General features: G+C 51.5%; 3 protein-coding genes across 6 annotated transcripts; 2 read left to right on the forward strand and 1 right to left on the reverse strand.

Moving 5' to 3' along the window:
- Positions 1-22,599: 22,599 nt before the first annotated feature.
- On the reverse strand, positions 22,600-35,714 carry PFKFB2 (6-phosphofructo-2-kinase/fructose-2,6-biphosphatase 2). 2 transcript variants are annotated; one of them, XM_062509748.1, is made up of 14 exons: positions 35,639-35,714; positions 34,945-35,070; positions 34,743-34,839; positions 34,358-34,424; positions 34,144-34,218; positions 33,970-34,026; positions 33,415-33,539; positions 32,746-32,953; positions 31,646-31,792; positions 30,967-31,071; positions 30,204-30,333; positions 29,180-29,242; positions 28,597-28,670; positions 22,600-25,712 (listed from the first exon to the last, which is right to left on the reverse strand). In XM_062509748.1, exons 1-14 carry the CDS (start codon positions 35,700-35,702, stop codon positions 25,689-25,691), a joined length of 1,362 nt encoding a protein of 453 aa, XP_062365732.1. In that variant the 5' UTR covers positions 35,703-35,714; the 3' UTR covers positions 22,600-25,688. The 2 variants fall into 2 exon arrangements, with proteins under 2 accessions (XP_062365732.1, XP_062365731.1); XM_062509747.1 differs by lacking the exon at positions 22,600-25,712 and having other exon boundaries at positions 28,222-28,670.
- A 623-nt stretch (positions 35,715-36,337) lies between these two features.
- YOD1 (YOD1 deubiquitinase) lies at positions 36,338-40,982 on the forward strand. 3 transcript variants are annotated; one of them, XR_009934002.1, is made up of 3 exons: positions 36,338-36,574; positions 37,123-37,900; positions 39,232-40,982. XR_009934002.1 is itself a non-coding variant. In XM_062509593.1 (3 exons), the coding sequence occupies exons 1-3, from the start codon at positions 36,367-36,369 to the stop codon at positions 39,262-39,264; spliced, it is 942 nt and encodes a 313-aa protein (XP_062365577.1). In that variant the 5' UTR covers positions 36,338-36,366; the 3' UTR covers positions 39,265-40,981. The 3 variants fall into 3 exon arrangements, 2 of the variants coding, with proteins under 2 accessions (XP_062365577.1, XP_062365578.1); XM_062509593.1 differs by having other exon boundaries at positions 37,123-37,823; positions 39,232-40,981; XM_062509594.1 differs by having other exon boundaries at positions 37,123-40,977.
- A 6,299-nt stretch (positions 40,983-47,281) lies between these two features.
- Positions 47,282-51,081, forward strand: C27H1orf116 (chromosome 27 C1orf116 homolog). The gene is made up of 3 exons (XM_062509632.1): positions 47,282-47,368; positions 48,899-49,061; positions 49,461-51,081. Exons 1-3 carry the CDS (start codon positions 47,282-47,284, stop codon positions 50,537-50,539), a joined length of 1,329 nt encoding a protein of 442 aa, XP_062365616.1. The 3' UTR covers positions 50,540-51,081.
- Positions 51,082-68,707: the final 17,626 nt, after the last annotated feature.

A 68,707-nucleotide genomic window follows, 5' to 3' on the forward strand; every position in this document is an offset into this window, starting at 1 on the left:
TCCTGCATGGATTCGCTTCCCTCCTTTGCTAATTTTTTAAATATATATATGATTGGGTTTAACTTGCCAAGTATGGAATTTAGGAAATAAATGTTCGGAGTGATAAAGAACTGACTGAACATCGAATCTGAGAATTGCCAGGATATACCTTAAAGCTTCTTGAAAAGGAGAATAAAGAACTGACTGAACATCAAACATGAGCATCGCCAGGATATACCTTACAGCTTCTTGAAAAAGAGAATAAAATGTGACGAGCAGGGAGTTGAATTCACAGGCTGCCTTTTATAAACATTTGCCATTTATTACTGAATAGAAATAAAAACCCAGAAAGGCTTTGGGAGTTTTAGAGCTTTACAGGACAAAATTGGGGTATGTCAACAAAAGAACGCACAGGACTCGCTTCCAGTCCCTCTGTTTCAAAGTGACAACACGGGGGAGGATATTTAGGAGTTGGGTTTGTGTGTCTGTGCGTGGTTGATGTTGTGCCTCCCTCCCTCTGGAAAGCAGAAGTGGCTCCTTGACGTTATGAGATCAGAGATGCCCGGCCCACACGTGGCTTTATCTTCCTGTAGTGGAACAAAAAAAAAACAAAAAACAAAACTGCAAGCAACTTCAGGCTGATACAAGAAGAAGCTTTTCCTAAAGAAAGGGCTTAAACCACTCAAGATATAAAGATCAAACAATGTAATATCCAAAGTTTCAACCGTGGTTTCCTAAAAGAAATGAGCTGAAACTCTGTAGGACGGGGAAGTCCGTGCTTCCACAGTCTGTGGATCCACAGCTGGACCAGCTGCAGCCAGGAATTCCTGGGGAGTTAAGGGAGCAGCTCAGCTCCCCAGGGAGGCTGGGGCTGTGTTTAGGGTTTGTTGTGGTGTTGCCAGCGAGCAGAAAACCTGCAGCCCTGGAAACAGCGTCAGGCTGGGCTCTGACCGCACCCGGGCTCTGGAGCAGCTCCTGCAGGAGCTCTGGGGGTTTTGGGACAACACAGCCTCTGGAACACTGGTGGGATCAGCAGCTGGAGTCGGGATGCTGGAAGGAAATCGCTGAAAGGAAAACTCAGGTGGGAGGAGCAAATATGGAAATCGGCCAATGCTTTCTAGAATGGTTTTCCATCGATTTCCTGGAGTGCTAACACATCATCATTAAAATATTATATAAGTGGGAGAAATCTGTTTTAGGTCATTATTTATCTTAAAGCAAGAGTCCTAATAAATATGAGCATTACATGAGACACTTCTGGAACAGATCAGGAGCAGTAGAAGATTTTCTGGTTTTGACCTAAAAGACAAAACTCAGGGATGGGCAAACTCAGCTTGACCCAGAGAAACACTTTTCACCATCCCCAGGTGGGTGCTGAGACCTTCCAGTGGGTGTTGTGTCTTCTCCCCTTATGGTGACACAATTACAGCTCCCAGCAAAGCCAACACTCACCCTTTTCATGGATAAAATTCTCCTTTGCAGCAGGTGGGGAATTTGGAGGACCAGAACTCCCACCATGTCCAGCTTCTTCTGGCTGTGCACAACCTCCCTGTGTAGAGCAAGGTTGGCATCAGCACCTCAGAGCCCTGGAACTCTCAGGCCTATATGGTAAAAAGTTCTCTCTTGCTTTTCAAAATGCCCAGAAAAACGAATTAAAAAATAAATAAATCTGTGATAATGTGAGGGCAAGGAAATGATCAATAAATTAAAATGTATTTCAGACAAAGCAAAGCTTTTGATGAGAATAGGAGGTTGGTGCAGTCAAAGCTGAGCTGTGAACCAGATGCCCAACCAGCAAAAAATTAAAATTAGACAGAGAAAACTTACAGAAGGAAAGAACATGACAAGAAACCCACTCACTTCCACAAAATGATGCAAATTTGGACCGTTTCAACTTCTGAAAGCAGCCAGGTGGGGGAAGGATCCCCATGTACTTGGGAGGACACACGGATCCTTTGCTGATCCCAGAATAGGATTTTGGGGATTTGTATAAAGGTAGAACAAATCTGAACCCTGAGGCAGCCCAGTTCCTGCTCACTGAAGAGAAATATGAGGGGAAAAAATGAAAACTCTGGTGTTTAGGGATGGGAGTTACCAGGAAGCGCCACTGATGTTGTCGTCCCTCCAGGACCGACCCGGTTTCCTGAAGGAAGAGGAGGACTGGGAGGAGGAGATGGTGTTTTGGAGAGCCTTTTTATAGAGGCTGAGCTTCATCTCCCACCTGAGACCCCTCCTGGAGGGCTGGATTCCATTTCCCTGCGGACCTGAGGAGACGAAACTCACGGGGTGAAATCCATCGGGCGCCTTTCGTAGAAAGGCGAATAAAAGAGAAAAATAAATGGGATTTGTTTCAACATCAACTCACTTTTGGGAGGAGCTCTCCTCTCCGTGGCTCGTGCTCCAAGGCTGACAGCTGAGCTCTTCTCTAGGGCACAAAGAGGGAGCATTGCTCGGAGCACTCCCTGCACACACTGCTCAGTCCTTGCTCCAGCACTGCCTTTTTCCCCTTTCAAATTCCCTTACCACTTATATTTGACCCTTTCTGAACTTCATACCAGCAATTTTTAAAGCTGGTTTGTCCTAAATTCCAAACTGATAATAAATAATAAATACTAAACAAAGAATAAATACTAAACAAACATAACAAATAAACAACCAACAATAAACTATGACTATTAACTATAACAACTATAACTGTAAATGTAAATGCTAATGTAAATAAATATAAATATAAAATTATAAATATGTAATAAAATAATAAATATATTAATATAATGTAAATAGAATAGAATAAATATATAATATAATGTAAATATAATATAAATAATAAATATATAATAGAATGTAAATAGAATAGAATAGAATAGAATAGAATAGAATAGAATAAATATATAATATAATGTAAATAGAATGTAAATAGAATAGAATAGAATAGAATAGAATAAATATATAATATAATGTAAATAGAATGTAAATAGAATAGAATAGAACAGAATAGAATAGAATAGAACAGAATAGAATTAACATGTAATACACAAATAATATACAATAAATGATAAATAATAAATAATAAAATAAAAAAATAATTAAAAAATAATATCAAACACTGAACTCAGGTGAAACCACCTTTGCACTGGGGTGTGGCTCCGCTCCAGGTTCCATTGGTTTTGTCCCTGCTCCTGCAGTGGATGCTCCCATTCCCGAGCAGCTGGAAGTTGAGGTCACAGCTGTAGGTCACCGTGGAGTTATAAGTAAAAATTTCAACGCCTTCCCCATCGTGTCTGCCGTGGCTGATTGCAGGAGGTGGAGAGCAGGTGATTACTGCAGGAGAGAAGGGCACTGTGCTTGCTAAAAGCTTCAGTTTTAATCAAAATACAAAATGTTTGAGTCAGCCTGAGGTTCTGGAAGATAAACTCTGGGCAGTGAAGGGTCCAAAGACAGGTTTGGATACAGGGAGGCAGGAGCTGCTGGAGTGAGGTAAAAAGATTTAATCTCACGATTAAAGATGAATCTCACATTCACAAGTTGGAAGTTTGCTCCATTGAACATCGTTTCCTTTCAGCTGGCACCAGATGAAATTATTCCCGACTAATTTGTACCTAAAACACACGAGGGAAAATCAGTGTAACTCTCCAAAAGCTGAGAAGATTTCCCACGAACCTCCAGAAGAGCACGATAGGAGTGTGGGAAAGGCAGTTTTAAACAAGCAGTGATGCTGACGCTGCTGGGTACCAGCAGAGCTCTGCCAGGATCTCTGTTCATCTATTTGAGGTGATTGCCTGCTGGGACTCCACATTTCCCATGGCAGGGGAGGGAAGGGACAGCCTGGAGCTGGCAGAGCTCTCTGGGAGGGACAACCTGGAGCTGGCAGAGCTCTCTGGGAGAGACAACCTGGGGCTGGCAGAGCTCTCTGGGAGAGACAACCTGGGGCTGGCAGAGCTCTCTGGGAGAGACAACCTGGGGCTGGCAGAGCTCTCTGGGAGGGACAACCTGGGGCTGGCAGAGCTCTCTGGGAGGGACAACCTGGGGCTGGCAGAGCTCTCTGGGAGGGACAACCTGGGGCTGGCAGAGCTCTCTGGGAGGGACAACCTGGAGCTGGCAGAGCTCTCTGGGAGGGACAACCTGGGGCTGGCAGAGCTCTCTGGGAGGGACAACCTGGGGCTGGCAGAGCTCTCTGGGAGGGACAACCTGGGGCTGGCAGAGCTCTCTGGGAGAGACAACCTGGGGCTGGCAGAGCTCTCTGGGAGAGACAACCTGGGGCTGGCAGAGCTCTCTGGGAGAGACAACCTGGGGCTGGCAGAGCTCTCTGGGAGAGACAACCTGGGGCTGGCAGAGCTCTCTGGGAGGGACAACCTGGAGCTGGCAGAGCTCTCTGGGAGGGACAACCTGGGGCTGGCAGAGCTCTCTGGGAATGCCAGGCAGGGCTGAGCTGAGCGATTCCCACAAGGGTTTGCTGAAGCAGGGGCTCCATCCCTGCCTGCTCCTGGCCCGCAGCACTGCTGGGGTTGATCCTGTCACCGTCCAGGACCTTTCCCACGCTGCTGTCACCTCAGGGATGTGGTGACAAGGGGGGAGCTCCCTTCTCACACACACAGCTCCAAAGGCTGCGGCTCAGCCCCAGCTGCTGCTCTCTGGGGGCTCTGAACTGGGTCTGCTGAACCCCCCAGTGCTGGTGGGGTAGGACGGGGTCCCCAGTGTCCCCCAGTGTCCCCCAGTGCCACCTCCTTCCTCACACATGATTTGGGGTATCAGGTGCAGCTATTTTGCTGAAGTTTTGCCAAAAAATCAGATGCCAGCACACTGCTGGGACACCTTCTCAGCTGATAAGATGCTTTCTCCAGAGATCCTGTGGACTTCCCATCCCTGGCAGTGTCCAAGGCCAGGCTGGACGGGGCCTGGAGCCACCTGGGATTGTGGAAGGTGTCCCTGTCCATGGCAGGGGGTGGCACTGGAAGAGTTTTAAGGTCTCTTCCAACCCAAACCAGTCCGGGGTTCTGGGATTCAGATAAATCCTCCAGGTACAGCAGCGAGGGGCAGCAGGGATCGACCCACATTTAATGAAAGTTGTTTCTGCACTGGTTTGCTGGGAGCTCATGGATCTCGTTCTGACAACTGGCACCTTCCCCATCCTGAATTACCCTCCTGTGCAAAACCCTCAGCATCTGGACATGATGGATAATATCTGATCTAACTGACATGAGCAACGTTATCCCTCCACCCTGATGGGGATTTTCAAAGTTCAGCTCAACCCCAGCAGGGTGGGACACACTGTCCTTGTCTCCAATTGCATCCCAAGGGAGAGATAAAACCCCTCTGGTTATTTTGGAACTGGGCAGCACAAGCCAGAGGATGCCAGCTTCTTCCTGCTGGGAGGGAAGGACACTGGCTGGAGTGGCAAGAAATTAAAATTTCAGGTCTGTCCTCTGCATTTGGGGCCTGATTGAAAGCAGGCAGCAGCCATGAGTCAGCTCCTGACTGTGGAAATTTTGCTTCACTGTACTTTTCCAGCTGGAATTAACTGGGCTTAAAAAATTCTAATGTAACCCCATTTTATTCAATATAGCTCTACTATCTTAAGCTGAAATATATTAAATAACCTGTATTGAAGTCTAGAGTTATCAGCTGAGAGTAAAGCCAACTGTTGGGATGGGCACTTGGGGCTCCTCTGGGTGGCACTTGAAGGAAAAGCTGGCCCTGAATGCTGACCCTGGTGCCCTCCCTCCAGCTGTGTGCCACCCTAGAGCTGTGCCCCAGCACTCACCCATCCTCACAGGACACATCCACTCGTGCTCCCAGCTGCACATCTGTGAGGGGCCCAATCCTCCCCCCGGGCAGTGCTCCTGGGGCACCACAGGACCTCTCTGGGGGGACACAAAAAAGGCTGAATGAGACAGGAGACAGGGCTTGGAGGGGTATTCCCAAAGGTTCCAGAGCGTTTCACTCCATGGGCATCACAGCTGGGCTGGCAGGAGCCAGACTCAGCTGTAGGGGGAGGTGGGGATTCCAAAATGCTGCACGCTCGCAGAGGGGTTCCCATCTCAGTGGATTAGGAATAAGGTACTCTACTGTGAAAAAATATCCCTGTCACATCACCAGCCTTAAAATTCCATGGGTGTCACCAAGGGAATGCTTTGCCTTCATGTTGAAGTCCAGTGCTGGAAAAGCAAATTGGGATTTGTCCCCTGCATGTGCCATGTCCCAGTGAAAACATCTTTAGGATCATAAAAAGGTTGGAAAAGACCTCTAGGATCACCAAGTCCAACCAAGCATTCCCTAGCACAAAAAACAAACCAGACCTGTGTATGCCAGCAGAAAAACAAAAAATGAAAAGAGCATCGCTGATATTTCTGCTGTTCAATCTTAAATAGGAATGACCAGGAATATCCACCCAGTTTTGTGGTAATGCAGCTGTTGGGATGTAAATGGCCAGGCTGCATTTTGGGATGCAGGTTGGGAGCAGCCAGGGTTGCTTTTTTTGGGGTGTTGGGACAGCAGAAATACTCACTCCTGCACAGCTCAGCAGGCTGTGACCACGTCAGGTTCTCGAGGCAGGTGCTGGAGGGGGAACTCTCCGAGGTGTTCTCGTAGCCAGGCCTGCAGATGTAGCTCACGTTGGTGCCAACAGGGAAGAAATTCCTCCTCTCATCCTCCTTGGACAGGGCAGCAAACCTCAGCCTGGCTGGGGCAGCGCAGCTCCCTGGCAGCCAAGGAAAGCCAGCCTGACAGAGCTGCCCACCAGGAGCCCTCCAAACACTCCCTGGGACCACGGGAATGCTTCTGCAGAGCTCCTGGTGCTCCTGGCGGGTTAATTCGGGTTCCTTACCAGGCTGCAGGCACCAGAGCGGGGATGGAGGGGCATTAGGAGCCCGGGGAAGGGATTATGGACATGGGGAGCACATGCACAGACTGGGGGGCACAGGAGTCCCCAGCCCCACCCCCTGACCGACCCCTCTGCCAGCCCCTGTGGCCACCAGCGGCTCTGAGGGGCACAGGGCAGGGGGTTTGTCCCCTGGGACAGGGACAGTGCCAGGGCAGGGACAGGGATGGTTACCCGGGGCTGTCTCAGATAAAAAGGAGAACATTTACGGCCACAGGGTTCGAGCAGCCTGGACCAGATGCTGCCAGGCAGGCACTGCACGGTGTCCGGCAGCCCCGGGATCCTGCGGGCACCCTCGGCACAGATGAACCTCACCCTGGATCCCACCGGGAAGCTGCTGGAGCTGCTGGAGGGCCTGGAGTGGCTCATGGCAGGAGGGGGCCCACAGTCACCTGTGGCAGGAGAACACCTCCTCAGGTGAGGAACCGCTCCTCTGGCCCCTTCCCCACCCCAGGAGGGGGTTTGGGGTGGCCCAGGGCTGCCCTGTGGGAAAGGCACCAGCCGGGACTGGATCTGGGACAGCATGGATCCACAGGTCAGTCCCCAGGCCTGGGGGGTGGTGTCAGCCAGCCCAGCCCCTGAGCAGCCAGGTGAGATCCAGGCAGGTGTCTCTGGTCCTTCCCATGGCCCCGTACTCACCACGAGCCACAGGAACGCTGAGCAGCCCCAGCACGGCCAGGAGCATCACAGGGAGACCAGAGACCACCCCACAGCTCGGGGGGTCGGGGTGTCCCCCCCATCCTGGTGCTCCAGCCTTCATTGCAGCGAGTCCTGAGCTCCTGTGCCGAGCCCTGCTGCCTCCAAGGGCTGTGCAGGGCTGGGAGGGGATGCACTGCAGGCTCCACCAAGAGCCTCTGGAGCTGTGGAAACCTTCCCAGGACACCCACGGAGCTGGAATCTCCATCAGGAGCACCAAGAGCAGCCAGGGTGGGGACAACTGTCACTCAGAGGCTTGGGGGGAGCCTCCTGGTCCTCCTGCCCCATCAGGATCCTTATTTGTGCTGAGGCTGGCATTGAGCACTGACCTGCACAGTTTTTCCAAAACTCCGTTCCCAGAGAAGAAAAGCCCCAAGCTGTCTCCAGGGGAGGAAAACACCTCCTCAGTTATTTGCTGGCAGGTAATGCACCACAGATCTGCTGTCAGCAGACTCAGTGAAGCAAATAAAAGCATTTTCCTTCCCGTTTGCTGTTTTTTTTTCCTTTGGTTGCCTGACTCACTGGTAATGTGGAATGGGTGTGAGCAGCCACATCTGCATCTTCGTTAACCCTGTGACATTTCCTGTGTGACATCAGCCAGGGCTGCTCAAACACCCTCTCACACACACCCAGGATGCAAGACCTAGGTTTGATTCACACTTTTGGCTGTGATAAAATCCCTGTCTGCAGTCCCAGGTGAGCTCAGGGGGAGGGCACTGAGGTGTCACCCCAGCCCTGCTCATCTCATGGGAGCAGCTCTGGGAGCACCTCTCATGGCAGAGCTCCTCACCTGGAGGTGGAGAAGCACAGGATCCATCCCAAAGCACCTTTCTGTGCAAAATCAGAGACACCTCCTCTTCCCTGGCTGTTGTTTAGGCTCTGGTAACAAATAAAGCAATTTTAATAACTCCTCAGAGCACACATCTGGTGGTGATGCTCGTGCAGGAGGTGAAGGCTCCTCCTTCTCCCACCCAGCCTGGGCTGATGCAGATCCCTGAGCACCCCAGGACTCACCCAGCTGCAGGGCTCAGCTTTTCCCCAGAACCACCACTGGATCCCGCTGGAAATCTGCCCAATTTCCAGCCAACATGACAGACCACAACTCCCCCCCTGGATAAACCCCCAGGAATAACCACGGCATCAGAGCCGTAGGGGCTGATCAGCATTTATTAAGGAACAGGAATTTGCTGCCTCACTCTCTGCACTTGGAGCTGGTTGAATTCCAACATCTATTCTTAGCATTTGCCCACCAGAAATAGGGATGTGGAAAATGACACCAGCTCGGATATTTGGCACAGCCAGGAACCTGTTCCCTGCTGAAATCCAGGGGTGAGGTAAATGCAGCCTTTACAATGCACTCCTTGTGAACTGCCCTCACCCAGAAATCAGGAGCTGCAGGGACAGAAATCAGGTTTAGCACTTATTGTACCACTGCTTCCAGCAAAAACACCCAAACCAAGCTGGACCATGGCAGCAGAGGAACCTTCGGAGTCAACTCAGGGCTCATCTCAGCTTTTCTGGACTTCACTCCCATTTGCCTCAGCTTACCACAGTTAAGACAGTGATTTTAAAAAGATAAATTTAAACTCTTTCTGTGCTTCCTAATATGAAATGTTATTAGTTATTAGTTATTAGTTAAATGTTAAATGTTGTTAACTTATTAGTTAAAGAGCAAATCAAGCTGTAGGTTAGAGCAAAACTCCCTGCTCTGGCATCCAGCACAGCAAAAGCAGCCTCTCATGCACTGGTGATTATTCTTCTGGCTCCAGGCATGCAAACAAGAAACCATAAAATCACCCAGAGCCTTCTTAGAGATGCTGTGACTGCACAAACTGAGTTCACCAAAGGAAAGATGAGTGTTACAGGGGTCCAGTTTCATTTCAGTTTTCTAGTTCCATCTCTAGTTTTTTGATCTCGAGGAACAGTTTCTGTATTTCCAGCAGACTTTTCACTTCTTCTACAGGCACACCACATTCAAAGGTCGATTTAATGTAATGAACCTCTTGACACACATCAGCATCACCTTCTTTCGTCTGTTAAAGAGGAGAACAAACCCCAGAACAGCCTGTGAGGATGCACTGCAGAGAGGCAGAGCCACCCACTCCCCATCTTCTGTCCCAACAGGGGCTGCATCCTCTTTGGGACCAGAAATTAGAAGCTTTTGAGAAGTTTAAACAGTTTTCATGTTAGAAATCAGGCAGGACCCACCCAGGGACTCAGCCAGGTTCAGCAGCCTGGGGCTCTGAGCACCTGGAAAGGTTGAACCGTGGCAGGGGTGGAACTGGGTGATCCCCCCAACCCAAACCACAATTCTGTGGTACTCACACACTTGGGCAGTGGTGTCCAGCTGCCACCAGGCAAACACGTGGCTGTCCAGGAGCCTTCCAAAGGCACCATTGCATTGTCTGGGAGCTGGTAGCCAGGAAGGCACTCGAAGGTGACAGTCTCATTGGTCTGGTACCACCTCGTACCACCCACAGGGCTTTTCAGCCTCCCATAGGGCACTCGTGGTTGTGGACACAGAACTGAGGGGAAAACCCATGGCAGAGGTCAGAAAGAAGTTTGGGAAGGCTGAGCCAGTGCAGAGGAACTTAAAACTGTGAAGCTGTGAAATCAAATATGAAAGCAAGAATAATTCTCAATAAGGTGGAGGTGAGAGCAGCCCCGGAGAGGTGCTGAGAATTCGTGATGGATTTGCTGTTTTCTGGCAGTGTCCTGACCCAGGCATCCCCACCATGGGGGTGGACATTTGGGGAAGGGAAAGTCAGTGAACTCCTGACCTGGCTTAGAGCCTCCTTTACACACAGCTCTCGATAAAAACTCAAATATTACCTGGAAAACACAGGTTCTGGGAAGGTTGTTCTTCTGCAAAGAGGGGTAGGGCTCAGAAAGCCCCAAGAGCCAGGCAGTGCTGCACCCCAAGCCCTCTGCTCTGCCCCAGGGAGATTTTGGAAGCCCTAAACATCCATCACAGAAGAAAGGCACAGTTTTCATTCACCCCATACCACAATTTGTTAGTCAATCACTACATCCCCCTGCCCTGGGGGTTTGGGACACTGAACTGAAAGGAAAATGCATGTTAAAAATCAAGGAACAGGAGGTGGAGGAGGAGATGCTCCCTCACCTGGCTGGCAGGTGGGCACGGGCGGGTCCCAGGTGCCATCAGCCTGGCACTGGCTCTGGGCAGCGCCCTGCAGCCCGAAGCCTTCCTCACAGGAGAAGTGCAGGAGCAGCCCGTAGGGAAAGGTGAACGTCTGTGGGGTCATCCTTCCCCTCTGCACCACGGGCTTGGGGCACCGAACCACTGAGGGACAGAGCAGGGCCGGGTGTGGGCTCTGGGGACAGCAGCACCTGGGCAGAGCTGCTCCCCCCGACCCCCCGATGGCCCCAGTCAGGAGATCCGGAGTCCGTCACTTCCAGGTGGATCGTCCTCCCTCCTGTGAAGGCAGCAGCATCTCCCGGCAGCCCTGCTCGCTTTAACCCATTGTTCTGAGTGCTAACACTGCCCCCAGGCCTGCTTCAGCCTGACCCCAAACCCTGACCCCAAACCCTGATCCCAAACCCTGACCCCATACCCTGATCCCATACCCTGATCCCAAACCCTGATCCCAAACCCTGACCCCATACCCTGACCCCATACCCTGACCCCAAACCCTGACCCCAAACCCTGACCCCAAACCCTGATCCCAAACCCTGACCCCATACCCTGATCCCATACCCTGATCCCAAACCCTGATCCCAAACCCTGACCCCATACCCTGACCCCATACCCTGACCCCAAACCCTGACCCCAAACCCTGACCCCATACCCTGACCCCATACCCTGATCCCATACCCTGACCCCAAACCCTGATCCCAAACCCTGATCCCATACCCTGATCCCAAACCCTGACCCCATACCCTGATCCCAAACCCTGACCCCATACCCTGATCCCATACCCTGATCCCTTACCCTGACCCCAAACCCTGACCCCACACTCACCCCTGCACTCCGGGGCAGGTCCACTCCAGGTCATGTTCTCCCCATCCTCGGAGGTGCAGTAGATGGACTCGTCCCCGAGCAGGGACAGCCCCTCTGCACAGCTGTACTTCACTTCAGAGCCGTAGTGGAACTGCTTAACCCCAAAGCCAGAGTGCTGCCCATGTGTGATTTTAGGGGGGGGATCACAGGCTGTGTCAGAGCAAAGGGAGAAGTCAGGTTTCCTTCATTCCCTTAGGGAGGCAGAAGCAGGGAGCTTACAGGAGAGGCTGCTTCTCCATGTTCATGCCAAATGTTGCTCTCCTCACTGTCCTCGGTGCCTCTGGCCAGCTCCGGCCCTGGCTGTACCAGTGCTCCCAGTCTGGCCCAGCCATGAGCCCGACCCTCAGCACAGCCCCAGCACTGCAGCACCTGCCCCCTCCCCTTCAGCCCCTTCCTGTCCCCTGCTCTTCTCCGTGAGAAACCATCCCGCTCCTGAGCAGGGTCCGGGAACGCTGAGTACCATCAACCCCTCGAGGAACCCTCTGAGAAATGGCTGCAGGTCCCATTAAGCACCACATTTAATCAATCACGGTTCTGGCACAAGATGGAAACGCTGAAGCCCCTCAGTGCTGTGGCTCGGGCACCTTCTCCCCGCACCCCCCACGATTTTCTGCCCGCTGTCCCTCCCCACGGATGGAATTCCCAGCCCTGCTGCTGCTGTTGCCACTCACCCCTGTCACAGTAGGGCACGGGGGGTCTCCACATCCCATCAGACAAGCACTGCACCCTCTCGCTGCCCTTGAGCACGTAGCCATGGTCACACTGGAACTCCACCTGCCGCCCGAAGGTGTACTCGGCTCTGCTGGGGCTGGCCTCTCTCCCGTGGGGGATCAGCGGGGTGGGACACTGCACCTCTGAGGATCGGCAGCACCAGAGAGGAGAGATTTGCACGCAGGGATTCCCAGCGGTGCTGCTGGAGTGACCCAGCCCAGCTGCCAGGCAGCACTGCCTGACACCTCTAACAGAGCTGGCAGGCTCAGGGATGGGAATTACAGCATCGAAAACATTTCTCTTGGAAGGTAGGAGGGTGTGAGAGCCCTGTGATCAGCTGGAGAGCGTGCTGGGGGCATGGCACGGCTTCCTGCATCCCTGAATCCTTGTTGGAGCAGCTAAATAACCAGGGGGAGCTGCAGCTTTTCCTTTCCAGCCACGCCACCCTTTGAGCAGCAAAATTATTGCCAGAGAGAGTCAAAGCTGCTGGAGAAAACCCTGCTGGCCCAGCAGCACGAGCAGGGGGTTGAGAAGGGTGACACTGTTGAGAAGGGTGACACTGTTGAGAAGGGTGACATTCACCGGGTGATTTGTTGGCAAAGCAAAGAAAGCGATGTACTCACTCTGGCAGAGCCTTGGCACCGAGGACCACGTGAAGTTCTGCAGACAAGTGATTGTTGGGGACACCCCGGGGACCAAGGAGAACCCAGGTCTGCAGGAGTAGCTCAGGGTGGTCCCAACCAGGAACTCACGCCGGGGCTGAAGCTCGGCGAACTCCACAGGGGGAGGGTGGTGACACTGCCCTGGGGACAGAGCAGGGGACAACAGAGCTGGGGACAGCACAGACCTTGGTGGAAAACCCCAAAAATAAGTGAGGGACAGCAGCACCCCTGAGCGTGGCTGTGGGGTGAAGGGAAAGAGAAAAACCGTGGGGAAAATTCACCAAAGGATGTGAACTGAGTGAGAATTGTTGGAACCCTGGAAACTGAGAATTTTTGGCTTTCTATAAGAATTTTCCTTCTCGTGTGCTTTGGCACCTCGTGGGTGTCCCCTGCAGGAAGGGACGGCCCTGCCACGCTCCCCAGGGCCATCCCAGGGGGAATCCTGCCAGCCAGTGGATGTTCCCTCCAGGAGCTTTCAGGGAAATGGGAGCAGGATTGCACCTGGCAGAGGCCAGGAGGGGACCTGAGCTCACCTGGGACACAGGAGGGGACCTGAGCACACCTGAGATGCAGGAGGGGACCTGAGCACACCTGGGACACAAGAGGGGATCTGAGCTCACCTGGGACACAGGAGGGGACCTGAGCTCACCTGGGACACAGGAGGGGACCTGAGCACACCTGGGATGCAGGAGGGGACCTGAGCTCACCTGGGACACAGGAGGGGACCTGAGCTCACCTGAGATGCAGGAGGGGACCTGAGCTCACCTGGGACACAGGAGGGGGACCTGAGCACACCTGAGATGCAGGAGGGGACCTGAGCTCACCTGGGACGCAGGAGGGGATCTGAGCTCACCTGGGACACAGGAGGGGACCTGAGATCACCTGGGACGCAGGAGGGGACCTGAGCACACCTGGGACGCAGGAGGGGACCTGAGCTCACCTGGGACACAGGAGGGTACCTGAGATCACCTGGGACACAGGAGGGGACCTGAGCACACCTGGGACACAGGAGGGTACCTGAGATCACCTGGGACACAGGAGGGGACCTGAGCACACCTGGGATACAGGAGGGGGGGTCTGAGCTCACCTGGGACACAGGACGGGGATCTGAGCTCACCTGGGACGCAGGAGGGCACCCGTGGGTACCACCTGCCATTGAAGGTGCACCTCACCGTGGTGTCAGTGCCCAGGGGCACGAACCCGGGCTCACACTCCAGCGTGGCTGTGCTGCCATAGGTGAAGTTGTCTGCAGAGCTCAGCCGCCCGTTTGCAATGTGAGGGATGGGACACTGAGCCTCTGTGGATCACCAAAACAAAAAGGGGATTTTCAGGGGTGTTCTTGCATAATGCCACCACAGTGACCGAGTGTCACAGCAGCTCTGTCTGTGGGTGAGAGGAGACAAAGCTGTTTAATAAATGCAGGGGTTGAGGCAGAGGGTTTGGGGGTTAATAAACATCCTGAGCAGCCACCAACAGGACCCCGAACCTGTCGGGTTTCCTTCCTGCACAATCAAACACCTTTTCTACCTTTCCCTTGGAGCACCTGCTCAGGCAGGGCACAAGTGACTCCAGGTGCAGCAGCTCCCTCCCACCTTACAAAACACGAGAGGCTCTACAGCAGCTACATAACCTCTGTCACACCTTCACATCACTGATGTCCCAACAAAAAACTCCTCTTTCCATGAGAAATATATGGGAGCTTCTCGCAAATAACAGAGAAAACAAAACTCCAGCAGCTCTAACTGGGATTTCTTCATGCCCGGCAGTGTTGGCAGGTCACCAACAGTGAGTGAAAACATGTTTGAACATCCTGGTTCACATCCAGGTGCTGCAGTGTCCCACAACTGCCAGGGCAGTGCCATCAATGCTGCCCTTGGTGCCATCCCCATGGAAAATATCTTGGAAAATATCTTGGAAAATATCTTGGAGAATATCTTGTTTGTGTTTTCTCCAGGCCCCAGGTTAATTACTGGCACCTCATTAGTAATGTTTGGCTTTGGGAAATGAGCTGAAAAGCATCAGTAAGTGAAAGCAATAAATATGAAGAATAAAAGCAGTGTGCACAGGCAGTGCTGGTGCAGGGGAGTGCTGGGATGGGCTGTGAACCCTGGAGAAGTTTCTGGAAAGGTTTGGGTTTGACTGAACCCCCAACTTCCAGACAGAAACTGCTGCTTATTCCCCTTCCCAGAGACATTCAACACTCAGCAGATTTGTACTTCAGTTCTGAGCTCAGCTGGGGAATGCCTGGCCATGCCCCAGGTCTGGGCACTGCCCGCGGGCTGAGGCATCACAGAATCAGTCAGAGAATCAGGGAAGGGACATTAAAGTTGGAATGGAAGGGACATTAAAGCCCATCCAGTGCCCATGGCAGGGACACCTCCCACTGTCCCAGGCTGCTCCCAGCCCCATCCAGCCTGGCCTTGGGCACTGCCAGGGATCCAGGGGCAGCCACAGCTGCTCTGAGCCACCCATTCCTCCCCACCCTCCCAGGGAGAAATTCCTTCCCAAAATCTCATCTAAACCTGCCCTTATTCACTTAAACCCATTTCCCTTTCCCTGTCACTCCATTCCTGGTGAAAAACCCCTCTCCAGCCTTCCTGGAGCCCCTTCAGGCACTGCCAGGCTCTGTCAGCTCTTCCCAAAGCCCTGGTGAGAGGAAAGCAGAGCCCCAGGAGCCGAGACCCCGAGGAGGGAGGGGAGGACACTCACCCTGAGTCCCCGTGGGCTGCAGAACCAGGAGCATCCCTGCCAGCAGCTGCCCTGGCCCGAGGAGCCGGGGCATGGTGTGGGATGGGAGCTGCCCTGGAAGGAGAGATCCTCTCCCCCAGAGCCTACAGGGAAGGGGAAGCTGCAGTGGGAAGCTGTGGACAGACAGACACACGCCACTGACACCACCCCCAGCCCTGCCGGGCAAGAGAGGCTCCTCTGAAGCCACAAAGGTGTTTTACAGCCCAAACCTCTCTGCAGCAGCCTGGGTCGTGTCTGGAACAGGTTTACACCCAGGGCAGGTGGGCTGGGGGGTCAAGCTGCTATGAAAACACCCCCCCAACAGCCCTGCTCTCATGGAACAGCACCCAACTGGGCTGCCTCCTTACAAACACTATAAATAAACCTATTTATCATATACACTTTATATAATATATGTACTTCATATGTATTATAGAAATACTTCCCTTAACTAGAGATAGCACAGATTATTAAAACCCACACAGAGCTGTCATTACAACTGCAGATTTATTATGATCCCATCCCAAGGCACGTAGCCTGCACAGCACTTCCCTTTCACTGGATGTTGCAGAGAAAAAAATTAAAACGCAGCCATTTCTTTCTGTACAGTTATTTGTCCTTGGGGCACACACAGAGATGTGGCACTGCCATGGATCCACCCATCTTGTTTGGGAAGGAAACCTGGCATTTCTGCTTTGCTAGGACAGAGGCTTTGAGGTTTTCTTGGCCATGAGAGAAGTAACGAGGCAGTGAAGGGGTAATGAGTGCAGTGTGGGTGAACTGGGCAGCACTGGGATAGACTGGAGAGGAGCAGCAGCTGGAGGTGAAGGGCTCTCACCACGTTCATGCCTGTTTGTACCACCAAAATTCACTTTCCACTCAGTTCCTTCCTAACTGTGCAGTGCTGGTGTAGCAAACAGGTCTAAATGTGAAGCTCTAAAAGACATAGAGTGATCTACAAACTGAACCTGGTGAGCCCTAAAAATTGGCTCACACGTCATTGATTCCTCACGTGACCAAATCTGTGGCCAATTGTTAAATTTTGTCCTGGCTACTTCAGCATTAGCACAAATTACAAAGTCCTGAAAAATCCTCAGTCAGCATCATGATCCACCACACAGAGGATGGTTCTTACAGCCCCAGTGCCACCAGGCAGCTTTATGTGGTGACTTTTAGCTCCTTTTCAAGTTTCTGGATCTCCAGGTAGAGTTTCTGGACTTCCAGCAGGGTTTTCAGATCTGACAGAGGAATTCCACACTGGGAACCTGCTTTGTTTTGACGAATCCTGTCACACATGTCAGGCTTCCTCTTTAAAAGACCCAAAACAAACACAGAGTGAGACCCCAGTGCAGGGCAACAAATCAACCACCCTCGTGAACCTGGACCAAAGCTAATCCAGGCTATAAATGGGGCAAAAACGAGGGAAAATGGGGAAGCTGGGGGTACTTACACACATGGGTGGTGGTGTCCAGGTGCCATCAGCTGAGCAAGTGGTTTTGGAAAAGGTCCCTGGATAGCCAGGCCGTGTGCAGGAGAAGGACACGGTTTCATTCACCCCATACCAGAGCTTGTTGAAGTGAACCACGACGTCCTCCTGCCTCGGAAGACTGGGGCACTGAACTGGGGGGAAACACACACAAAAAATCAAATGGTGGGAGGAGATGGAGGAGCAAACACCCTTCAAACTCCTCCTGTGAGCCAGCAGAGCAGCCCCCGGGCAGGGCAGGGCAGGGCAGGGCTGGCACTCACCTGGCTGGCAGGTGGGCACGGGCGGGTCCCAGGTGCCATCAGCCTGGCACTGGCTCTGGGCAGCGCCCTGCAGCCCGAAGCCTTCCTCACAGGAGAAGTGCAGGAGCAGCCCGTAGGGAAAGGTGAACGTCTGTGGGGTCATCCTTCCCCTCTGCACCACGGGCTTGGGGCACCGAACCACTGAGGGACAGAGCAGGGCCGGGTGTGGGCTCTGGGGACAGCAGCACCTGGGCAGAGCTGCTCCCCCCGACCCCCCGATGGCCCCAGTCAGGAGATCCGGAGTCCGTCACTTCCAGGTGGATCGTCCTCCCTCCTGTGAAGGCAGCAGCATCTCCCGGCAGCCCTGCTCGCTTTAACCCATTGTTCTGAGTGCTAACACTGCCCCCAGGCCTGCTTCAGCCTGACCCCAAACCCTGACCCCAAACCCTGATCCCAAACCCTGACCCCATACCCTGATCCCATACCCTGATCCCAAACCCTGATCCCAAACCCTGACCCCAAACCCTGATCCCATACCCTGACCCCAAACCCTGATCCCAAACCCTGACCCCAAACCCTGACCCCATACCCTGATCCCATACCCTGACCCCAAACCCTGACCCCATACCCTGACCCCAAACCCTGACCCCAAACCCTGACCCCATACCCTGACCCCATACCCTGATCCCAAACCCTGACCCCAAACCCTGACCCCATACCCTGACCCCAAACCCTGATCCCAAACCCTGACCCCAAACCCTGATCCCATACCCTGACCCCAAATCCTGATCCCATACCCTGACCCCATACCCTGACCCCAAACCCTGACCCCAAACCCTGACCCCAAACCCTGACCCCATACCCTGACCCCATACCCTGATCCCAAACCCTGACCCCAAACCCTGACCCCATACCCTGACCCCAAACCCTGACCCCATACCCTGATCCCATACCCTGATCCCAAACCCTGATCCCAAACCCTGACCCCATACCCTGACCCTAAACCCTGACCCCACACTCACCCCTGCACTCCGGGGCAGGTCCACTCCAGGTCATGTTCTCCCCATCCTCGGAGGTGCAGTAGATGGACTTGTCCCCAATGAGGGACAGCCCCTTATCACAGTTGTAGGTCACCTTGATGCCATAAGGGAACTCTTCACCATGGCTCTCAGAGTGCCACCCATGGGGGATTTGTGGAGGGGGCCCACAGGCTGTGGAATAAATGGAATTGATAAAGAAAGGCAGATGCAGTTACCACATTCAGCTGAGAATCAAAAGCATTTCTGTGAAATCAGCACAAAGTTCACTTCGTGGTTGGTGTGAGGCAAACTCACAAGAAGCTGCTGCTTGGATTTTGGCCTCTTACAGCAGCTCAGGGCTCCAGAAACATCCATGGTTTTTCCAGTGGTGGCCTCCCCACTCCTGGAAGTGTTCAAGAAACACGTGCGCATGGCACTGGGGGCCATGGTGGGATTCAAAGCCTGCACCTGATGATATTGGAGGCATTTTCCAACCTTAATGACTGGAATTGCAGCTCCAGGGAGGGGACACCTGGCTCAGCTCGTGTTCCCAGGTGCTGCAGGCACATCTCCCACTGGTGGCAGGAGATCTCTTGTCCTGTGAGCGTCACACGTACCTTTGTCACAGAAGGGCAGCATGGGCTTCCAGCTCAGATCATCCTCACAGGTGATGAACTCCGAGCCCACGAGGGCAAAGCCCTTCTCACACGCCATCCTCACCTGGGCCCCCACTGCATAGTCACTCCTGCTTTTATGAACCTCTTTTCCGTGAGGGATGTCTGGCTTTGGGCAATATTGTTCTAGAAATAATGGAAAATAAAGGGTGTTGTGGATTTCCAAAAAGAGCTTTCTATGGAGAAGAGCTACCAACAAGCAGCCCTGGGCAGAAGAGTGATCATCCCCCAGGTGCAGGGCTCAGGCTGCCTCTGTAATCCTAAAGGAACTACTGGGAATTGTCCATGCTCTAATGCTGGCTGCCCTGGCAGGCAGAGCAGGCTTTTCCCTCCTGGCAAGGTTTTCCTGAGCTTTTGTGGATATTTCTGTGCGCTGGGTCAGGAGCTGGAGCAGTGTCAGTTATTTACACTTCTTCTCCCAACAGGGGAAATGCAGGGAACATCCTCTGCTCCCCTGCCTGGTGTCAGCAAAGCAGCCCAAACACAAACCACATCCCCTTCCAGCTGGGTAAATGCCTCCCAGGGCTTCTCAGGAACCTCCCAAGCCTCTAGAAGCTTCCAACTCACCACTCCTGAACCCCTCCAGACACCAGCTCAGCCCTGCCAAAACCCTGCCCTTTTTCCATGGGGCCCATCTGGATCTTTTGCTGCCTGTATATTCCAGATTAACCCAGGAGAAGTTGATCTGGGGCCACCTGGAGTGCAGGGAAATTCTCCATGGCTTCTGTCACGGTCATGCCTCCACTCTGTCCCACCTGGAATGCACTCTGGTGCTGCTGGATGCCATTCATCATTGCCATCACAGTAGAGGGTGACGCTTCTCTCACCACCTTTGAGAACAAATCCTTGACTGCACTCCACTGCCAGAATTTCTCCACGCTTATAAAACTTCTTCACTTGCCATGGGTACAAGGGCTTTCCATTGGAGATGTGTGGATCCGAGCAATGAATTCCTGGGGAATGCCAAACATCAGCAAGGGTGAAACCATGGCAAAGCCAAGTGGGTGACAGGAGACTTGTTGTTAAGATAAGGATGGATGTCTTGTAGGACACAGACACATCATGGCACTAGATCTGCCCCTAAAGCATCCCTGGGTTTTCCTGGGGGATGGAATGATTGTGGTGCACCCTCAAAATCACAGTGGATGCTTTCCAGAGGTTCAAGGGACTGGAAAGCAGAGCTGGCAAATAAAGCAAAGCAAACTCTGCAGCTGGGGAATAAATCCAAGGAATTCCAGAGTCAACAAAGACCAAGTTGGGCCTTGGAGCGTCCCCCTGTCCCCTCCAAGCCGAGGTCATTCCGTGATTCACGAGGCTGGCCACACCTGCCCTGTGAGCTGCTGCCTCTGGGCCTTGCAGTGACCTGTGGCAGTGTCTCTTCCCAGCTAAAGGATTCTCCCTCTGCAGCTCACAGCAGTTCAAAATACCTGAGCAGGATATCCTTAGTGTCAGCAGAGAAGCACAGCCAGCACCAGAGCTGATTTCAGCTCCTGCCATCCCCCAGAGGAGCAAACCTGGGGCTTTCCTTCAGGTCACTCATTGCCACCATCCCCAGGGCTCACCTGGGACACTGCTCCAAGAGAAGGAGCTGACAACCTCAGCAAACAAAAACAAACCCACAGAATCCCAGAATGGTTTGGGTTGGGAGAGACCCTAAAGACCCTCTCGTCCCAATCCAAGGGCAGGGACACCTCCCTTGAAAAGCAAAGGCAACGAGGAAAACAGGAGGATCCAAGTCTTGTAAAAACCAGATTTTCCTTCAGGGGATCTTTGTCCATCCCGATGGACTCCTTCACTTACCCTGGACAGTCCCAAGGAGAGCAGCAGTGAGGAGTGCCCCAAGGACAGCTGCACCCTTCCTTGGCCTCCCCTGCTCCAAGGCTGACATGTTTATTCCTGCCTGGAGATCCCACAGATGTTACCACATTCCCCTCGTGAGCCACTCTCTGTGAAGACAGCAGAGGGGTGTTTAGGGGTATTTATCCCCTATATGTTTAGGGGTATTTATACTCAGCTATATGCACAGGTCTCATTGCTCCACCCCTGAGCAGTTCCTGCAGTCTCAGGAGAGGAACAGCAGGTGAATTTCTTTCCTGCAAACTTACGGGTAAAACACTTTATTTATAGTAATAAATCCCTTGGAAGTAAATTCCTAGTCAGAAGAAATCCTGCTGGAGTCACCAGTACAGCCCCCCAACAATGAATTACCCTCAGGGAGACAGAGAAATATCTCAGCAAAAAGTTCCATCAGTTCTGTGCAAATATTAGCTGAGTCAAGCTGTAAAGCTCACAAGTCAATCAAACCCAACTGCTTTACAAAATGGAATTTAAGTGCAATTTGCACTCACCTGGCTCCCCCAGGGAGCTGTAAGAGTCCTCTCTGTGTTATCCAGGGTCATTCATGAGCCTGGACCCTCCCGAAGCTGCATAACCTCCCAGTGCCTGCTTTCCTCCTGGAAATGAGGATCCCCCTCACTGCTCCCTGCCCTAAACCCAACACTTCCCATGCCTTTCTTTCAATCCTTGCCACACCTCCCGGTTCAATCTGATTTCATGTCCCGACCGTGGTGGCTGCACAGAAGCTCCAGTGCAGTTCCCAGGAGCAGCACTTGGAGCTGCCTGGCTGGGATTTGCCTTACCTGGAGGTGTGCAGGTAGGAGATGGAGAGCCCTGGCGTGGAACAGGGACTGCTCTTCTCCAGCCCCCCCAGGCAAAGGAGAGTTTTAGAAGCCCCACATGCTCAGATCTGGCCCCACAGAGAGCAGCTTCAATTCTGCAATTTAATTCAATTTATGGCCTTGACCAATAAACCATCAACCCCTCCTGAGCAAGAAGGAAAGAGTTTATTCCACCCCCTGAGCAAACACTGCAAAAGTGAATGCAAGCCAAGCAGATGTTGAAATGGTTTGGTTTTCATGTATGGAAGTGCCAAGTCTCTGGAATAACCCTTGCTGAGCTGCTCCACTGAAACCTCGGGCACACTGAGGGGTTCCTCAGCAGAGCTGCTTCAGCCCAGGGCTCAGAAAGCCATGGCCAGCATTCCAAAAGGTTTCTGCAGCCAGCCCCACCTAATCCCATGCTGGAGCTCAGCAGCTCAGGAGGTCCCCGGGAGATGAACACACAGAGAATTCCAGAATGGTTTGGTTGGAAAGGACCTTAAAGCTCAGTTCCATGGAAATCCTGAGATTCTGAGCTCCAGTAACAACACCCTTAGAAGCGAGAAGGGAACAGCAGCAGGGTTTGAGTCCCTGGTTTCAACTCAAATTCCCAAAGCAGAGGACACCTGCCCATCCCTGCAGGCCCTCCTCCTCCAAACACATCCCAGAGACTCCCTGAGTTCCCCTCCTCCTCGGAAAACCAGCACACAGTGGAGGGCCAGAGCAAACAGTGGAAAAGAACAGAGGAAATGATCTGTACTTTTTAAAGTCTCTTTATTGTAAATAAACACTGACAGATATTTATGCTCAAGTGCACAGAGCACACAACACACAGCACGAGCTGACAGACACTGCAGCATTTTAAACCTAAAAACAAAAACCACTTAGAAGGCAGCAGAACAGGGAAGTTTACAAGCAGCTGGGTAAGGTCCCTCTCACCAAACACTGCAGCCAGAGCTGCAGCTGCAAACAGCACCCAGGGACAGGGGGGACAGCAGGGGACAGCAGGGGTGGCACTGGCTCTGCTCACCCAGAGCCCCTCAAAGGGACACGGGCTGAGACTTGGGGACACCCCTCAAGGCAGGTGGCCCTGGCCAGGCTGGCTCCTCTCCTCCCTGAGCTGCTCCTCGGCCCCTTGGCAGCCAGGTCAGGCTCTTCCCTGCCACCCACCCGAGCTGGGAAGGGGACACCTGGCAGAGGTGACAGCTCTGAGGTCACAGCACGTGTACATAGAGCAGCCAGGCTGGCTTTACCTCTTTCCCCCCCATTTTTCAGTTTTTTTCCAGAGATGGAGCAGTTTTAGCCCAAGTGCTCCTTTATCTCTGCAGTGACACACAGGGACAGGCAGGTCCCACAGAAGGTGACAGCAGCCACCACCACCTGCTTGGAACAGAGGCACAGAAAGCCAGGGGGTCACAGAACCACCCACTCCTGGGGAAATGCTCAGCAAAGTGCCAGGCTCACATCCACACCTCCAAAATCCACCTGCACAGCTCCAAAACCCACCTGCACACCTCCAAAATCCACCTGCACACCTCCACCTGCCCAGCCCAGGACACTGATCCCACTGACAGCACGAGCTGCTGCTGAGCTGTTCCACCAAAAACATCTCAAAAAACCCCATTGTGCAACGTTTGTGTATTCTGGGGTGTTTGCACGCCCCGTGCCAAGGAGATCAGGTGGTTTCAAGGAAATCCCTGGCACAGGGAGCTGCCAGGAGATGCCCACAGGCATCACCTCAGCCCCACAGCCCCGAGGGCTCAGCAGGACCCTCAGGGCAATGATCTGCTCCCAGGTCTCTGCTCCCAAATCTCTGCTCCAGACCCGTTTGCTTTAAAACTTCCCAAGGTGAAAACACAGGAGGAAAAAGCTTTAATTAAAGCAGTGAAGCACAAAGGCTGCAGAGAAGGATGAAATTCCACCCCACAGCCACAAAAGGGACCCCCAGCCACCGATCCAAACTGCAGAACATCTGATTTTCAGCAGTGATTTAAAAAAAAAAAAGAAATGTCACGACCACCAACACATCAACAGCGACATTCACAAATCCCAGCAGGTAAAAATATAGATTTTTGTCTCCTTACAATCATTTACTGCTCAGTGATATGAACATAATGCACTCTTCAGTGAGTTATCCCAGCATTTTTGTGCGTAAACATCCTACAGTACATTTTCCACTCCTTTTTCCCCCAGAGCAGGAGGGGTTTGGTCAGAGCTGCCAGCCTGAACAGGACGGGTTTGTGCATTCAGAGCACTTTGGAGTGTGACAGCGAGGACTGCCATGGACAGGCTCTAAATCTCTTCCTTCAATATTTAAATTTTTTTCTGGTTTATTTCTAAACACAAAAACATTCAAAACCCAAGATCAGACCTGGGAGGAAAAACCTGAGGAGAAAACCTAATAAAAACTCAATTTCTTACCACCAAATTTCACTCCTCTGTGGCACAATTGCTTTAGATCAACACATTTTTCTGCTTCTCAGAAATCCTGAGGGGTCCAGATTAGTGTCTTGGTCCTCAGTTTTATGAAATTACAGCTCTGGGAGTGTTTAAAACAACCAAGTTTGAGCTCAAAATGCCCAGGTAAGCCTCAAGCTCCGGGGTTGCTGAGCTCCTTCACAGCCAGGGCACACCTTCCCTGCTGTGGGTACACCCAACATTTATTTACACATTTAAAATAAGCAATTTCTGGGGACCAGAATTGCTCAGATAAATCCTGGAGTCACCTGGGAACAGCAGGTCCAGAACAGCCTCGTGCTCTGTACCCAGATGTTCCTTTCTTCACCCAACCTGAGGGTCCTGCCCTTATTGCAAGAACAGCTGGAGTGGGGTGAAATGGAGTTTGGCAAAACACAAGTCAAGACTTGTGGGAGGGAACTGAAAATTTGGGGTTTGGTGGGGATTTAAGGATTTAAGACACAGCCACACAGAGCTGCACCACCTGTGCTCTAAACTCTAACAACAGCTTAAAACCATGAAAGGCAGCATTGGGAACATTCACAGCATATTCATAAGCAAGTTAAAAGCTTGTTGTGGGCCTCAAATTTGGTGTGTTATAAAGAAAACTGATAAAACCCTTGTGCTTCCTTGCAGACCCTGCCCAGGAGCCCTGCTGGTCCCAGCCATGCTCCCATTTTCTGGAGTGAATGGATAAAACATGCCCAAAATGCAGGAAAAACGAGCGAGAGGATGAAGTTTAGGTTGGGATGAGAAGCTAAAATAGGGCTTGAGGTGGGATTTAAAGCCCTGGGAGCTGTGCAGCTCCCAGAGAGGGGCAGGAGGGTTTATTCCCATCTGCCCCTCACAGCAGGCAGCCCCTGGGATGGATGTGCTGACCTGGGTGTCACATCCAAGCAAAACTTCCCAGGGCAAAGGAACTGGCTCAGCCTGGGGGATTCACACCAGCACTCACGGAAGGGAAAAAAAAAAAAAAAAAACAAAAAAATCAAACCCTACCTGGAGCTCCCTGGATGGCTGAACAACAGAAAAAAAAAATTGAGTTTGAACTTGGAAATAACTTGGAAATGGTAGCGGGGAAATAAAAGCTCGGGGGTTTGGCCTGGAAATGCCTCTTCCAAAGAAAAGCTGCCTCAGCGAGTAAAACCATGATTATTTTGTCCTCCCACTGTGGTTAATTTTGGCACCTGGCCAGGAGGAAAGACGTGGGACACTATTTCAACACCCGGGGATGCGTTGGCTTACGAGCGCTAAAAGCGGCTTGGAAAAAATCTCCAAAATAAATCTTCCCCAGCCCCGTGGACAGACATTCCAGCATTTGGAAAGAAAAGACACAGACAGGCTCTAAAATCACAGTTTGAGGCAAGTACTGGCCAGGGTGGCTCGTGGCTCACGGTGCTCCAGGGATGCTCCAGTCTCAGCTCCTGGCTCCTCCTGGCCCTGGAATTCCCAGCTGGATCCAAAGGGAAAACAGGAACCCTTACACTGCTAAAGTGGCCATTTTCTGCAGGGAAAAGAGGAACAGGAGAGGTCACAGCAAGGAAGGCAGGAGAGGGGAAAGCTCAGCACATGGAGAGCTGAATCCAGCTCCACGGAACTGCTGCCCGTGGCAGGAACCACCTGAGGATTTACTTCATCCCTTCCATCCACACACAAAGACCTGCTGCACTCTTTACATCACCCTTCAGCCCTCCTGAAGGGTTTCCCCACGGCAGCCTGAGCCCACACAAGCTCAGAGTGGTGGAGGAGCTCAGCAGTAACGAGGCAGGTTGGTTACTCAGGGTTGCTCACTTTTATTTACCTTCTCCATGGGAATCACACTTCCAGAAGCACCCAAGAACCATCACAGTGACCATCTTGCACATTAACCACAACAAACACTTAAAGCTTTGATAAAACCCCTTCCTCTGCCTCTCTCAGGGCCCACCAGACACCAGAAACACACTCAGGACACTGAAAGCTAACAAAACACCCACGATCCAGTGACTCCTGCAAAATCCCTGAGACCAAAAACGTCACCACACCTTGTCCTGGGCACAGGGGACACACAGCTGGGACCCTGCCCTGCTCAGCACCAGCGTGGAGCCACCCCACGTCCTGATCCAGGGAGGGAGCAAGCTGGGCTTCAAACACAATTTGCTGCAGCCAGCACAAGCACAAGCACCAGTAAGCCCAGTTGGAGCCCCTGGATCAGCAGGCTCAGCCCCCACTGAGGTCCCCCACAATCTCAGGCTTTATCCAGCACAAGATTCCTTCTGCTCCATGGGTTTGCCTTTGCCCAGAGTGGTTTCCATGCAACACGAATCAAGAGAAATCCGACTTACTAACCCCAAAGAGAGCACACCCAAGCTGCTTGCAGTGGCACTCAAGGGCAAGCATTTCCCTCTGGAGGCTGCAAAGGAAACAGAGAAGCACAGCAGGGCTCATAGTGCATCTTAAAGGACACTGAAATAGGAAAAGCAGCAAAGCAAATGAGGGGAGGAGTGAAGCAGCCCCAAAATTTCATTTTAGGCCAGGGCAGGTTTGTGTCACAGCAGGAGGTGACAGAAGGCAGGGACACCACTCGGCTGCAGTAAAAAACGGGGACAAAGAGGGCATTTGTAACTTTTCCAATCGGGTTTTAGTCCAGAAGCAAAACCCTACCCAGAATAAACCCCCCTGCCCAAAACTCGTGGCACTGATGGAAAGCTGCCTGTGTGGAGCCTGATTCTGAAAGACTGGCACCACAATTCCAGCTGGATTTTTATGTTTTGGGGTTGTTTTTTTTTTCTTTTCCTTGATCCAATCCAGGCTGGGTAATTTCCAGGCAGAAACAGAGACCCTGCTCACGACCCTGGCGTGGATTTCAGAGAGGAGCAGGAGATGGTGGGGAGGGGGAGCAGAGGGAAGGTACCACCTGGACAGTGACTTCCAGCTGTGGCTGCTCAGCCCCTTCTCGAGCTTCCAGGGATGGGAGAGGCCCCAGCAGGTGCAGGGGTTTGCTGCCCAGGCTGTGGTGCCGCGGGCGCTTTACGGTGTCGGCGCTGGCCCGCGGGGTAAAGCTGTTCCTCCTCATCCTCACAGGGCTCTGCCTGCTGGGGAGGTCGAGCTGATCCCACACGGACACAGGGAATCACCAGGAATGAAAAGGGGGAAGCAGATTTTAAAGCCACGTCACACACCTGCAGCACCCCACCCTGACTCTCCCAGTGACCCCGCACGGGGCTGTGCCTTCCCCAGCTTGGCAAACAACTGGATCCACCTTGGACACAACTGGAAAGTGATTTTTCAGCAGTTTTACTTCCCTTTGGGACATTTGTTTTGCTTAGGTGGCTCTGATTTGGTTTGGTTTGGTTTTTTCTTTATTTTTTTTTTCTCTCTGCACAATCAGTTCAGGGGGAAAAAATAAATAAGCAAATCGAAAACTCTCCCTTCTTCCTGTTTCTTCTGCCCCAAAGCAGCTGTGTTACCCAAGCAAAGCAAAGAACAGAAACAGCCTCCAAGTAGGCAGCAGTGATTTCCATGCAGGGATCACAGAGAAATTGGAAAAGTGATAAATCCCAGAGTGGTTTGGGTTGGAAGAACCTTTAAACATCACCTAACCCAAGCCCTTGCTGTGAGCAGGGTCATGCTGGAAACCACAAGGACCCACACAAGTCATGCCCAAGGTCCTCAGTTTGGCATTTGGCAGCTCCACAAACCCTCCAGCCACAGCTGCAGGTTCCCAGTTTGCCCAGTCCCCTCGGCACAAAAGAATAACCAGTTCTCAGCCCAAGAGCTCTTGATAAAATACAAAAACAAAAAGTCAAAATGTACCGGAACCATCTAAAATCAGAAGCATTCAGACTTCCTGTGAGCCAGCAGAGCAGAGCTGGCTTGTGCTCTCTAACTGGGGGAATTAATTAGAGGCAATCACTGAGGCTTTCCCTGACAGTCCCTTTGGAAAACAGGGTTTGCAAAAATCAAGGACCTCAAAGATCAGCAACTCCCCCAGGTTTAGGATGTGGTTACAAGGTCAACAGTGATTTAAATAATGGTAGAGAGAGGATTTCAGAAAGAGAAAACTCATCAAGGCAAGCAGAAAAATCCACTTTAACACTCTTGCCAAGTCTTTTTGAAATAACCTAGAAGCATCAGCAACAAACACTGCACTGAAATCTGAGAACAAGACCTGGAGTTTAAAATCTCTGCCCTAAATTTGCCCATTCTGCTCCTTTACAACAGCTCTGAAAAACATCCCCCCTGGCCTGGGAGGCACTAATGCACCCTACAAGTAATTCTGCTTTTGGGGGTTATTTCTGAAGAGAATCTTGCTCACTGAAAGCCCCCAGGCAGTTCTAGCAAGTGTTTAAGAGGGTTTGTGAGTTATTTTGGAAAAGGTGGAGCCAGAGGGGTGCAGCAAAACTCACTGAGTTCAGGGAGGGTTTGTCCCGGTGGGTGTTCACTGCTTCCACATTCAGGGTAATTGTCTCCACTTTGCAGCCTTCACCCAGGAGAAAGAGAGGTTTATATGAGTAATTTATTTAAAAAAAAAAAAAACCAGCAGGGAAAGCGAACAGGAATCAATCTCTTATTTATAAAAATTAACACAGCTCATAAACCCACAGCTGACCCCACAAACAGAATTTTACACTTTACCTGGTGGTGTTAAGTGTGAGAGCACAGCCCTGCATTATCTGGGCTGCACAGAAAAGCCAATTTTAACTGAGTGCACCCCAGGTTTGGAGGCACAGCCTTCCTCACCCACAGGGAAAATCCAATTGTTTAAAAGAGAGGCCAGGGGAGAAGACCCTGCACCCCCAACCCTCCAGAACCCTTTTCTAAGTTAATTTTTTGTAAGTTAACCAGGAAATAACCTGTTTGTGTATTACCAGAAGCTTCTAGAGCAGAGCCAGGTGCTGCCACACATGGACACAAACCTGCCCACAACATCCCCACACACAAACCAGGAGAGGAATGAAAATTGAAAATTAAAATAAAGCACTTATTTACCATAGGCAACAGGTGTGAGCTTGAGAATGGTGTGGAGGGGGCAGCGCAGGTAGGGCAGCTCATCTAGGGCAGAGAAAGGTGTTTGGGGTCACCTGGGATGCCACAGCCCCCCTGTGCCCTCCCCAGCCCCACAGCAGCAGGGATGTCCCTGCCCATCACAGAGGGGTTGCACTAAACCCTTTTAAGGGTCCCTTTCAACCCAAACCATTCTAGCACTGAATGGAAATTGTCCTGGCAATAAGAGCCTGTGGATGGCACCCAGACGTTGACAGCAGTGAGACACAGAAAAATCAGAGCACAGCAGCTGCAGATGAGACAGGAGCTCGACCAGCTGGCTCAGGGCTCTCCAGAATTTGGCAGTGCTGGGTTAAGGGCTGGACTCAACCCTCTCAAAGGGCTTTTCCAACCCAAACAATTCCATAATTCCATTTCCAGTGCACAGGGCCAGCCAGAGGAAACCTCTCCAGCAGCACACGGCTGGGAAAGCACCTCAGCAACAGCTGCCATGAGTTCAGAGCTGTATTTAAAAGTTTGTGAAGTTTGTTAGAAGTTTATTAATGTCATTAAAAGTTTTATGAAGCTCTAGTGCCACTCACTGGAGCTTGCAGCAGTGTGTGTGTGCTTCCAGGTGTGTGTGCAAGAAATCAGCATTTCCCTGGGATGGAGCACTCCTGCCAACACTTCCAGGCCACTGAGGCTCTTGAATTCATCACAAAACCTTTTCTTTACAATAAAAACCAGTCCCCTTCACATTCTGTAAGCACTGCTGCTGAAAACAACTCCAGGAACAACATCTGGGCAGGAAAACAGCAGCACATCCTCAGGGAGCTCCTTGCACTGCTGCAGTGCAGGGGTTAAAGCACTCCTGAAACCTTTCCTCCTTTTTTAAACAGCCCTTCCCTCGTTTAAAAAAAAAAAAATAAATTAAAAATCCACCCAGTCATTACAAACCACCCTCCCAAAAACCCTGTGAGGGGAAGCAGGGAGAGAAGCCAGCCTCAGCATCATCCCTTTATTTTTGTACCTGCACTTTTGTCAAGAAAATAAGCCAGGAGACACCTCATAACTGCCTGGTGGGAGATGACCAGGACATTGCCTTGCCTTTCCAGCTCCATAATTACTGGCTCCAGGCGCTGCACCAAGTCCTGGTAGGACTGGAAAACCAAACAGGAATTGGTCAAGGGGTTGTGTAAACACAGGGTTAAAGCAGAGGTGGCAATCAACAGCGTCACATTCAGGGAAATATCAGTTAAAGCAGCAAAATGAGGAGGTTATGGGTGATGTGGTAAAAATAGTTTTTAAAAAAAACAACAAAAAAAGCCAACAGCAGAAAGTGAAATTCAGGGTCAAACCCTCAGACTGTGGGAGGGCTCAGATTACTGGTACTCAATGAGTGCAGTCAGGAAAGAAACCAAATAAAACAGTAAACGATTCACTTAAACAGTGAAGTAAACCCAGAAAATACTCCAGGCCACACCCACGATAATTTTGTTTCCCAGATGGTTTCTCAGTGACAATTCAGGCCTGGGATGCAGAACCCCCTCAGTGTCTGAGAGCAGCATCCAGCAAGTGGCCAAATTAATGGATTGAAAAGCATCATCTGCACACCCTGCTGAGGGAAATCAAGAAACATTTCCCCCAAAAGAGAATTGGGGATCCTAATGCTTTCAGTTTGAATGCAAATATTGGCAGAATAACTTAAAATTGAGTTAGCTTTAACTCCAATCCACACATAAATGTTTGTTTCACTTCACTGTGTATTCCTGTTTTTTCTTTAGGGTCCTCACCTCCCCCCCAGGATAACGATAAAGATATTTCTCCTGATCCCTCATGGCAAACTCCTCTGGATACTTGGCTTCAATTTCTGCATAGGTCATTTCTTCACAGACCCCCTGAAGGAAGGAAAAACTGGTTACCACTGGTTACCATTTCATCAGAGGGCCAACAACACAACAGGAAGGGAAGGAAAAGCACTGGCTGAGATCAGGGATCCCTTTATGGCATGGAAATTTTAGGTGCTGCACCTGACCCAGCCCTGCCCCTGGTGTGGGTTCCAGGGTGGTTTGAAGAGGCTGGGCTTTGGTTTTATCTCAAAACCAGAAAGGATAACACCCCTGGTGTTTGCCAGGGATGAAAAATGAGCCCTCGCTTCCCCAGCAACCACCCTGCAATTTCCTGACAGAATCAGAGTGGGAGCAGCAACCTTTGCCCAGCCAGGAGGGTGTGACAGATTTCTGGGATGTTCAGTGTTATTTTCCTCCTCCACACCAGCTGGACCTGGCAGCTCTGAACACTCTCAGCCTTGTACCAAACCGCCCCAAACCTCATCCTGGATGGCTGAGGTCCATGATACAAAAACATAGCTATAAACCAACAGAAAACAGCTGGCTTTAGGGCGATTCATTTGGCTTTAAACATTACTTCCCACCTAGAAAAGCTGAGGTTTTCAAGCAGCCTGTCACTCACAGCATCGATCTCGTTGAGGATCTTCCACTGCTCGTACAGCACGCCCAGGGACTCGGCTGTCTGGATTGTCCTCTTCAGCTGGCTCGTCCACACCTTCAGGTCCACGATCTCCTGCTCCTCGATGAACTTCTTCAGCGCCTGGGAAAACTGGGGAGAAAAATTCCAGGGAGGTTAGGAGGGTGATGCCTTGTTGAGCTCCCTAAAAACAGAGGCCAGATAAAATTGAGAGAATAAAAGCAGTTGGATTTACTGAAGGACCTTCAGGTACATTTTGGGCAGACAAAGCCCCCCCAGGGGCTACATCCAAAATGGACAACGGGTCATGGGTTTTCACACTTTTATAAGTTTGGTCCACTTGCATATTGGGGTTAATTGTCAAATTACAGCTTCAGGTCACAAAGTCCCATCGTCCTGGTCTGCTCCCTTCAATTTACCATCGTTTCTGATTTTGGGGTAATGGGAAAGCTCAAGCTGGAAAAGGATTGTTTTGTCTAACCACCCTGCGAAGAGAACTTGAATATGAAGCTCAGAGTCCCCCACCAAGTCAGCAGAGAACCTGAGAAACACGAAAGCTAAATCTTGAAGGCATCCTCTGTATTAGGCAGCCACCCCAAGGCATCAGCCCCAGCTTGCACGGCACAGGCACAGCCCCAGGAGGGGCTGCTGGGCACGTACCTGCTTCCCCCGGGCTGACCCGTACCTGCTTCCCCCGGGCTGACCCGTACCTGCTTCCCCCGGGCTGACCCGTACCTGCTTCCCCCGGGCTGACCCGCACCTGCTTCCCCTGGGCTGACACGCACCTGCTTCCCCCGGGCTGACCCGTACCTGCTTCCCCCGGGCTGACCCGTACCTGCTTCCCCCGGGCTGACCCGTACCTGCTTCCCCCGGGCTGACACGTACCTGCTTCCCCCGGGCTGACACGTACCTGCTTCCCCCGGGCTGACACGCACCTGCTTCCCCCGGGCTGACCCGTACCTGCTTCCCCCGGGCTGACCCGTACCTGCTTCCCCCGGGCTGACTCGTACCTGCTTCCCCCGGGCTGACCCGTACCTGCTTCCCCCGGGCTGACACGTACCTGCTTCCCCCGGGCTGACACGTACCTGCTTCCCCCGGGCTGACAGGCCGGAGTCCCCCCCGATCCTGCCCACGAGGTTGTACTCGCTCTCCCCGTGCCGGCACAGGTAGATGGTGCGAGGCTGCACGTGGATGTTCATCAGGTAATAAACGATTTTACTCTGGATGTAGTCCTGGACTCGGTTGACCAGGAACCGCTGGCCCACATTGATGACTTTAATGAAGGAAAGATCTCTGGAGTCGACATAAAATAAGAATGCCCACATGGATGGTTTTAAAAACGAGGCATGAGCACCTGCGGGTTCACCCAGCTGCTCCTCCTCTAAGAAAGGCAGGACAGGCTCTGAACTGCTGTGCTTAAAAATCCTGTCCTGGGAAGGTGGGGAGGCTCTGGCACAGGGTGGCTGCCCCTGGATCCCTGGCAGTGTCCAAGGCCAGGCTGGACAGGGCTTGGAGCAGCCTGCCATGGTGGAAGGTGTCCTGCCCACGGCTCTTAGGGAAGGGCTTTGAGATCCCTCCCGACCCAAACCATCCTGTGATTCTGCAGCACACAGAGAAAAATCCCTTCAAATCTCACTTGGGAGCTGTGATTCACCTGCACACAGTCACACCTGAGGAGAGCAGAGGTGTTGGAGCCCCAGACAGCAAAGCAGCTCATGTGCCAAGGACAAAGTGCACCTCAGGGATTTGCTTACTTGTCGTTAGCATCCGGGTCCAGAGGCTGGTAGGTGACCTTGTAGCACTCGATCCTCTTCAGGAAATCATCCATCACGTTCTCCCGGTGCCTCTCTGGGTAGTCAGGGCTGGAAACCTTCACCTCCTGCCCAACAGACAGAGTGAGTTAAAGCAGACTCAAGAGGGAACAAAAGCAAGGATGAATAACATTATTCCCCTCTTTCGAAACAAATCCACATTGTTTAACGCTGCCCTGAGGAAAAACCTGCTCCTGGAGAGGAAACAAAGGGCGACTCTTCAGGCTCTGCGGCGCTTGGCCCTGACAAACAGCGCTGGCTCCAAGCTCTGCCTGCCCTCCCTCCCTCTCCAGGACAGCGCCTCAAGGTCACCCATTCCCTGGCTCCATTTGATTTCCACATTCTCACATAACGGCATCTCTGGCTTTTAATAAACCTGCAAATCCCAGCTGCTTATTCTGCAGGTGAAACGTGAGAGGGAGGCGTTTACAGAGCTCCCCGTGAGCTCCCCGAGCCCGTGACCTTGAGTTCCCCCAGCCTGGGAAGGGCAGCACGCACCAGGATATTGGCAGCGATCACCTCTGGATCATCACAGACAGATTCCACGAAAAACACCTGGGGACAAGGCAGGGATGCACATTTCAGAGTCAAAACTCGAGAGCTCCTGCACCGGGGAGCCACAATGTCCCTCAGGGTAGCCACTGCAAATTAAACACACAATTAAAGCACTACCTTGAAAGAGTTTTCCTTGGCAAAATTTAAGATCAGGTCCCGTCGTTCCCGAGTCGTGTTGGTCGCATCAAACACCTGGCAGAAAATGAGGAAGGAGCACTGAGCAAGTTTATCCAAAAACTTTGAAACCTCAGCCCCACATCAGGTCCCCGAACACTCCAGGCAGCTCTGAACTGCCCTGATGTAAAACTATTTTTAGTGCAGAGGATCTTACAGCTATTTGCCCACACTCCTCCAAGAGATAAGACTTCACATCTTCCAGAGCCACCAAGGCACAGCGTCTGCAGGACAGAAATAGGGATGGTCACGGCTAATGGAAAGCATTCCCACAGCAAAGCTTCTGAGCCAGCAGGGAAGGATTCAAACAACTCCCTCCCACCCTTGAACCCTTCTAAGAGCCCCAGAGATCTTGGGGTACCCCCACCTGAGCTTTGTGCCAGCCCCAGACTCCCACACCCATCCCTGGCAGGATCCCTGCACAGGCTGTGCTGTTCCTTCTCCCTTCCACAGGCACTCAGGGTTATTTTCTGCTGCTCACACACACAGCCTGCCAAGACTTCGGTGCCCCCAGCCCTCCACGGACCGTGACAGGGACTCACTTGCGGATTTCCATGGCCTCTTTGTTGTCGTGCCTGAAGAAGTCGTAGGACTTGTAGGACTTCACGGCCTCGCGCCGGTACACCCCTAAATTAAACACTTCACACACGGGAGAGGAGAGCGTGAGAGGAGAGCATTTCACTGGCAGGTGTCACAGCACGGGGCAGGGATGTCCCCACACACACACACACACACACCCCCCACCTTTGGTGGGCACCCCGATCCAGTTGAGGTAGCGGGTGAGCTTTTTGGACATGTAGGTCTTGCCCCGCGCAGGCAGCCCGATCATCACGATCAGCGTCGGGGAGTTGGTCATGTAGGAAGCCCATGCTGCAAAAATAAAACCCCAAACCACCCCAAAACAGCATCAGCGGCGCTGCAGAGCACAAAGCGAGACCCAGCCCAGCGTCATCCCAGCTCCCGGTGGATAAAGCACCTCCGTGCATCTCGCGTTGTGTCCTTGCCCTTCATGAGCTGCTGTGACCACTCCGTGGTCTCCCAGGTGTTTGTGAACGAGGCGGAACGGCAGCACCGCTGCCTAATGGGGCTTTTAGCGTTAAAAGCATTTACCGCCCGGGCAGCAGCCGTCAAGGGCGAACCAAAGATGCTTTTAACAAAACGGTCACGTTCTCTCAGCAAACAGCCCGAGCAAGCTCTGAAAACGCCCGTGGAGAGGCAGATTCGGGGGGAAAGGCACGGGATGGGGATGGATGCAGCACCAGGGAGGCCGCGGGCCAGAGGGACACGGTACCGGCGGGCGGGACAGCCAGGACCGGCAGCGGGACGGGGAGGCGAGGTTCGGGGCAAACGCGCTCAGCCTTATCGCCCTCCCCACATCTCTATAATTTCTTTAAGGACACGGAACGCGCATCCTCCCGCCGGGGCCGGGGGTACTCACAGCACTGCTTCTCGCCTGCCCTGCCCCGCGGGGCCCCGGGGCAGCCCCGCGGCACCGCTGACATGGCTCCGCGCCTCTCCGCGCGCCCCGCGGCATGCAAACCGCGTGCAAATCACATGCAAATGACCGGCGGAGCTCGCACACGGCGGAGCGGGGACGGAAGCCGGGTCCCGGCAACCGCACACGCGGGAAAAGGGGCGCGGCGGGGCGGGAAAACGGGCCCGCGTCACGCGCGCGGGGGCGCGCGCTCTATGCAAACGAGGCCGGGGGGAACCGCGCGCTGTATGCAAATGAGGCCGGGGGGCGGTGGGCGGGGCGAGAGGGGGAGCGGAGCGCGCGCGCCATGCAAATTAGGTCGGCCGGTGATGACAGAGGAGGCGGAGCTCGAGCTTTTATGCAAATCAGATGGGAGGCAATCGCCGGGGAAGGGACGGGACGGGACCTCACGGCGACACCTTGCGTTATGCAAATGAATGAAGATGGATGCATGCAAATTAAGCGGGCGGCGTCGTCCTCTTTATGCAAATGAGACTCCCGGAGGGTTGTACCGATGGCACGCGCGCGGCGTCCGGCTCTATGCAAATGAACCGCGAGCTATGCAAATGAGAGGGCGCTCCGATTGGCCGCCCGCTGGGGGCGAGGCGCGGCGAGTTCTCGCGAGAGCGGTGGGGAGGGGGGCGCGGGCCGGAAGCGGAAGCGGCGGCGGCCGGTGCGGCGGCGGCCCCAGGATGCTGCGGCTGCGCTGCAAGGCCCGGAGCGGCTCGCACGCGCTGCCGGGGCTGTCGCCGCACTCCCGCCTCCGCGACATGCAGGCCGCGCTCGCCGCGCTCACCGGAGTGCCCGCGCCCGCGCAGCGCCTCCTGCACGGCTTCCCGCCGCGCAGCCTCGACCTCAGCGACGGCGAGAGGCGGCTCGGCGAGCTCGGCATCCACTCGGGTGAGGGCCCCGCGGGGAGGAGGGCGGGGGCGGCGCTTTGTGGGTTCTGCCGCCCCGCCGGCCGCAATTATGTTAATTAAAGAGGCCGTGGCGCACACGCCCCTCATCAAGCGGCGGTCGGGCCGGTTCCTGCTCCCGGGGGAGGTGTCAGCACCCGGCTCGGTGCCGGTGGTGCTTTGGCTACGTCCCGGGCGTCCGGAGGGAGAAGCGCGCGGGGCTGGAGGGGCCGGGGACCGGGCCACGCCAGGTGAGTCCCGCGGGGACCGTTGCGGTGCCACCGGCTGTTGCTGAGGCTGTTTCCCAGCAGGACACCGAGCTGCGGGAAACGGGCGGAGCTGTCCGTGGTCAGGTTGGGTTTGGAGCAGCCTGGGCTAGCAGCTTTGGCAAGGGTGGGAATGGGTGGTGTTTAAAACCCCAGATCGTTCCACGATTCTCTTCTGTGATCCTCAGCAATGACAGCACAGCCACGTTGTTGTGTTTAAGGAGCAGCAGCAGCTTGAGGTCCCCCCTTTATGTCCCTCTGACCTGTCCCTCCTCCTGTCTGGCAGGTGACACTCTCATAGTGGAAGAAGACACATCCAAACCCGAGCCTGGGTCGCCCGTGGTCGCCAAAAAAGCAATGTCCCACCCTGTCAGGGAAGCCGTGCCCGTGCTGGCCAGGAGGGTGGTGCCAGCAGACAATTCCTGCCTGTTCACCAGCGTGTCCTACGTGGTGGAGGGCGGCGTGTACGACCCCGGCTGCGCCCCCGAAATGCGCAACCTCATTGCCCAGATCGTGGCCAGCGACCCCGAGTCCTACTGCGAGGCGGTGCTGGGCAAAACCAACAGGGAATACTGTGACTGGATCCGCAGGGAGGAGACCTGGGGAGGAGCCATCGAGGTGTCCATCCTGTCCAAGTTCTACCAGTGCGAGATCTGCGTGGTGGACACGCAGACCGTGCGCATCGACCGCTTCGGGGAGGACGCGGGCTACAGCAAGCGCGTGCTGCTCATCTACGACGGGATCCACTACGACCCCCTGGAGCGCCGCGTGCCCGGCTCGGACGTTCCCCCCCAGACGATTTTTCCCAGCAGCGATGACGTGGTGCTGGCGCAGGCTCTGGAGCTGGCGGATGAGGCGCGCAGGAAGAGGCAGTTCACGGATGTGAATCGCTTCGCCCTGCGCTGCATGGTGTGCCAGAAGGGACTGACGGGACAGCTGGAGGCCAGGGAGCACGCCAAGGAGACTGGACACGCCAACTTCGGGGAGGTGTGAGCTCAGCACGAGGAGGGTGCCATCGACTACCTCACCGCTCCGGAATCAAATTCTGGAGTCTCAGATAAGCTGTTTGTAATCATAAAATTCCGTTCACAGAGCTTGAAAAGCGAATTAACTTAATGGTGGCCAACGCACAGGATTGGGAATAGGGGATTGGGAATAAGGATGGCACTTGGGCAGGTGGTGGACGGTGGCAGACACACCTTGATTTCATCACCTTCTGTGTGTGTGTGTGTGTTTGTGTGAGATCTGGGCAGACAGACAGAGCCAGGCTCGTCCAACACTGGTGTAAAATCCACCTCGGAGGTGCTGAATGTACATTTTCAGGGTAATTCAATTAATCCGAGGCTTTGGGAAACACACGTATCAGCATCATTTACACTGAGAAAAGGGAAAAAAACAACCCCCAACACTGAGAATTAGGCTCTGCACACATGAGTAGCTCTCAAAGGGGAAGCTGCTCTTGTGGTGCATGATTTATAATGGAAATATCAAGTCCAATATCAAAATACAATTTGTGGTGAAAAGAGGGTCTCTGAGCTGCCCTGTACCATCAGGAATAAACTGTGTAGTTTGTGTGCCGAGAACTTTAGGGAAAGCAATGGCCTCTAAGCTTTAAGGTAGCCTTTAAATTAATGAGTAGATGGATAAGTGTTGAATAAAACTTATTAATCCTCCCTAGGTAGTTTTTAGTTGCTTGAAAAATAACTCTCAGCCCCCTGGTGTTTACACTGCATCAGAGCATAAGCATGTTTCCTGGAATAGTTGGGATTCTTCTTCATAATAGCATTTGAAATTCCTGCAAGAGGGAAGTGAGTAGTTAGGGAAGTGACTTAATTTGCATCTGTTAAATACATTGAATATTTTACTTGAGTAGAGCCAATCACGGCCATGGTGTTACTGAGCTGTTCCAGTTTCCAGATACTGTAAATGAGCACTTTAAGGTTGAGTTCTCACTCTTTGCTGGTAAAAAGTTTTGCCCTCTGAAGGCCAGAGCCACAAGGGAGGCTTGAAATTCCATCTGCTTTCTGCCTTAATGTGTTTGGTTTGTCACCAGTGACTGTGGAGTATCAACACTTTCATTGTGATAATGAAGGGTGCAGCTGAATAGTCAGAACAAAATAAGCTGGGGAAAGTGCCCCACTCCTTGGACTGTTCAGAATCAGGGAAGGTGAAATTGGTGTAATTGGAATATCTTACCTCACAGTGGGGTTGTGAAGTTTAACAGCCAAGTGCTTTTGAGGGCTTTTAAAAGGTGCTGTAAAGGTGCATATTACTGAAGGGGATTTATGTTGTTTTTTTTTTTTTCTTTTGAAATGCCTTGTTTCTTGAATTTTAAAATATCCTTTGCCTGCCATTCTTCTGTTCCTGTTTTGAGTGACCTTCTTTGCACTTTTAGACTGGGGAACAAGAACATGCATCTTCGGACTGAGGCAGAAATAAACCCACTTTCCACGTGGAACCTAAAACCCAGTTTGAAAGGCCTCTGTTCCCTCAGGCACCTGACCAAACTGGTGCAGCCACACCACCTTTTCTGCAAAAATCCTATTTCGAGTTCTCAGCAGAGGCTCCCAGTTGGATCTTGAAATACAGGAGGGTTTTACTGAAGAAAGAACATAATTACAAAAGTGCTTTGCTGACTTAAGGCATGAATAATTAAACAGCCTAGACTCACCCAGAGCACTATGGACCAGGTTTGTTTTTAGTTCAGTATTAAAACACACATTAGCACTGTTGGGAGTTCCCTATAGAAAGCCACTTAGCTTCCAGTGTTAAACCCTGCTCTGCTTGTAGCCTGTCATTAGGAAAAGAAAATAAAACCCCCGAAAAACCCAACATTAAACCCAGCCCTGTAGAAGCTGATGCTTAAAAACCTCCAGAAATACCTGCCAGTTCAAAGGAACTGAAGATTACACTGTGTTAGAACTACTTGAGCTGAAATACTGGCTAGGAAGGAGACCAAGAGACTGGCAAGCCCCAGGTGTGCTCTCAGCTTTCCCAGGGGAGCAGGGACGTGCCTGGGCCAAGGAGCTGCTCCTCCCCCTTTGCCATCTGTCCCATGGACACAATACCTACCTCACAGAGGTGCCCCACGTGTCTTTGGGTGTCTTTGAAACACAAGTGCAAGATCCGTATTTATTTTCTGCCTTGACTTTGGGGAGCAACCCTTAGATTTTAGCTTTGTGTTCTGGATGGATTTCTCCAAGTGTATAAAGCTTTTTTTTTTTTTTTTTTTTTTTTTGGTCTTTTCCCTGGTATTTCTCAGTTTCAGTATTTGAAAAATGAGCTTTATTTAATCCAGAGTGTTGAGCTGTGCTAGATCATGTTTGCACTGGGAACCTGCTAACAGAGAATCAGTTCCATTGGAGGGAGATGTGTCACTGTCACTGCTTGGATGTTTTCTTTTGTTGCCTAGAAAATAAAATCTCTTTGGTTAAAAAAATAAAACACCTGTAATTCGTGGTTGTAAAGGTTGGTATTGTTATAGGCCGACAAAGAAGAAGTCCTTGGTACTGACTACAAGAAAAATTTCTCCTTTTTCTCCTAAACTTACCCAAACAAAAAGCTATCTCCATTATTTAAAATGTAAAGTTTGGATAGATTTAAAGTACAACTCATTTTCTTTTTAAAAATTACTGTTAGGGTGGTTTTAGTACTTTTAAACTAGGATTTTCCTACCCTTAATGACACAGTCAGGGAATTATCCCAGAAATGGCATTCTTCTAGTGGTGGGATGAGCTCTGAATATCAGAATGGGATGAGATGAGCTTTAAGGTCCTTTTCAAGCCAAACCACTCTGGGATTCTGTGAACATATGATACCTGAGATATCAGGACTCAGCTCTAAAGAGACCTTTACATCCCTCCAGACTCTTTTATGCATTGAAATACATAAATTATTAAGTAGACTTCACAAATATTTGTCTCCAGTATTACACAGATCTACTCCATGGATGCAAAAGACCAAAAGAGCAGTCTGGGGAGAAAATCAGCAGTAACAGGAATTTCTGAAGGACAAACCTAAATCTGGAGTTGTGAGTGAGCTCCTATCAAAAGAGCACTGAGAAAAGGAACATCTTGTTCCCTGGTCCATCTGGAACCAGCACCTTTCCCTGGGCACAGTCCCAGCAGGGACCACTGTGACACTTTGGGGACAGTCTCCTGCAGCCATCCTGGAGACCTGGAGAATATCCCAGCTCTGCAACTGGGATCTTTTCTGGGACAACCAAAAACTGCCCAGTGGTGTGTTTGCCCTTCTTTTGGGAGGGGATGGGGCTGAATGAGGAGAGAGCAGAAGTTCTCCAGGTCTCTGGAGCACAGAGCCTGGAGCTGGGGGAGTTGTGAGCAATCAGACTGACACACGAGTGCTGAATCATCTGTGCTTGGCTGATTTCACTGCAGAACCCACCCATGGGCCAGCCCCGGGAACCTCTCCCTGCCAGGGAAACTCTCCAGAAGAGGAACTAAAAGTTGTCAGCTTGCTGTTTGGAAAATTGCAGCTGCCATGCAATTAAATGTCTGCCTGCATTTTAAATCAAACTTTGCATCCAGCTTTAAAACTGCCGTCAGGTTTGTTCCAAATAAAATTCCTCCAAACTGGGTGAAATCACTCGTGCTGTTTCAGCTGTCTGAGCACCAAATGCTCCCTGAAACAGGAATACAATGGAGGAATTAACAAAATCAAGTTGTCCAAGATCGCAGTGCCCATGCCTGTTATTTTTAATTAAAGTCAGGAGGAAAATGTTGGGGAACTATTAAAGCTTGAGAGCTGCCTTCTCGCTTTCGGTGTTATTGGCAAGCAGGCTGGGAACACCTCACCTCCCTTTTCTGGCTCTTTTCTGTAAAACGGAGATAACAAATAGAGCTCCTTGGCCATAGGGAGGATTAATGAGTGCTGTAAACAGGAGGCATTAACTACGTGCTCTTTTCCATAACTGATTTGTCAGCACCCAGCCTGTGCCTGCAATTTGGGCGAAGGAAAGTGCCCAAAAGTCCCACAGAGTCAAATAAATGTCCTTACCTTGACAGGAATTTTATCAGTGACGCGGTGTGGATGCTTTTCCTTCAGGGCCAGGCTTGAGTCACTTGTGCCCTCGTGTTTAGGAACAGGGTGAGGCTCAGCAGGGCTCTGAAGCTGCCAAAGTCCTTCCAGGGCACTGGGGAGTTTTCTCTGCATCATTTGACTCCTCACATAGCCTTCGTGCCATCTATGTGAAATCACACCTTATTTTGGGTTGGAGCTATTTATATAAGTTGGAGGGAGAGGAATGTGGAAAAAGAACAGGTTCTTTCTGGGCTCCTGATTCAGAGGAGCTCGAGATTTCTCCTAATGGGTGGTGACACTTTCCTGCCGCACACGGGGCTGCAGGCAGCCAGCTCTGCCTGTTTGACTGCCCAGATCGGAGCCCTGCAGGACGCCCCTGCCCCGTTCTGCTGCTCGCTCACACCCTGCTGGCAGTGCAATAACAAAACAGCCCCGGCTTTGATTTCCTCCCTCTCTCAGAGCAGCCTCAGCACCGGGCACAACCCAAAAAAACCCCGCGCATCTCGAATGCTTCCGCTTCAAATCAAAATTGTTGGTTAATTTAAGATCAAACCCACTTCATAAACTAATATCACATTTAAACTCTGTTGATGCTGTGCCATCCAGCACAACTCCTGAAGCACTGGCACCAATCCTGCCCTCAATTCCCCATTGTCACAACGCTCCAGAGCTCCAGATCTGCTGCATCCCCATCCCTCACTGCTGCAGGCCAGTGGGAGAGCAGGAGGGGCTGGGACTGTCAGCAGCCTCTGCTTTCTTGATTTGCTCTCCAGCACACATTCCCTTCTGGAACAGCACTTGGCTGGGCTCAGCATTACCAGTGGGAGCTCATCTGCTCTCCCTCCATCTTCCCGTGGCTTTAATTAGCTGTTGTTTCCACTTCCCCCTTATCTGGAGCAGGGAACATGTGTGGCAACACAGCCTTTTGCTAAAAATACAAATTAAAGAAAAATTTTTAACTAAATCATTGGAGCGTGGAAATGCGTATGAATCTGGCAGCTGTGTCAGCCCTGGAAATTTCCTGCAGGGTGTTTGGAGATTTGCAGATTTGCAGTGAGCAGCACCTTGTCAAGCAGGTACAAGTCCATGCTGTGTGTGGGGAATGGCCAAAGCATTGTTCAGCAGCAGGAAAAGCTCTGATTTTAATATCAGAGCCCAAAGAGTGAGAAGGAGGCTCTGCTGTTCCCTGCCTGCCCCTGCAGCAGCACCCGGGCTGGGGGTCGGTGTCACCCCGCACAGGGTGGGGACATCTGGGACCCTCTGTGGAGGAGGCAGCAGAGGTGGCATCCACAGCTCTGAGCAGGAGATGCCGCTGGAGAAATGCCTCAGCAGAGCTTCTGAGAAGGTGTCAGTGTGAAGATGAGTCTGATGGGCATCTCTGGGGGGGGGCTTTAGCTTTCACCAGAGCTCCAGGAACTGACCTCAGGCTGCCTGGGGAAGGAGTCCCCAGCACTAGGAAGGAGCTTGCAGAAGGTTTTGGTGCCCACAGGGAATGGTGCCAAGTGGGGCAAAAGCAGCTGCAGGTCAGGACAGGCAGACTTGGAGCTGCACAGACCTGGGCACCCCGTCCTGCAGCACGTAAATAAATCTGTGCTGAAGCTCCAAAACCCTTTCTGCCTGTCTTCACAACCTCCTTCCTTTGCAGGCAGCAAACTTTTGGCCTCTGGGAAGCTGTGGTGAGATGCAAGTACCAACCTGCCCCAGCCCTGGCTGTTTTCAGAGCTGAGCAGGAACCAGCTCCCAGCTCGAGCTGTGGCATCCCTGCACAAACCGGGAACCAGCTCCCAGCTCGAGCTGTGGCATCCCTGCACAAACCGGGAACCAGCTCCCAGCTCGAGCTGTGGCATCCCTGCACAAACCAGGAACCAGCTCCCAGCTCGAGCTGTGGCATCCCTGCACAAACTGGGAACCAGCTCCCAGCTCGAGCTGTGGCATCCCTGCACAAACTGGGAACCAGCTCCCAGCTCGAGCTGTGGCATCCCTGCACAAACCAGGAACCAGCTCCCAGCTCGAGCTGTGGCATCCCTGCACAAACTGGGAACCAGCTCCCAGCTCGAGCTGTGGCATCCCTGCACACACCACCTGAGAGCAGAAATCTGCTGTGGGTGACGCTGCTGGGTGCGAACGCCCAGCCAGGAACGTAATTATTGTGTGTGGGGCTCGGGTCAGGGCTCAGCTCGGTGCTCTGCTGTCAGCCAGCAGCTATGCAGCAGAACAGGATGTCGGATTAAGGAGTCCCCGGCCAAAGCCGTGCCCAGGACAGCAGAGGACAGCAGGGAAGTGGAGGAGCTGGGTGGCAGCGAGCAGAGCTCCCGGGCGCTGCCAGCTCAGAGCGGGTGCTGGCAGAGCAGCAGCCACGACCCAGCCTCTCTGTTTGAGGGTTTGAGGGGCTCAGCCACGCCGGGAGCCAGCCTGGAGCAGCAGGGAAGGTGCCTCGCAGGGCTGCAGGATGAACTGAACTCGCCCTGGCTGCAGGTGAGGGGCCAGGGATCGATCACCTGTCAGGACGTACCTGCAGAGCACCCACCTGGGCAGCACAGAGCCTTATCTGCAGCGGGGAGCGGAGTTAATGTGTAACCCAGCTGTGTTTGGTTAGCCCAGAAAAGCAAAGAAGTCCTGGGATAGGCACGGCCGGGACAAGGAGTTGGGCAGCACGGAACGACGGACGGCCTGGTAAAACACCAAAACTGATTAATAATAATTCCTGTTCCTGCTTGTCCTTTGCTCTCTTGTGCTTTTCCTGCTGGGGGGGCTGTGGTGAGGGGCTGGGGGGCTCTCTGTACCTGCAGGGCTCTGCTTTGGAAGGGTGAAATGTGGTGGGGGATTCGCCAGCGAAGCTGGACGAGGTGGTTTAAGAGTGGTGGGAGGAAAGCTGGGGAAAGCTGTGCTGGGGACAGCAAACAGCTCAGGCAGCTGCTGGGTGCTTCCTTTGCCTGCTGAGATAGGAGGAAATTCAGATCTGCCCCCGACCCCTTTCCCCCTGAGCTGGGATCCATCCCCTGGGCTGTCAGAGCTGGGACGGTGCCTGCGAATGGGGGTTTGCTTTGGGTTGTGTTTGGGACAAAGCCCTTTCCCAGGCACGAGGGGTCCGACTGCTTGGCCCCAGACACCAAAACCGAGCTCTTCTAACCCGGGATGAAGAGCTCGGAGTGGTGCTGGCTGAAAGAAAGTAGCCTCTTCTCTAAAGCAATTAGCATTAATTGCTACCCGGCAGCTCTTTGATGGCTTTTAAAGGACAGTTATGGCAACGGCCACAAGAGCTGAGGGACCTGGCCTTTGGGTTTGGATAAAAAATAGCTTCTTCCAAATTTGTTTTTAGTTGGGGAAGAGAGCTTCACCACTGAAACCCAGCTATAAAGCAGCTTTTTGAGTACCATTAAATCAAGCTCTCAGTCTCGTTTTTAGTTTGTGGCTGTTACTCACCACAAAGAAGGAACTAAAATCCTTCTGAATCATTAAAACTGGGGGTTTCAACACTGATTTTTCCCCTTTCCCGAGCTGGATGAGTGTGCTGGAGCTATAATCACATCAGAGAACTAATGGGCAGGAAAAGGAACTTCTTGTTTTGGAGCAGATCCTCCGCAGTGCCCGGCGGGCTCGGGCTGAACTTTGCCTGCCATGAGCTGGGGCTCGGTGGGTGCCAAAACCTCGGCAGCTCCTTGAGGTCCCTGCAAATGCTGTTTGAATGAGAGAAAATTATCTTTTTAATGGACTGGTGGTAGGGGGGATCCTCATGGAGAAAATGCCTCCCTGCTGGCCCCAGCCAGCTGCACACTCAAGTTCCAGCAAGGCTTTCACTTCCCCAGGAGGGTTTTGCTGTCTGAAATTTGGGAGGGAGGCAGCCAGGAGCAGCACAACCACCATAGTCAAGCCTCCTGCTACTTAGGAGTCGATGCAAATCTATAAATCTGTATCTCTAGTTTTGATGTAACTATAAATTTCACATTCTGGATGATCCAGTGCACAGCAAAACCTTGCAGAAGCATAAAGTCCCCCCTAAAACTCAGGTCTGCTTCCCCACAGATCAAATCCCTGGCTGTGAGCAGATCTGAGTTCAAAGAATCCAGGGAACTTCTGTTCCAAAGCCACCACTTACTGCAGCGTCACTTAAGCAGTAAATAATGCAAAGCTGAGACTGAAATATTAAACTCCTCCTGCATGGAAGGATTAGATCTGTCAGGGCGTGGGTGTTGAAATCTGATTTTTGTGGAGTATTCCAATTACAAAGGAATTCTTTCAGGGTCTAACGCTCTGAACAAGCAGCCAGTTCTGCTCACTTATCTCTGGATCTAATTCCCTGATCCTGCTACCAGGAAAAAAAAAAAAAAAAGCAGCAGTGTGTTCCTGCCTGCAGGTTACAGCACAAAGGGCTCCTCTGTCTGCCGAGGAGCAAATCCTCTGGTGTGGGTCTGTGAGTCTTGGAGTTTGTTTTGCTGCTCCCTCTTGCCCCCACAACCCGATTCCCTCCCCAGGAATGGTGGTGCATGTGCAGGAGACTGATTGGTGGTGCCAGGGAATTTTAGGATCTGGGTGTTTCGCATCCGTCAGTAATGACACCTTCTGTGGGTGAGCTGAGCAGAGCTCTGTGCAGGGATAACTGTCCCTGTGCCAGCCTGCCCCTGTGCCAGTGCTGGAAACCCAAATCCAGAGTGTTTGTCGGGCAGCTGCTGCCACACTGGGGTCCCACTGGTCACGGGAGGTCTGGGCTGCACCAGGGGGACACTGCTGTGGGCAGAGGGGACATTGGGGTGCTGCCTGAACCCCCTCTGGGCACAGCCTCAGCCTGCCCCGCTCCCCACAGGCTGTGCCAAACACACCCAGGCGTGCCCCAAAAGGCTGGGGACGCCTCCCTGGGGACACGTCCCCAGGGTCCCCAAGGAAGGGTGGCAGAGGCAGCTCCTTGCCAGGAGGAAGCTCCTGACAGAGCGAGGATGTGAGTAACCAGCAGCGTTTTGGGCCAGAACGTTCACAGGTTCAAGCTGCAGGGCTGGCACAGGGTGTGGCAGAGGAAAGAGGTGCCATGAGTCAGGGCTGGGGCTGGGGCTGGGGTTTCTGAGCCTCTCTGAGGCTCAGCTGGGCTCACAGCTTTTTTCTTGTGCCTTATCCACCCCTGCGAGGTGATCAGAGAGCCACCAACACCAGCTGGCTGTGCAGAGGTGACCCTGTTTCCAGTTATTTTGAGGAAGACTTCAAGGCTGATTTTTAAAAGCCCAGCTGTGCTTTCTCCTGGAGACAGCAGCCTAAGATGGGGAACAATTCCTCCATCCAGCAGCATCAGAGCCTGCCTGTCCTCCTTCCCAGCGTGCTCATGTCACCCCAGGAGGAATCTCACAACTTAATGCTTCTCCTTTCTCCTGCTGCAGCCTGGATATTGCCCCGTGCCAGCCTCCAGGGCAGCCCGTGTTATGCCTAGGAAGGAGCTGGGGATGGCTGGCTGCAACTCTGGCAGCTGTGACAGCATGGCCAGCACAGCCTCCAACCATTCACAGCGGGTGAGTAACCCCGGGCTGCCCAGCCCAACCGGCCCCTCTGAGCTGGAGAAGGATCTGGGACAGATCCCAGCTCAAATCCGTTCTCCATCGGTGCTTTGGAGGCAGCTGGAGGCCCTGAGACAGCAGCAGGACCAGATGAATTCCTGCCCCAGAGCACTCCCAGCCCTGTCCTGCCACGTTTCTGCTGCTGCTGCTGCTTCAGGGGCTGCTCTGGGCCAGCACAGATCCCTGCAGAGGCTCCTGTGCTACTGGGGTCACACCAGTTGGGTAACTGGGTCACGCTGGCTGCAGGCAGGGTGGCTTCACCTGCAGGGGACAGCGAGCTGAGCTCCTCCTGGAGCTCTGGCACCAGGTGAGTTCCCCAGTGAAGGCAGGGATGGGTTTGCACCGTGGGTGTAGCCGTGTCATTTTTCACTCTCTGTCCATTAAAGCTTGTTTGTCTCCCAACGCCGATTCCGAGATTGATGGGCTAATTGCATCCTGCCCGGCTTGGAGCTTAATTGATACGTGTGAGAGCAGCGCTCAGCCCTGGCAGCTTCTCCATTTGATGCGTTGCAAACCAGAACCAAACCCTCTGAGTTTAATGGGCATGGAAGAACTGGTTGTGATCCTGCACGGTGGAAGATTTGGATAAGGTGTCTCTGCAAAACAACTCCACCTGGCATCATTCCTGCCCCGTGCTTGTTGATCTGATGCACGTTTCGTCCTGTCCTGAGCTTCGTTTTGGTCAGGACAGATTGCAGGAATCACCTGGATATCTGATATTGCAATAACACATCTCCTGGTGCTCAAAACACAGCAAAAAATAAACAACTCTTGCTCAGGTGTGATTGGGAGAACAAGGAGAGTTCATCACCTGCACAGAAACCTGCAGTATTTATTTTGTTTCCTAAGATTAAGCATTGCTGAGCAGTGCAGGTGTCTGTACCTAGAGATTTGTTACCCATCTGCTCACATTTCAATGTAAAGAGCTAAATGTTAGAGGTCGAGTTCCCAAGTTCAGAATAATCCACCTTCTGACCCACCAAGCAGGGTAATATAAAAAAGGCTTTAAGTACATATATCTATATATTTCTTATTTTTAGAAGAGGTTGTCTAGTTTTCTGTAGCTGTAAATACTCATTATTGAACAGCCACTAGCCAAGCAGCTGTGGCTCTCTAAACTACTTGGACATTAAATAGAAATATATAAAATATTAAAATAATATATTCAAATATATAGAATACCGATATAGATACAAAGTTAAAAATATAAATTTATATAAAGTCACGGAAATACATGTAGTATAAAGTAAATATTTCTAGTATATAGTATATATACTATATACTATATACTATATATACTATATTTATATATGATATATAGTATATACTAGATATTTATATTTATATTTATATTTATATTTATATTTATATTTATATTTATATTTATATTTATATTTATATTTATATTTATATTTATATTTATATTTATATTTATAGTATGAAGCAAACCTCTCTTTCTTACCTGCTTTACCTCATTTTTTCCAGAGTGACAACAGCTATGACTATTTATCTGTGGAGGAGAAGGAGTGTTTGATGTTCCTGGAGGAAACCATTGGTTCCCTGGATGCAGAGGGGGACAGTGGGGTCTCCACAGATGACACCGACTCTGGGGAGCCCCCGAATCCCAGGAAGGGCCCCATGCCCCGGGGTGAGCTGGAAACTCTTCTGCATATAAGATTTTAATATAAGATTAAAGCAATATAAAAATCTATTTCTTTCTTTCCCCAAGATAGTTTCATGCAGGCTTTATTCTCACGTACAGATACCTACAACACATGTCCTAGCTAGACACGAATATTTTACAAAGTTTACTGACACCACAACTCAGTGGCTTTGAAATTCTGCAGTATATAAATAACTTGCAGCTCTCCTGCTCGGTGTCATTAATCACACGGATTAACGAGGCTTTGTCAGGCCCACATTTCCCCAGCCGTGATGGACCAGAGGAGCCAGGGCAGCCCTGGCTGCCTGTCCTGAGCCGTGCCTGAAGGGGTGAGGGCTGTTCTTGTCCACGTGCAGTGAGTGACTTCAACTCCTCTCTTCCCAGATGTGGGGAACAGGACTCCCCCTCCTCAGCAGCGTGGGGCTGAACGGAGCAGGGGTCAGAGCCCCTCTGCCTCCCGCAGCTCAGCTCCAAGCCCGGCTTGTCCCAGCCTGCCGAGGAGCAGCCCTGCAGCCAACGGAGCTTCTGGCAGCACAGCAAGTGTCCACGCAGTGCCAGCAGCAAAACCCGCGCACGAGGTGCCCAAGGAGGGCAGGCTGGACCGGGGCAGCGCAGGAAGCCACACGAAGCCGGTGACGATCCAACCTCCGGACCCCTTCCAGGATGACCTGGAGTGGTCACGCGGCCATCGCTCAGATGCCAAGGAGACCAAGATTCGGACTTTGTGGGGCCACGCTGAGAAATCCATCCTGGAAGAGGCTCCTCAGGACCCCGATGCTAAACGTGGGCCTCCGACTGCCCCCAAACCACGGAAATTGCCACCAAACATCATCCTGAAAACCAGCAGGAACAGCGCCGTGCCGCTGGCCACCGAGCACAGCCAGAAGGTGAAAGCAGCACCTCCACCCCCAGGCACCCCTCAGCCCAGCCCTGGCAGCGACAGCCAAGGACCCAGGGAGAAGGAGAAAGCCCGAAGGGAGGCCCTGGAGAAGCTGGGACTGCCCCAGGACGGGAGGGAGCCCGGCACCCACCTCCATCCCCACCCCAGGGAGATCCCTGGGCAGCCTGGCGGGATCTCCATGCCAGGGATCCGGCACATGGCCTTCAAATCCAACACCCTGGAGCGCTCTGGGGTGGGGCTGGGCAGCTCCATGGGCAGCACCAAGGAGCAGAACTCCAGGAGCAGCAGCAGCTCCCTGGGCAAGATGTCCTTCATGGAGCGCCTGGCCCCCGGATTCCTGCGCGGCAGCCGCCCCCGGCCCGCGGCCCTCGGGGCTGGGAAGGACTTTGCTGGCCTGAAGGAGCAGGAGGAGCAGGACAAAAGCACCAAGAGGAGATCCCACCCTCTGCCCAGCTTCCCCAGGCTGCCCCGCTCTGCTGTGAGCGTGAAGATCTCCCCAAAGGGCGCGGCCGACGAGAACAGGCGCGAGGCGCTCAAGAAGTTGGGGCTGCTGAAGGAATAGCTGGTGGAAAATGGGGATTTTTCACCCCAAATCTAGCAACCTGCGCCGCCTGGCCTCGGGCAGGAGCATCTGCTGCCATCTCCTGCCCCAGTGCCTCGGGAGAGGTGTTGGGAGCTTCACACCAAATAAAGGAACGCGGCGTGTGCGGAGTATGTTGTATATAGCGGATGTATATGAGCTATTTATACAAAGATCCCTCAGCACGGATGGGGTGTGTTCTCCTGCAAGGGCTTTAATGCATCTGGGGATTCATCAAAACAGGGAAGCCGTGGAATTAAGGGTTTGGCTCATTTTTGGAGGGGTTTCCTGTGGATAAAATGTCTCTGGGAAGAACTGCTGGACTTTGCTGCTCCTTTAGGACTATTTTGGGGTTTTTTTTTTATTAATTTTATCACAGCCTCTGAGATCTGAACACTCACCTGCCACATGAAAATGCCTCCCAAAAGCACCACTGCCTGCTGGGGGGGGTCTGGAGGGCTGCACAGACCTACACTGCCTCCCCTGCCACACTCTGCTCTCCCACCCAGCCCTGAGCACCTGGATCCAGCACCTGGCAGAGGCTTGAACTGCAGGAACTGAAGCTGAGGAGGCCAGAGGCTGTGCTGTTGTCAGATCCAGCATGGGGCAGACGCAAGGCTGGGACAGCTCCAACTGCTCCCTCCCAAGCTGTGCTGGTACCTCTCAGGGCCACTGATGCTGCTCACCTTGGGGAACAGAGGTGGTCGATGTCCCTAATAAACCTGTGTGAGGTCAGAAAGGGCCGTGTGGTGCAGATTTATGTCACAGTCGGGGAAATCCTAATAGTGGGGCTTAAAACAAAGAGTTCTGAGACAAAGGATGATCCAGGTCAGGTTCTTCTCCTGCTCCTGCTCCTGCTCCTGCTCCTGCAGGGAGCCAGGCCACCTCAGCTCCACCTGGAGCACTTGCAAGTGCCTTCCTGCAACCCAGCTGCTCCTTCTGCCTCCTGCTGCTGGAGAGTTTTCCTGATGTACAGGTTTGCATCAGGCTGGCCAGCCCCAGAATAATTCAATTAACTGCTCAGCTACCAGCCAGCCTTTCCCTGCTTGTTCCCTGCATCAGTGCCTCACATTCCTTGGATTCTTTCTGTGGGTCAGCACCGTCCCTGCCTTGTGCACACCCTTCCTGTGGTGCAGTTCTTTAGGAGGATCTCCTCCCCTTCTGTCCATGAAGAGCAGCTCCAGTGATGTTTGGAGAGGGATTGAAAGCCTGGCTGTGGCTTGTGTCAGCCTGAGCTTTTTTGGTATTCACAGAGTGTCTTGGGAAGGTGCTGCTGCTGCAAGGTCAGGGATGGAAAGGATTGAGTGCAGCTTAGTGCTGCAAGCAGTTAATTAACATCAGTAAATGGTTTAGTGCAATTGGCTCCACGGGTCAGCCCCCCCTCTCTAAAGAAAGTCTGCATTCGTTTGAGAATTAATTCACCTGTAAGGAGCAAAGGCTCTCGCTTTGTCATCATCACAAAATCATGGAATGGTTTGGGTTGGAAGGGGCCTTAAATCTCATCCAGCTTCCCCCTGCTTCCACTATCCCAGCTTGCTCCAAGTCTGGGTGGGGACAAAGCAGCACAAGCAAAATCAACCCCCAGGTCCAGCCAGAGCCCAGCAGAACTCCTGCGCTCTTCTCTGGGGACCCCTGAAATCAAAATCAGACTTCATACTCTGGCAGGGACTGGAATGAGATGAGCTTTAAGGTCCCTTCTGACCCAAACCATTCTAGTATTCTGTGAATCTAATTCTGGGCATATTTAACTTGATTTGTGCCTGGAAGGCAAAATCCCAGCAGAACTCAGACACAAAACAGGCAAGAAGAGAGATCACAGCCTTGCAGAAGCAGCAAGTCTCAGAAGAGTTGGTAAATGTACCCTCAGTGTCTTCATGCAGATCATCCAGACTGAGTTTATGTGTTAGCAATGTTTAAAACAACAAAGAAAACACCCAGCTTTGCATTTTGCAGAGAATATTCATCTGATTCCCAACTATCAGTCCCACCTGGCTCAGACATGTCATTTCCATGTCTACATCAGCCTGTCAAGACCTCCTGTCTCAATTCAAAACATCCTTGTGCACATCTTGCACTGCAAAGATCAAATTCGGGAGCAGTGGCTGGTGGGATGCTGGCAGTGTCAGGGACCGTCAGCTGCACAGCAGAAATAATTCATGGTAATCACAGCTCTTGTGCCTTGGGGCTGAGAGGTGGGGAAGGAGGTTTGGATGCTGCTGAAGCAAGCTGGCAAACACCAAAGCTGGGCTCCAGGATCGAGCTGGGCTCTCTCCAGCCCAGTGGAAGATGCTGGAGGATGTCTGAGGCTCTTGAAGCACGTTCCAGCAGGCTTTGGGCAATAACCAGGAGCTGAGGCTCTGCCCTTTCCCTGCTCGCAAGGAGACAAGGGCCCTCTCCAACCCCACCATGCCTTTTTTTCTCTTCTTTATTTTTTCTCCCCCCTGTTCTTTCTAATGGAATTGAAAATTAAAAAAGACCCAACCTTGTCACTGCAGCTCCCACCCATGCTTGGCCCCACAGAACCAACAACCCACAAAGAGGAGCTCCCCAGGGGCACTCCAGCCTTTTACTGCTGTGTTAAAACAATCAGGGTTTATTGGTTTGGGTTTTGCTTTCATCTATTTGCCAGGGATGTAAATTTACCTGATAATATCTGAAACCGGAACGAGACCTGGTGTTCCTCGTTCCTGCTCTTGAATCCCAGTGGGTTTGGGATCACCCTGGTAGGGCTGATGGGGTGAGGATCTCCACTTCCCCGAGATCTCAGCTGTTTTCTTCCAAACACCCTTGGATTTGGAAGTCCAGGAAGAGACAGACAGGGGCAGTGTTGTTCTTGCAGAGGGATTTATGTGCAGCAGAACCATCCCTGGCTGGTTCCAAGCAGGAGTTGAATCATTAACCGGGCACTGTGGAGCAGCCAGGGGTTGTTACCATTTATTAATTACAGCTCTGGGCGCACACAGGCTGTGCTGAGGTGCTGGCAGCAGCCTCCACATCTTGCAGGGGGATGGGACTGGTGGGATGGAGCCTCTGCCTGTCCTGGTGCTGCCCCCAGGGACAAGATTCCCCCTCCAGCATGTTTGTCAGAGGAAGGAAGAGGAATTTCCTTTACAAGCCCAGCCCAGAAGAATAAAATCTAAAAAAATTCACTCTCCTTTAACAGTGCAAGGTGCAAGGCAGTGGAGCTGCCCCGGAAGGCTCTCCTGTAATTCCATGATTTTATGATTCTCTAAAATAAGACTGAATATTCCCAGGGGGTTTCCACCATCACTTGAACCCCATTTTACTGCTCACACAAAGCAAATCCTGGTGCTTTGCTGCTGTCAGGGCAATAAATTCCCTCAGGCAGAGCAGTTCTGCTGGAGCCCAGCCAGGAGTGGGGGATTTATGGCACAAGTTTGGTACGAAACACACCAATTACTGCAATATAAGGAATCATATCACGATTAACAACACAAAACTGCTGGGTGGAGATTTATCTCCAGCCAGGGAGATTCCAAAGTGCTTCACAGATTGACTTCCCCAGAAAACAATCTGCTCCTCACACCCTGTCTGACCCGAGAGGGAACATCAAAGCCCTGGAGGACTGGAGAACAAAGCGGTTCCTCTAAATCTCCCTCTGAGCCCCCTGCACCCCTCACCCAGAGATGTTTTCCTGCAGGTCCTGGGGTCGCACAGGGTGCTGGGGCACTCACAGGTGCCACAGGTGGGATTTTGTCTGCAGCCAATCCCTTGTAATGGAAGGCAAAGCATCCCCAGGTCCCCGGCAATAGCTGAAATGCCTCCATGGTTTTGGAGCTGTCAGCACACCCAAACTCCTCTCCGTGGTTTGGTTCATGCAAAAGAGGAATTCTGTTTATGGCCAGGAACAAAGGGCCCTGAGTTCCATCTTCAGACCCTGCAGTCTGAACCCACCTTGTTCACATTTAGGACAAAAAATTGAAGCAGAAACCATAATTTGGACCCCAAAACAGGATGAAAGCACAGACATGAGCTCAGTGGAGGTCCAGTCAAACCCCAGGTGTCTGAGGAACCTTCACAAAGTTCTCCATGTGAAGTTCTGCCTGGAAGTGGCTCAGAGCAAACACCCCATCATTACATACTACGTGTTTTATATTAAAGCATTTTGTCTGTAGAGCAGGGGAATTCCTCTCAAACTCTGCAATTTCTGCTCCTGGCCTCTTCACCCTTTTTTTCCCCCCCTTCTATGATGTCATCACATCCCTAGATAGCTAAAAAAGACCATTTTGGGGTCTTTTTGATGACATCTCTGCTGCTCCTCTGAGCATTTGGACCATCTCCACTTTGCTCAGCAATGCACATCAAGACCTCGGAAGATTTTTAGTGCACCTATTTTAAAACCTACACATCAATATATGAAAAAAAAAAAATTAAACATCAAGAGAAAAGCAAGGATTGACTGAGCTCTAAGCTGCAAAAAAGCAACAAAATCTGAGCTGGAGGTGGAGGAAGAGAAAATTTCCAGCACCAGAAGCATCACAGTCTAAGGTAGGTGAGCCTCAATTTGCTCTCAAAATACTTCTTTTTGGAGAACAGTGCTGTTGTAGAGTTATTATAGGACAGAGATTTCACCTACAGTATGTAGCAGTTCTGAAATTCAACATAATTATTTCTATAAAAATAAAGGTAGTGACTTAGGATGATTTTTCTCCCCACTGTGCCTTTCTTTTTTTCCTTTTAAAGCTATAAATTAAATTACTGCCCTTTCTGACCGAGAACACTCCCCCAAAAAATATGGAGAAGGTAAAATTCATCCCAGTTCTGGTTGGTGGGAGGATAATGGTTTAATCAGGTGCCAAAAAATGGATCCTATGAACATTTTCACAATATGAAATTGAAATAAAGACAGGAAAAGCCCCACCATGCATAGTTTACTCATGGGATTTCTCTAGCAATTTCTTGTCTCTTTCTGCTTTATATTTAATGCCTATTTATGGGTTAGCATTAAAAAACAACTCCTTGCCTAAAAAAACTAACATTAAATGAGATTAAAATGGAGCTGGGGGTTCTGTCCTGCAGACCAGAAATGAGGAAAAGAGGGAGGGAAATGAGAAAAAGAACACTGCTGGGCATCAGAAAAGATTGCATAAGCATAGAAATCACATTTTTACTGATTTTTTTGATGGAAAAAAGCACCATTCAGCTCTTTGCAGAGCATTCCAGTGCTTGAACAAGTGTGAAATGAATTTGCACTCCCCGAGGTTTGAACAGCACTGGGGGTGAGGCAAAGCTCCCATAAGGAATTTCAGAGGAAACACTGCAACAACCCAAAGTTTTTAACTCAAACAAGGAAATCATCCCTGTCTTAAACAGGAATACTGCTTGTGGTCAGATCTGGAAAGGGGCAGCAGCAAAGATAAATGGCAGGGAATGAAAATAAAAATGAAAATAGAAATAGAAAGGGAGATGACTGGGGGGTGACAGAGGTTTAAGGATGTCGGCAGCCCTGAGATCTGCAGATTCTCCTGTTGTTTCTTGAAATAAAAAAAAATAATTGAAAAAAGAGAGAGAAGGGAAAAGGAGAAGGAAGAAGAGAGAAGGAAAAAGGGAGAAGAGAGAAGGGAAAAGGGAGAGGGCAGAAGGGAAGGTTTGATGCCACAGCAGGTCCCTCACACATTTTTGTTCTCACTGACCCCTCATTGCCAGCAATGCCTTCACCAACCATTTCACCTGCACAGCACGGGGTTCAGAGCTGGAGTGTGAGATCTGCAGAGCACCATTAGCACCTTTTTTCCTTTTAAAATTCCTTTTTTTTTGGGGTCTAGGACAGGTCAGAGACTGGGAGGCACCAGGGAGGCAGCGCCCTGCCCTGAGCAGCCATCAGAGCATTGCAGAGGTGGCCACAACCTCTCTCTTTTGCTTGGTAACACAGAAATCAGCAAAATCCCATCCCCAACGTGAGATCTGCGAGGATTGCCGAGGGAACACTCGGGAGGGCTGGACATGGTGCTTCTGTTCCTTTTGGCAGCTCTGCTGCAAGGTGAGTCAGCAAGGCAGCGGGTCCCAGCCCCTGAGAAGAGCAGGTGAAGCTGGAACTGGGGACACAGGCTGTGTTCTCCTGGCCGAGTCCTGCCCTGGACACCAAACACCTCCACCTGCAGTGTGCAGAGCAGTCTGACCTCCCCCCTGCCCATCCAAATCTGCAGAGAGCCAGCAAAGCCTGGTGAGAGCTGGCAGGAGAATCCCAGCTCTCCTGCAGCATCCACAGGGAGAGGGATGTTGCCAGGTCAGGCAGAGTTTGCAAATGCCAAAGGGTTTTTCCAATCATTTCTGTCCTTGACCTTTAACTCCAGGCTTGGGGGGTTCTGTAAGGGGCATTGAGGGTCCCCCAATCTGTGCCAGTGGCTCTGTGACACCAGGGGCACAGGGAAGGGAAACACCACATCCCCAGTGGATTTTCTGTGACACCAGGGGCACAGGGAAGGGAAACACCACATCCCAAGTGGATTTTCTGTGACACCAGGGGCACAGGGAAGGGAAACACCACATCCCAAGTGGATTTTCTGTGACACCAGGGGCACAGGGAAGGGAAACACCACATCCCCAGTGGATTTTCTGTGACACCAGGGGCACAGGGAAGGGAAACACCACATCCCAAATGGATTTTCTGTGACACCAGGGGCACAGGGAAGGGAAACACCACATCCCCAGTGGATTTTCTGTGACACCAGGGGCACAGGGAAGGGAAACACCACATCCCCAGCGGATTTTCTGTGACACCAGGGGCACAGGGAAGGGAAACACCACATCCCAAGTGGATTTTCTGAGCCCCGTGTCCACTGGTGCCCCTCAGAACCATGGCCCTGCCTGGAAGGAGCAGTGCTGGGCTCTGCTGGCTGGCTGTGAGTAACCAAACCAGTAACCAAACCCTTGTGTTTCTGTGCCCTAAGAGCCCGTTTCCAGCAGCCTGTACGGCTCCAGGTTTTTGGCAGGAAGGCTCGGAGGCTCCATCACCCACCAGTGCTTCTACACCACCACCCCGGCCAACAAATACGAGAGGAAATACTGGTGCAAAATAGCAGCAAATGGGGTCTGCTACACCATCATCTCCAGCAGCTTCACCTCCAGCGAGTACGAGGGCAGGGTGGCCCTGGGGGACGTCCCCCAGAGTGGCACCTTCAGGGTGACAATGACAGGGCTGAGGAGCAGCGACTCGGGCACCTACAGGTGTGGCATTGGCATCACCAACAAAGGGCTCTATGTCAGCCTCAACCTGACAGTCCTGGCAGGTGGGATTTTCTCTTGGCTCCTGGGGAGAGGTTTGGGATCAGGTGCCTGATCAGCTTTTTCTGTTAATGGGATATTTATGATTTTGGGGGTATTAAAAGCACCTATGTTTGGCCAAGTCAGCTGTTGGGAAATGTGAAAGAATCTCTCCTGCCTGTTGGAAACACAAGTTTGGAGATGCTGGAGAAGGGCACAGGGGAAATGTCTGAGTGAATGGGTTTTGGAGAAGTAAAGGAAATACCTGATGGAGTTTCAGGGAGGGGTGCGTGGATATTTTTGAGTTGTTATAAGCTAAAAAGATGAGTGTTTATTATCCTAGAGCAGGGCTCAGGAGCATGGCCTGAGATAACTCGTAGAGCCAAAAGGATGGGGCAGGTTTTTGGAGGCTGTGTGTGCTGACAGTCCCTGTCCTGCTCTCTCCCTACAGATGCCCCGGTGCCAAGGCCAACCCAGCTCATCCGAGGGGAGCTCCACGGCTCTGTCACTGTCCCGTGCCCCTCTGGGGACACCCAAAGTGACCACAAGAGGTTCTGGTGCAAAATGGGCAGAAGCAGCTGCACTCTCATGGCCAGCTCTGATGGCTTTGTGAACAGGAGGTACCAAGGACGGGTTGTTATCAGCCCTCAGGAGAGCTCTGGAGCTTTCAAAGTCCTGCTAAATGACTTAAAGAAGGAAGATTCGGGGCTGTATCTGTGTGGGACACAAGGATTGAGGGTTCAGGAGAGCCCACAGGAGGTGGTTCTGCAGGTGGCCACAGGTAGGACAGGGCATGGGGGGGCTCAGTGCTGGGTCAGGGGCACAAAATGCTGATGGTGTGCGCTCCCCTGCAGCCTCCACCCTGCCCAGGAGACCCAAATTCCTCAGTGGCACAGTCGGGGGCTCGGTGTCCTTCCAGTGCCACCACGACCCCAAAGGGACCTACGAGAAGAAATACCTGTGCAGGTGGGAGGCAGGGAGCTGCCCCATGCTGCTGGACCACGAGGGATTTGTGCTGGAGTCCCACCGAGGGCGGCTCCAAATGTCCAGCAGTGACCCCGAGCACGGCAGCTCCACGGTGGTGCTGAGGCAGCTGAGGGAGGAGGACGAAGGCTGGTACTGGTGTGGGGCCAGGAGTGGGCACGCTGAGCTCACGGCCCCCCTGAAGCTGCTCATCCACAAGGGTAAGGTGGTGGCATGGCCTGGATGGTCCCCAAAGCATTGCACGGTGACAAACAGCAGCTCTGCACCTTCCTGTCGTTATCAGCCAGCAGCTGAGGTGATGGTGAAGGGTTTGGGGGGTGAGAGAGCTGAGATTTCCAAAGCAATTTAATATGTTTGGGTGATGTTATTGATTACTCATGATGCAAACCTCCCAGGGATGTGACATCCCCATCCTGGCAAATGCAGCACAGGGGGATGTTTGGCTCTGAAGATAAGCTGAAGGTTATTTTGCAGTTTGCAGAGAAATTGCAGAGTGTAAATAGACAGATCCATGGAACTGCTCCTCTGGCAAAGGCAGGAAGAGTGGGGTTAGAGCAGGAATGTTTACCAGGTGTTCAGGTTTCCATTAGTGCTTTCTATGGCACTCTAAGGGGAACAGAAACACCTGGGCCTGGTATTTTTTCACATGAGATGTGAGGTGAAATGTGTAAATCTTTGGTAAATCTAACAAAACACATTAGGTATTAAAGCCTCAAAATAATGTTTTCTGTTGAAACCTGCTCCTCACGAGACCCAGGAACAAGTACCCCTGTGAGACCCACGGCACCAGGTCCTGCTGCCCACAGCACAGCCTGGCACAGGAGCATGGCAGACGTGATGGGCACTGTCCCCAAGGGCACCACGATGGGCAGCGTCACCCAGGACACCACCATGGGCACTGTCCCCAAGGGCACCACGATGGGCAGTGTCACCCAGGACACCGCCATGGGCACTGTCCCCAAGGGCACCACGATGGGCAGCGTCACCCAGGACACCACCATGGGCACTGTCCCCAAGGGCACCACGATGGGCAGCGTCACCCAGGACACCACCATGGGCACTGTCCCCAAGGGCACCACGATGGGCAGTGTCACCCAGGACACCGCCATGGGCACTGTCCCCAAAGGCAGCAGCTCCCTACTGCCCACAGCCACCCCTGGCACCTCTGCAACCTCCCCAGGTGAAACCTTCCAGGAAAGGTGAGTCCAGAGGCACATCCTTGTTGTGTTAGAACCTGTCTGCGCCATTCCCCGGGGCCCTGTGGAAGCTGTGCACAGCTGAAAACACCTCCAGGAGAAGGGAGAGAAGGTGACAAGGTCACCTCATGTCCGTGCACTCTTTGATCTTGTGTGTGACCCTGCTGCTCCTGTGGAGCAGATGCCAGAGTCAACAGCCGTGCCTCTGCTCCTGCCTGTTTCCCTGGGCTCGGGATGGAGACAGGACCTTGGGAAACGTTGCTGAGGCTTGAGCAATAGCCCTGGGGCACGTGTGGCTACTGCCCAGCTCAGGGCAGCCCTTCCCCAGCCCTGCAGCAGCCAGGAGCCCACAGGCACTGCTGGGAGCTGTTGAACCAGGAGCGAGCTTTGGCCAAGTTCATGCAAAGGTTGGGAGTGTTTTGGGCAGGAATTATTCCCTGGTCGTTCCCCACACCAGTTCTCGTGTCTCAGCCCAGTGCAAGTGGTTTCCCAGTGGATCTGTGCTCCATGTGAGCAGCTCCAGCTCCTCCTCCAGCTGTGGTCACCAGCCAGCCCTGCTGAGGGGATCTGCTGCAGATGAGGCAGGAGTTGCAAGGTCAGCCAGAACCCAGCTGGGCGAAGTCCACAAATCCAGTTCAATACTGAGATGGGCACCTCACGTCCACCTCACATCCATCCTGCCCACCCCCAGCTTCCCCCCAGCCACAGCTCCCTGACATCCTGACAGAAAGAGGGAAGACACCTTCCAAAAACATGAGGGTTGTAACAACTCACCCAAAAGATGTATTTGTATTGCTTGTGGATTTGTGTTGTGCAAACAATTGTATTTGTATTGTGCTCGTTTTCCCTTTGGAGGGGCTGATTCAGCTGGCAGCACAAGCCCCGCAGAGCAGCTGTAGAAATCACTTCCTCATAAATCAAACTCCAGATCAAATGATTGCAACTCTCCTTGACTCTGTTGACTTTCCTTTGATTCAGTCGGAGTTTACAACTCCTTGGAACTCTTTAGAGTGAAAACAACCACCTGCATGAACCATGAAGGTGGCTCCAAAGCTAATTTAACCCTGGTGCTTCATCTTCCCAGCTCCTCAGGTGAGCCACGGCTGCTCCCAGTTGTGTTACCAGCTCTGCTTTTGCTGATTTGCGTCACCATCACCATCCTCACCCTGGTCAAAATCCAGCTTCAAAAGCAGACAGGTAAATTGGCCAGGTAGCAACTTTTGGGGCTGCAGTGGTTGTTTTGCAAGGGCTTTGCGTGTAATGTCCAAAGGCTGGAGTCTGGCCCATGGAATATTTGGAATATTTCCATCTCCCAGACACGTGTCTCTTCTGCAGCCCCAGAACGCAGGTGGGACCTGCAAGCAGAGTCCTTGAGAAGTTGTTTGGTTTTGTTTTAAACGTGCTCAAATGCAAAGCAAATGAAAGAAATGGAAATGCTGGAGCCCTGCTGAAAGCAACTCTGAGGTTTTGTGCACAGAGGGTTTGTGGCTCCGTGAGGGACAGAAAATGCTGGAGGGAGGGACCTGTGTGGTGTGAGGGGTTTCACTCAGGGGCCAAATCCAGCTCATTCCGTGCAAAGCTGACAAAGGCAGGCCCAAAAAAATCCCTTCTAATAACTGATCTGGAAAGACACGTGCATCTGTCTTAATCCAGACCACGTTATATCCATAGAAATAAATTTAGGGACAGAAATCCTTCGGCGATGACAGCGGTGAGGTGAAATACATTATTCACAAGAAGGGAATTGTGAAATAATGGCTTAATTTGGTGTCTGACACGCTGGAATATTTAAAGAGGTTCTACTGGGGGTGTTCCCTGCAGTGTATCCGTGTGTTTTGTTTTAAAGGAGAAGAAAGAGGCACCGTGAGGAGCCTGGACCCAGCTTTGGTCCCTGCTGGGCTGAGCCCTGGGAGGGAGGAAAGGATGGAGGACCCAGGAGAGGAGCAGGAATTCAGGATGGGCTCTGGCAAATGTAGGTGGGTGTTTGCTGAAACGGGCACTGCAAGTCTCCTTTGACAAAAGAGAATAAACTCGGATTTTAAGCAGGGAATTTGTGGATTAGTAAGGAAAAGACCTTCAGAGGAAAGGCACCAGGTTTGCAGTCCAGGAATTACAATCCACAGTCCAAGAATCACACCCTCCTGCCAAAATCTTGCCTTTACTACTTACCAAGAAAAGTTAAGCCATGGATTTCATCAGACTTGGATTAAATCCTACATAAAGTTAATATATTTATTGTAGGCCCAAATATAATTTTTGATTGCCAGTAGTTATCTCTCTTCCCGCCTCTTTCAGTAAATTCTCATTGCTTATCACCTTTCTCAGCATTACACAGAAGTAATTATTGTTCATCGTGTTGCAACCACATCATTCTTTTTTGTTCTATTGTGCAGGACAATCTCTGCTGTCCTTGGAAATATCAGGATGATCAGCTTCTATGTAAGAGTCTCAGATTGTTGGTGATTTTAGAGAAAAGCTCCTGTAAAAATCATCTGAGAAAATATTTTAAAGTGTATCTGATCTGTAGGAATTTGTATCAGTGGGAAGGATCCAAGTGAAAAAAAATTAGTGGAATAGTGGCTCAGAAATTTGGTGATTTCATGTTCTCACTCAGAGCCAACAGGGGTCTTCTGGTCCTAAATCTAAAGAATAGAAAGAAAAATTACACCTCCCCTAAAACCTTGAAAATAAACTATCAACATTCTGTGAAAAACTCCTAAAGGGGAGAATGAAACCCAGAAATTATTTGTGCCTTTCTTCCCAGATGTCTGGGCTGGGGTAAAGCCTGGGGTAATTCTCTTAACTGAGCAGGAGCTGACTGCAGGAGTCCCCTCTCACCTGGGTTTCTCCACCTTTCTCTTCTCAGAACTCCTTAAAATATCATTTAAAATACCAAGTTTGGCATAAACCCAGAAACACCTATGAAATTACTTCCACAAATACCACAGAGAACTGATGCCAGATCACAGCTTCTTTAATCTTTCATTTTTTTTACAGTTACCCCATGGAGAAAAAATCCTTTTCCAGGTGCCTGATGAAGACTTGAGACAGAACCTTCTGTGAAAGCCCCTGGGTAGCAGAGCTGGGAATTTTCTCTGTGGAAAGCCAAGCCCCCAAAACCTCCCATTGCTCTCCTCAGAACCCAAATCTCCTTTACTGAGAGCTGAACCCCCACAGTGCCCAAATTGCTCCGTGTTTTGCAGAATAGAGAATAAAATACCACTCCTGAACCCAGCTATTTGTGGGTTGTTTCCCTGAGGGAAAGGTAAAGCTGGGGAGGGAAGGACCTCTGTGGTTTCAGGGGTGCTCATATCAGAAAATCACGGAATGGTTTGGGTTGGAAAGGTTCAGGCTGCTCAAAAAAAAAATAGAATTTTCTGTTAAAAAAAAAAAAAGAAAAGAAAAGAAACCAAAAACTGATCCATGGAGTCATTTTCTAACCTATAAACCATGTCTCATTTCAGTTTCTCGACACCCACATGCCCAAAGTGCTATTTTTCCTTCACCCATCCTGCAGGGATATCCACAGCTTCAGAACCAGCTCAAATCCAGCCCTGACCAGCAGCGTTGGTTTCACACTCACAAAACTCACACTCGTGGCTCATGCTGCAATCTGCACTCCCCAAATAAAAGCAATCTGAAGGTTGGTTGTTTTCTGGAGATGCCAAAATGCCTTGGAACCTGTGACTTGGCAGGGAAACACTTCCTTGTGTGCTAAAGCAAGGAAAAACATTTCAAATATATTTGCATGAGGCAAGGGATTGGTTTTACTGGAAACCTTGAGGGTGAAAAGGGGGGTTTGGTTAAAAAAACCTGTTCAAATCCACCTTGGATTAATTAACCTCCTTGAGATGCACCAGCAGTTACAGGTTCCCATAACTGTGCCAGCTTTTCCTCTGCCCATGACCATCCCACCTTCCTCTGCAAAGTCTTAAAAACAATTTCCAAGCCTCTGCAGGATCCACAGGGAAGCTGATCCCGAGAGAGAGTGGGACCTGCGGGGCAGCAAACGCGGCTGTGCCCACTGTGGTCCAGCCAGCACAACTCGGTGGCCACCAGGCAAAAAGTGATGCCAGCCCTGCCTGGGGAGTGTCTGGAATGCCCAGGGAAGCTTGCAAGGGATCAGGGTTTGCTGCCATCGAGGAAAGGTGGTGGCTCTTCTCTCAGACCAAGATCCCCACCAAGCACAGCGACAGCCAAGAGCTCCTTCCTCACCCCAACAGCTCCTTCCTCACCCCAACATCTCCTTCCTCATCCCAACAGCTCCTTCATCATCAAAACAGCTCCTTCATCATCAAAACAGCTCCTGCCTCATCCCAACAGCTCCTTCCTCACCCCAACAGCTCCTTCCTCATCCCAACAGCTCCTTCCTCATCCCAACAGCTCCTTCATCATCAAAACAGCTCCTGCCTCATCAAAACAGCTCCTTCCTCATCCCAACAGCTCCTTCATCATCCCAACAGCTCCTTCCTCACCCCAACAACTCCTTCCTCATCCCAACAGCTCCTTCCTCATCCCAACAGCTCCTTCATCATCCCAACAGCTCCTTCCTCACCCCAACAACTCCTTCCTCATCAAAACATCTCCTTCCTCATCCCAACAGCTCCTTCCTCATCCCAACAGCTCCTTCCTCATCCCAACAGCTCCTTCATCATCCCAACAGCTCCTTCCTCACCCCAACAACTCCTTCCTCATCCCAACAGCTCCTTCATCATCCCAACAGCTCCTTCCTCATCCCAACAGCTCCTTCCTCATCCCAACAGCTCCTTCATCATCAAAACAGCTCCTTCCTCATCCCAACAGCTCCTTCATCATCCCAACAGCTCCTTCCTCACCCCAACAACTCCTTCCTCATCCCAACAGCTCCTTCCTCATCCCAACAGCTCCTTCATCATCCCAACAGCTCCTTCCTCACCCCAACAACTCCTTCCTCATCAAAACATCTCCTTCCTCATCCCAACAGCTCCTTCCTCACCCCAACAGCTCCTCCCTCACCCCAACAGCTCCTTCATCATCCCAAGAGTTCCTTCCTCACCCCAACAGCTCCTTCATCATCCCAAGAGTTCCTTCCTCACCCCAACAGCTCCTTCCTCACCCCAAGAGCTGCAGCACATTCATAGAAAAAAAAAAGGAGCTCAACACCCTCAGCTAAATTAAAGGCATTTCCAAGTCTGGCTTTAAGATGTGATCAATCTGTTGAAGATCCCAATTCTAGGTCAGGATCTTGCTGCTCCCAGGCACTGCAGGAGCTGCCATCCTGTTCAAACACATCAGTTCTCACTGAATGGATGAGAAAAGCTCCAGGAGCCACCCCCTCAGTTAGAATGAATTCCTGCTTTTGCATCATTAAAACAAAGCAAAGCAAGGAATCACTTGGGTCCTGCCCAAATAAAAAAATCTGGCACAGAGTCACCCAAAAGACTCTCCATGGACTTGACCCCAGAGATCCACCAAGCTCCTTCCCAAAGGAGGCAGAGGAGCCCTGGAGCTCTCCTGGGGCTGGGGTGGCTGTGTGAGGAGGGTGAGCAGAGGGGACACCCTGGAGGGCCAGCAGAGCTGGGCTGGGCATTGCCCGGCCCTCCCCTGGGCAGAGCTCACCTGGCAGCGCTGCTGGATGTTGTTCCTTTAAGGCACCACCTTTAAGGTGGGAATGCAGGGCTAGAGGTGCAGGGAGTATTTAAACCAGGCTGGCAGTGCCACACAGGACACTCGCTGCAGGTCCCAGGGTCCCTGAGAGGAAAAGCAAGAAGTGCCAGGAGGAGGCTGGAGTGTGAGTAATGCTGCTTTGGCATCCTGGGGAATGCACAAGCTTCTGTAGGGCCGTGGTGGGATGGGGAAGGAGAAGAACACGGGTCCTGAGCCACTTTTGAGGACCTTTCCTCACACGGGAGCAGTTTGGAGCCATTTCATGTTCAGAGCTCACTGGTGGGAGGCTGATTTCTGCCAAAAGAGCCAAAGGAACTTATGGCAGTTAGGGTTTGTTCTCTGCAGCAGATTTTTAATATTTAATTTCTGAAAAATAAACCAAAACGGATTAATTATCATTACAATATTTGCATCAAGTTTTAACGTAATAAATAAAAGTTAGTAAATACTACTGTAGTAATCTAAATTTCGCGACTCAGGTTGAGGCCATTACTGGCTTTTGAACCCCAACAGGCAGATTTTGAAATTTTAGAAGAGAATTTCTGCAGTTGTGTCCTAAAGGATCTGCTTTAGAAGCTCCCTGAGAAGTTTGTACAGTTACAGGGAGATAAATAGAACTGAAGCTTAAATGAACGGACTGGATGTGTTCTCCTAAAGTGAGATCAGAGGAGCCTGGCAGAGCCCTGTCCCAGTGAAGGAGTGGGTCCTACACACCTGAATTCCTACTCTGCAAAGGGAGCATTCCTATAGCTTTAATACATTCCTGAAGTACAAATAAACATCACCTAATTGTTAATGAATCCACACTGGCACCATCCATCCCTCCAGACTGAGGTGAACAAGTGCCCTTGGGCCATGGGATATTCCTGCTCCTTGCAGGCAGAGGAGAATTAAACTAAAATAATTTAATAGTGCTGAAGTTGGTTTCACTTTCCAGCCCAAGAAACAAATGAACCATGAAGGTCTGATCTGAAAAGCAGCAAGTGGGTACATGGAGGATCTGAAAGGAAAATAAAGTCAGGTCTCAGGTTAGCGTAGAGTGGATCCAGCAGCTGAAAGGAACATAAACTTGGGCCAGCAGCACAATCTCAGCTGGGATTTCAGTCCCTGCCATGAGAGCTGCTCGTTCCTTTTATTTAATTTCTTTTCTGAAATACGTTGCTCATATGTTTAAGTGACACAAACATTCAGAGAGTCCCAAGCACTGCAGGCATTCCTAGGAACTGCTGATTTCTTGGTAAATCCTGATAATTTCAGCAAGTTCTACCTAAGTGTTTCTGCTCACTGTATCACCCCTCCTGTTTATTCTCTCAATATTGTAATGGAGGCATCAGCTTGCAACTGGAAATGTTTATTTTCTGCACCTGTTTGGGTCAGCTCCATCTTTTATCTGGAAGTTGACTGCTCATTCTCAACCCCATGAAAATGGGGTGGATTGGTGGCTTTTCCCCATTCCACTGCAGCAAATAAAACCCATGGCAAGGCAAGATCAGCAGTGACCTTGATGGGCAGTTGAAGATGGGAATAATCCAGTCCTGTGCAGGATGAAATTTGTTGCTGTGCCCTTTTTCTGGGCACAGAAACCTCCAGCACCTCCTGCAGCACAACTCTCTCTACAACAATTTACACCTGCACAGCTTCCCCCTGGGTCAAGAGGATTTGAGGGGGAAAATATTACCTATATATAAAATATACAGAATATATGCAATATATTACGTCCATGTTATTATTTCTCAACTATTTGAATAGCAACAAACATTCCACAAAAAACAAGAAGGGCTCCCAGGCTGGGATGGCAAATGTCACAATTAAACCTTCGTGTTTTGTCAATCCCATGGCCCAGCCTTGACATTGGTCATTGTCAGGAGCAATAGTTAATATCTAATGGGCTGCACTGGGCTGATCCCTGCAATCCCTGCAGCAGGAATTCAGCAGAATTTGGGAATTGAACTCTGTTGTTCCAGACCCAGACAGAGCAGCTGCTGGCTCAGGTTTGCACAACTTGGGGGGCAGGTCCTGGTCTCTTCCAAATCATCATAAATCTGAAGATAATTCTCCCTATGACTGACTGAATCCCAAATGTGGGGAAAATCTTGTAATGGATGAGATTTGGAAGAGCCAGCCTGGCCAGAGAGCACTGCTACTGGAAACCTGGAAAATACCAAAATCTAGCAATAAAATAGCACTGGAGAGGAAGGTGATGGTCCCAGCCCAGGTCCAGAGAAGTGTCCTGGAAATGACCATCAGCCAATTTAAAGGGTAAAAAACACTAAGAACACCTCTATAAAGTTGTGGGAATGGCTGAGGGGGATCTGCCCTCCCCAGGCTTTACACAGAGCACTAAAATGTCCTTGCACCCAGTGGAGCTGCAATGAGGCTTAGAGCTCAGCACCAAATCTAAACAGAGAATGTTTTTCATTCTCAGGACCACATGAAGACAACAACAACAAAATTGCCTGTCCTGAGTTGGAAAGCAAGAGAAAAGATTATGTTGTAATTTTTCCATTTGCATTTTAAGAGCACCTGAGAAAGGAGGGCTGGAGACAGCTCAGAGCTGTAGGTGTTGGTGGTGCAAGAGCACAGGAACCCCTGGTTTGGCTTGGCAGAGGTCTTGGTAACCCTTCCAGACCTGACAGGGGCTGTACCCCAAAAACAGCTGAACCTCTTGAAGAAATCAGAATAACAGATTATTATTTCAGCTTTGCCAAAATGGGCAAGGCTGATCTGGGCCCTGCTGGAGGGCAGTGAGGTGACATCAGGCATAGCTGTCAGCCAGGGGCAAACATCAAGGCTCTCTTTGTGCCACGTTGTTTGCTTTTTGCAGAATTTGTCATGTTTGCCTTGCTGGCTACTTCAGGAATGCGTTTGAAAGAGAATTTTTCATGCTCAGTGAGTTAATAATTAGCCAAGGACAAGTGGCCATTGAGCAAGGAGAAATCACAATACAAGGAAGAGGCACAACAACAGAACACCTTTCATCTTAACAGGGAAATAAAAGTTTTTTTCTTCTGCCGGGAATTACCCTCAATAAAATTGTGTTGCTTGATGCCCTGAAATCAAATCCCTCTGATTGTTCATGAGGGCTTTCCTTGGCACCTCT

Source organism: Cinclus cinclus, chromosome 27 (genome assembly GCF_963662255.1).
Source record: "Cinclus cinclus chromosome 27, bCinCin1.1, whole genome shotgun sequence".
Taxonomy (NCBI): domain Eukaryota; kingdom Metazoa; phylum Chordata; class Aves; order Passeriformes; family Cinclidae; genus Cinclus; species Cinclus cinclus.

Excerpts from the sequence above, each read along its gene's own strand:
- PFKFB2 (XM_062509747.1), bottom strand. The coding sequence starts at position 35,702 with ATGTCAGCGGTGCCGCGGGGCTGCCCCGGGGCCCCGCGGGGCAGGGCA. Across the intron at positions 33,540-33,969 it reads TGATCGCTGCCAATATCCTG|GAGGTGAAGGTTTCCAGCCC; the intron begins GTGCGTGCTGCC and ends TCTGTTGGGCAG. Across the intron at positions 30,334-30,966 it reads ATCGTTATCCTGGGGGGGAG|TCCTACCAGGACTTGGTGCA; the intron begins GTGAGGACCCTA and ends TTGGTTTTCCAG.
- YOD1 (XM_062509593.1), top strand. The coding sequence starts at position 36,367 with ATGCTGCGGCTGCGCTGCAAGGCCCGGAGCGGCTCGCACGCGCTGCCG. Across the intron at positions 36,575-37,122 it reads CGAGCTCGGCATCCACTCGG|GTGACACTCTCATAGTGGAA; the intron begins GTGAGGGCCCCG and ends CCTGTCTGGCAG. Across the intron at positions 37,824-39,231 it reads GACACGCCAACTTCGGGGAG|ACTGGGGAACAAGAACATGC; the intron begins GTGTGAGCTCAG and ends TTGCACTTTTAG.
- C27H1orf116 (XM_062509632.1), top strand. The coding sequence starts at position 47,282 with ATGCCTAGGAAGGAGCTGGGGATGGCTGGCTGCAACTCTGGCAGCTGT. Across the intron at positions 47,369-48,898 it reads CCTCCAACCATTCACAGCGG|AGTGACAACAGCTATGACTA; the intron begins GTGAGTAACCCC and ends CATTTTTTCCAG. Across the intron at positions 49,062-49,460 it reads GAAGGGCCCCATGCCCCGGG|ATGTGGGGAACAGGACTCCC; the intron begins GTGAGCTGGAAA and ends CTCTCTTCCCAG.